The sequence below is a fragment of the Rhinichthys klamathensis genome, unplaced genomic scaffold (genome assembly GCF_029890125.1).
Source record: "Rhinichthys klamathensis goyatoka isolate OS25496 unplaced genomic scaffold, OSU_Roscu_1.1 h1tg000070l_1, whole genome shotgun sequence".
Lineage (NCBI taxonomy): Eukaryota > Metazoa > Chordata > Actinopteri > Cypriniformes > Leuciscidae > Rhinichthys > Rhinichthys klamathensis.
Genome location: NW_026606613.1, coordinates 701,649 through 773,737, shown reverse-complemented (window position 1 = coordinate 773,737; position 72,089 = coordinate 701,649). Strand labels below are relative to the sequence as shown.

Below are 72,089 nucleotides of genomic sequence, written 5' to 3'. Positions count from 1 at the left end.
GCGACATCCGGCGACACGCGCGACAGTGACCGTTGGCGACAGAATGTGGGCGTGTCAAGCGACAAGAGACAAGCGACAAAAGTTGTTAATTTTTAACTTTATGCAAATGAGAAGCGATTTTCGCGAGCGACAACCAATAGGAAAGAAGACTTTCAGTGGAGCTCACGTCACCGTCTCGAGTGCAGGCAAGACAGAAGAGTTCGAGGGAGATTTCACTGTTTTATATGATTTGACTGTAACCACATACATGGATATTATAAAATGACGAATGGAAAAGAAACTGTCGACATTCTCAGTGAGTTTAATTCATATACATTTATAGTTTGAGTGTTGTAATTTTATGATGCAAGTATAGCACTGCAGCAGATCATTTTACAGTTTCCCTTGCATTATGTTGACTATTAGGGACAAGAAAATTGATTATTTGTCAAATTCGAATGACGTTTTAGTAATTTATGACAGAATGAGTGAGTTTAATTTGTTGATTGATCGATCGTTAATCTAGTAAATGATTTAATCCACTGAACACTGCTGTGGTAATATAAAAACACTCTCCCAACAGCATACTGTTTCTTTTGAGCCTAATTCCTAGTCAAATTAAAATAATGTAGTTGTATATGTCACTTCTGATGGTATTTTGTGTAGATATATGGCCAGACGTGCAGTCAACCAATAACATTAGAGCGACAGCACTACGAACGCCCACAAGCGACTTCACAGTACAGAGACAAGCGACATGTAGCAACAAAATCGCTGGCGGTGTGAACGGGGCTTTATACCTGCCAGATGAACAAAGAAAAAAAATGTTCTAATGGTGTTGGTTATATTATGACATTCATCATTTGAACTAATTGTTTGTGATTTATGTTGTTAGTTACAGCATAACTGAGATTAAGCATAAATATCCAGAATTTGAGATATAATATAAAGGATTTCTTAAAAATTGTAAAAAAAAAAAAAAAAAAAAAAATTCTTTTAAGCACACACAGATATCAAGATTCAGTCAATGCATCTCAACAATGGTGACGAGCAGAATATTCAATTAGGAAAAGTAAATTACATAGACAATTCAGATCATAATTTATTCATACCGCAAAGCATGATGGGAGCCATTAATGAGTTGTGATTGGTGGCAACAAGGATTATTTTGAGTTGAGATTCACAGGCTGATTATTGATGTCTGTGTTTCTAAATAAATGCATTTGAAAGTAATTTGATCAGAACAATTTTTATTAAATGTTTTGCATTATAAGAAAAATACAATTATCATATACTATAGAACCACTAAACTATTGCTATCAAGTTGAGCCAGATCATCTGAATGAGTTTAATTTTTCAGATCACAGCATGATTATGTCAAAACATAACCAACACTATCAGATCACACTTGTCTTTGTTAATTTGACTGTAATAAATCAATAACAGCAGACAAACAAAATTTAAACTTAATGTATAAGGGTCAAGAGTCCAACTAAAGCAAACACTGATCGCCATAACGGTGGCTTATGTAGTAGGTTGAAAAAGTGTCTAGTAAAAATAAGAGACAGGAAAAAGTACCCCTCCCCTCCCCTCTCCCCCTTTTAAAATTTTGTATTGTTCAAAAAGGTATGAGCCTTCGTTAAAATTTGGTTCCAACTATTGTTACATTCTTTGTTGTGGGTGAAGAAAATGTTGCTGCCATTATTGTCACCTCTAGAGGGCGTTAAGCGCTGTTAAAGTAAAGTACTGCACCGCACCGGGAGCTTCAGAGTTAATTAAACTTTGCCGAAGCTTGCAGCCAGTACTCCTGTCTCACAGCGTTTGCTTTATCATTCTACAGAGAAACAAAGCCGGCAAAGGGTGGTTCATTCAGATTATCCATCCAGGCTTCCCAGTCTGGAGGCGGGTAACACTTACAATTTTAGATTTTCTCCTTCAGTGATTCAGCTTGTTATCATCAGGTGTCTTCAATAATGCTCAATGATCACTAAATTAATCACTTAATTATCTCATTAACTTTAACACTCTTGAGTGTTAATGTAACACTCATATCTGTGTCATATCGTCCATCTGAAAGCAGGTGAAGGTGATTTACTACTAATCAAGGAACCGGCTTTACTGATGAGATGCGCATAACAATATCGTGCAATTAATCGTGCAGCCCTAGTTATTTTCTTTATTTCATCTATGTTGATTATATGAAAAGGGAACCGCATGAGCAGAGATGGAAAGTCAAGGGGTCAGAAAGTAAAAGTCCTGCCATATTTTTATTCCACCCACAGCAAAAACTCCAGTGTTAAATGAACTTTACTGGGAGTTTATTTGGATCCAGACTCAAGAATGTTAAAGTTAATGAGATAATTAAGTGAATAATTGAGTGATGATTGAGATATTATTGAAAACACCAGATGTTAACTAGCAGAATCACTGAAGGAGAAAATCTATATTGTGTTTGCTTTAGTTTAGTTGGGCAGGTGACCTTTAAATGTTTAACTAAAGATTTTGTTTGGCTGTTTTAACAGCTGGATGAACAAAGAGATCAGATCAGATCTTGTAGCTCATGTTTAGACATAATCATCATTTGACCTAAATCACTGAACTCATTTAAAGCCTACTCTCGGACTTAAATGTATAATGATCATAACAGCATCACAGTGAATCTATAACATTAGATCCAGATTTTTCTAAATAAACCAAATGATATCTTAAACGTTGTTCTGATAAATAAATAATAATCTTTCTTTTAGGCACACACATACATCAAGATTCAGTGTATGAATCTCAACAATGGTGACAAACAGAATATTCAATTAGGAAAAGGAAATTACTAAGACAATTCAGATCATAATTTATTCATACCGCAATGCATGATGGGAGCCATGAACGAGTTTTGATTGGTGGCCCAAAATGCACCGCAACATGCTATATAATTGTCACCATTGTTGAGAATCACAGGCTGATTCTTGATGTCTGTGTGTGCCCATAAAGTAATTAGAATAGAATAGTTTTAAGAAATATTTTGGATAATATTTAAATTTCTGAAAATGTTATACTGTGTAATCAAAAGGTTAAACTCTACAAATGAGTTTTGTGACAAATGATGATTATGTCAAAACATAACCAACACCAGCGCATCAGTTTTCCTTGTTGTTCATTTGGCTGTTATAACTCATGTACAGCAGCCAAACAACATCTAAAGTTAATGATTTAAGGGTCAAGAGTCCAACTAAAGCAGACACTGATCACCATAATGGTGACTTAAAAAAATGTGCCGTTCTCCTTCAGTGATTCTGCTTGTTATCATCAGGTGTCTTCAATAATGCTCAATCATCACTCAATTATTCACTTAATTATCTCATTAACTTTAACACTGGAGTTTTTGCTGTGGGTGTAATAATAATGTGGCAGGACTTTTACTTTCTGACCCCTGGACTTTCCACCTCTGTGCATGAGATGAGTAAGATAGGATCATAAGATGACCAATATATCGGAAAACAATTGGAATGGGTCAGATTTTGACCACTTATTAAGTTTTGTTTTGTAGAAAGCCTTTCTGTAGCCTCCTCAGACCTGGTTGTCCACATACGTGGACATCACAAAGTCCAGGGGTCAGAAAGTAAAAGTCCTGCCATATTTTTATTCCACCCACAGCAAAAACTCCAGTGTTAAATGAACTTTACTGGGAGTTTATTTGGATCCAGACTCAAGAGTGTTAAAGTTAATGAGATAATTAAGTGAATAATTGAGTGATGATTGAGATATTATTGAAGACACTAGATGTTAACTAGCAGAATCACTGAAGGAGAAAATCTATATTTTAGTCACCGTTATGGTGATCAGTGTTTGCTTTAATTCAATTCAATTCAATTCAAATTTATTTGTATAGCGCTTTTCACAATACATATTGTTTCAAAGCAGCTTTACAGAAAGTGCATTTCAGAAATGTACATAGAAGAATATAGTTAGTTAATCATCATGTATTAATTTAGGGCATAACATATCGCCGGCGTTGAGTCGTCTCTTCACAGGCGTGGAGTCGTCTCATCGCAGGCGTTGGGGCATCAGAAGTCTCCGTGAGAGGCTGGATACAAACTGGAGCTGACGAACGCTATTTACCTCGGGACTAGCGTCCCGAGATAACAGCAGAAAAGCAGATGGGAAATAATTAGCGTAGCTGCTGTTCATAATATTAATGCATCTGATCTGATTCAACAGTAGTATAAAAGGTAAGCATTAGCCTATGTGAATGCTTGGCTGAAGAGATGCGTCTTTAATCTAGTTTTGAACTGGGAGAGCGAGTCTGAGCAACGAACAGTATCAGGAAGGCTATTCCAGAGTTTAGGAGCTAGATGTGAGAACGCCCTCCCTCCTTTAGTGGACTTAGATATCCTAGGAATGACCAGAAGCCTCGAATTTAGGGATCTTAAAGAACGCGATGGATTGTAGGGCGATAGAAGGTCCATTAAATACACAGGAGCTAAACCATTTAGGGCTTTATAGGTCAGTAGTAGTACTTTGTAATTGATACGGAACTTAATAGGTAACCAGTGCAGAGATGATAAAATCGGTGTTATATGATCATATTTTCTTGACCTAGTAAGAACTCTAGCGGCTGCATTTTGCACTAACTGTAGCTTGTTTATTGAAGATGCAGGACAACCAGCTAATAAAGCATTACAGTAATCTAGTCTCGAAGTCATGAATGCATGAACTAACTTTTCTGCATCAGAAACAGATAGCATGTTACGTAATTTAGCAATGTTTCTAAGGTGGAAAAAGGCAGTTCTTGTAACATATGAAATATGATTTTCGAAAGACAAGTTTCGGTCTAGTATAACACCCAGGTCTTTTACTGTAGTGGATAAAGTAACAGGACATCCTTCTAAATTAAAGTTGTATTGTAAGAGATTTTGTGGGTAGTTTTTTTGACCAATAAGTAATACCTCCGTTTTATCTGGATTTAATAGCAGGAAATTACACGTCATCCAGTATTTTATATCTTAAGGACATTCTGTCAATTTAGATAAGTTAGTGTTTTCATCTGGCCGTGATGAGATATATAATTGAGTGTCATCAGCATAGCAGTGGAAATTAATTCCATGTTTTCTTATAATATTACCAAGTGGCAGCATATATATTGAGAATAGCAGAGGGCCTAACACCGATCCTTGCGGCACTCCATAGTCTACTGACGTTATCTTCGTCACTATCTTTTTCCCCATTTAAACAGACAAAATGGTAACGGTCCGATAAGTACGATCTGAACCAGCTTAATGCCTGTCCCTGAACACCAGTGTAGTTTTGTAGTCGATCCAAGAGTATTTTGTGATCTATAGTGTCGAACGCAGCGCTAAGATCGAGTAGAACTAGTATTGATACACAGCCTTGGTCAGAAGCTAAAAGTAAATCATTTGTAATTTTAACTAGCGCAGTTTCTGTGCTATGATGCGGTCTGAATCCTGACTGAAATTCTTCATATATCTCATTTTCTTGCAAGAAAGAGCATAATTGAGCGGACACAATTTTTTCTAGTATTTTAGACATAAATGAAAGATTTGAAATGGGTCTGTAATTTGCTAAGTTATTTTGATCTAATTGCGGTTTCTTAATAAGAGGTTTTATAACTGCCAGCTTGAATATTTTTGGAACATGACCTAAGAATAAAGACGAGTTAATAATATTGAGAAGAGGCTCTTCCACTACAGGTAACACTTCTTTCAGTAGTTTAGTGGGTATTGGATCTAATAAACATGTCGTTGGTTTAGATGCAATGATAAGTTTATTTAGCTCTTCCTGTCCTACAGTTGTAAAGCGATGTAGTTGTTCTTGAGGGGCGATAATTGAGGCTGAATCACAAGACACCATAGAGGATTGTACATTTACAATTGTATTTCGGATGCTTTCTATTTTCTCATTGAAGTAATTCATAAAATCATTACAACTATACTGTAACGGAATATTTTGCTCTGGCGATGTCTGTTTATTTGTTAGTCTAGCCACGGTGTTAAATAAAAACCTTGGATTATTTTGGTTATTTTCTATTAGTTTGCGGAGATGCTCTGCCCTGGCTGCTTTTAGAGCCTTTTTATAACGTGACATACTGTCTTTCCACGCGATTCTAAAGACCTCTAAATTAGTTTGTTTCCATTTACGCTCTAAGTTACGAGTTTATCTCTTGATAGCATGCGTAGCACTGTTGTACCATGGTGCTTTAGTTCTCTCTCTAACCTTTTTTAATCTAATTGGTGCAACAATATCTAATGTACTAGAGAAAATGGTGCTCAAACTGCTAGTCATTTCCTCTAGTTCATCTGTTAATTTGGGTTCACTGAGCAGCTGAGATAGATCAGGTAAGCTATTTGAGAATCTATCTATAGTGGTCGGAAGGATTGTTCTGCCTGGTCGATAACGCGGCGCAACATGACAAATTTCAGCAGTACGTAGTATGCACGTTACCATGCAATGATCAGTGAGATCGTCACTTTGCGGCATAATATCTATATCGGTTGGATTGGTTCCGTATGATATAATTAAATCTAGTGTATGATTTAGGCGATGAGTGGGACCACTGACGTTTTGCTTGACCCCAAAGGAGTTTAATAAATCTGTAAACGCAGTCCCTAACGCATCATTTGTGTTATCTACGTGTATGTTAAAATCTCCAACAATTAATGCTTTATCGGCATTGACCAATAGATCTGAGAGAAAGTCTGCAAACTCTTTTAGGAAATCAGTGTAGGGCCCTGGAGGTCTATATACAGTAGCCAAGGCTAGAGATAATAGGGATTTCTTTCTTACATCTAAGAGCGTAACATTTAGCACAAGTACTTCAAACGAATTAAACCTGTGACCTGTTTTCTGAGTAACATTAAGAATATCTCTATAGATTGTTGCAACACCGCCGCCACGACCGATCGGACGGGGCTCATGCTTATAACAGTATCCTGGCGGAGTAGACTCATTTAGACCGAAATACTCGTTTGGTTTAAGCCAGGTTTCAGTAAGGCAAAGTACATCGAAGCTATTATCTGTGACCATTTCATTTACAATAACCGCCTTAGGTGTGAGCGATCTAATGTTTAGAAGACCTAGTTTTAGAAATTGTTTTTGTTCACTGATATTTAGATTTTCTGGTTTAATTACAATAAGATTTTTCCTAGATCCTACACTAGATTTATTGTTTGGCCTCACTAGACGAGGAATAGACACAGTTTCTATATAATGTTCTACACTACTTATATCAATTAAGTTGGGACAGCAAAGACTGTGAATTGGACTTTGACTTACTAGTCAGATGGTGTGCAACGTCTTGGAGATGTTGTCCGACAGAACAGCCGCTCCGATTCTGCTGGGGTGCAGGCCATCAGCACGGTAGAGCCTAGGTCGCTCCCAGAACAGATTCCAATTATTTACAAAGAGCAGTTTCTGTTCATTACACCATGACATTAACCATTCATTTAGAGCAAATAGTCTACTGAACCTTTCTTGTCCTAGTCGGTACGTGGGAAGCGGTCCAGACACGATGATCGTTGCCTCAGGCGCTGTGCTGCGTACCGTCTCGATCAGGCTCCTGTAGTCCTTCTTCAGAACCTCCGTCTGCCGCAGCCTGATGTCGTTCGTTCCCGCGTGGAGGACAACGGCTCAGACGCGCTCGTCACCGTTCAGGATCTCGGGAACCTGTGCGGCGACATCAAGAACACGAGCACCAGGAAAGCAGTGAGTGCGCACCTTACCCTTACCTGAGGTAGCGCGGACATGACGGACCATGGAAGTGCCGATGATCACGGCGTCGTCGCGTTCCGACTCGCGAAGAGGGGAGAAGCGGTTCCAAGTGGAGATCTCGAAGACCGGGAGGGGCGGAGAGGTTCTTGCTCTGGTCCTGGGTCGTGTCTTCCGCTGTGGGATCACCCAGGGTCCATGGTGCTGTGTCGGTGCCGGAGTGAATGAAGCCAGAGATGATCGCGTCCTCCTGGGCAGAGAAACGCACGGAGTAGACGAAGTCGGAGTCGAAAAGTTACTAACCACTGACTTGTGAGCATCGGCGCGTGACGTTTCAAGCGCTGATCGCCGATCCCGCAGCTCGGCTTGCCTCTCCAGCAGACCACGGATCTGTTTCTCCACCGATTCCAGTTCCAATCGTACCGAGATCAGCTCGAATGTGTCCTCACCTGCACTCAGAGGTAACGTTAGACACACATCCGATATGTTCGCCATTATAACAGATGAACAGTAAATTAGCAGTGATACTACCAATATCACTACTAATTTAGGACTGGAATGCTGGATATAACCTGTATCCTTTCAGTGAAACGGGTGTAAAATCAGATGCTCGGTAGGCGCGAGCCCACGCGTGAAATGCTAGCGGGCTAAAGGCTAGTAGCCGAGATTCGCAAAGTTGGATCTAAGTAGCGATATCAAAGCAATCCGATTGTTTTTTTTTTGTTTTTTTTTATAGGGAATAGTATCGAGGATAGGTTCACACGATATAAAAATAGAAAGTGCTTGTTAATAAATGAGTGGTAAAGAAGAAAATCAAGGATTAATGAATCAATTCGACGGAGCTCTAAACACAAACAAACACCGCACGCGCATTTAGTTGGGCAGGTGACCTTTTAATGTTTAACTAAATATTTTGTTTGGCTGTTTTAACAGCTGGATGAACAAAGAGATCAGATCAGATCAGATCAGATCAGATCAGATCATATGTTGTAGATCATGTTTAGACATAATCATCATTTGACCAGAATCACTGAACTCATTTAAAGCCTACTCTCTGACTTAAATGTATAATGATCATAACAGCATCACAGTGATTCTATAACATTATATCCAGATTTTTCAAAATAAACCAAATGATATCTTACACGTTGTTTTGATAAATAAATAATAATCTTTCTTTTAGGCACACACATACATCAAGATTCAGTGTATGAATCTCAACAATGGTGACAAACAGAATATTCAATAAGGAAAAGGAAATTACTAAGACAATTCAGATCATAATTTATTCATACTGCAATGCATGATGGGAGCCATGAATGAATTTTGATTGGTGGCACCCAGAATGCACTGCAACATGCTATATAATTGTCACCATTGTTGAGAATCACAGGCTGATTCTTGATGTCTGTGTGTTCCCATAAAGTAATTGGAATAGAATAGCTTTTAAGAAATCTTTCGGATATTATTTAAATTTCTGAAAATGTTATACTGTGCACTGTAAAAAAAAATCCTAATTTTACAGAAAATAACTGTGATTTTTTGACGATCATTTTCTTTCATTTTAAATTGTACTCAAAACACTGTAAAATTACAAATAATATCTGTCAAAAAAAAATTCAGCTGTTATTTGAGGTATTGTGACATTAATGACAAATTGCAGTAATTCACATTTTTTATACAGGAAATTGATTGTATTTTTCATGCAGTATTTTTTCTGTTTTCTTAAATTACATAAAAATGTATGTAAAATTACAAATATAATCTGTAATTAAACAGTAACAAAACAGTTAAATGATAAAACGGTCAAATGACTGGCAGGCCCCAAAAAACTGTAACATTAAAGTAAAAAATCCTAAATTAAATAAACTGAAAAACACTGTGATAATTCAGGGTATATCTGTAAAATAACAATCATATACCTTCAGTGGAAAAAAAAAATCGTAAAAAAAGGGTCAAATGACTGGCAGCTACAGCTGCCAAACAAAAACCATAAAATTAAAGTAAAATCTTCTAATTCAAATAAAACAATAAAACACTGTTATTTCACAGGTATTTCCTGCATTATTATGATCATATCCCTTTATTGTAAAAAAATCGTAAAAAAAGGGTCAAATGACTGGCAGCTACGGCTGCCAAACAAAAACCATAAAATTAAAGTAAAATCTTCTAATTCAAATAAAACAAAAAAACACTGTTATTTCACAGGTATTTCCTGCATTATTATGATCATATCCCTTTATTGTAAAAAAATCGTAAAAAAAGGGTCAAATGACTAGCAGCTACGGCTGCCAAACAAAACCATAAAATTAAAGTAAAATCTTCTAATTCAAATAAAACAAAAAAACACTGTTATTTCACAGGTATTTCCTGCATTATTATGATCATATACCTTCATTGTAAAAAAATCGTAAAAAAAGGGTCAAATGACTGGCAGCTATGGCTGCCAAACCAAAAACATATAATTAAAGTAAAATATCCTAATTTAAATAAAGTGTAAAAAACTTTAATAGAAATGTGATGTCACCATGATTGAGATCAGTGTTTGCTTTAGTTGGGCTCATGACTCTTGAGTTTCAACATTACTTTTTCTCTGGTTGCTTTAACTGTGTTTTGATGCACATTTATTATGGCAATAATTGCAAGAGAAAATATAAGATGATCTTGGTCATTTATTGATGATTTTGTAGTCATCATATGATGATCTGGTTCATTGATATGACAGTCAAATCTCTATTGGCTGTGAATACATTATATATAGATGGACTTTAGTGTTATACAAAGTTGTACTCTTTTTCACATGATTTGTTGAAATATTGTGGGATCAGTATTAATGCAATCTCAAATTAAAAATATATATATATTCTACATAATTTTTTTTGAGTTTGTTAGGAGTATGGAGACATCAAGAATCAACATATGAATCTCAACAATGGTGACTATCAACAAAGCCTTTTTGTGACTTTATAATAGGTCAGATTTTTTTTTTCATTGTCACCATTGTTGAGATTCATACGCTAATTCTTGATGTCTGAGTGAGTCTGTATGATCCTGTCAAAACATTTTTTGCATAATGACTTCATAAAATCTTATATCAAAGCATTGCAGGATCTTCTATAGCAATACTGGCATTCTAAATTAAAAATTAACATTTTACAACTTATTCAGTCATTAAAATGTCATACCAATCAGGTGGTATCAATACAGCAGACAACTGCTTGATGAATATTATCACTATTAAGTGACCAACATCATCTGATCTGAGTTTCTCTCGATTTCCTACAATAAGAAATATGCATCAAAGACATGCACGGTTAAGAGAAAAACTAATGTTAATATATGAAGGGTCAAGAGCCCAACTAAAGCAAACACTGACCTCTATCATGGTGACATCAAACTTTATTATTTTCAATAAAATATCAATTTCTAAACCTCTGTTATTTCTCAATAGGAATGTTAGTATGAAAGAAGTCTGGATTGTAATACGTGAAGATGCTGAGATCTTGAGAGATCTGTTAGTGTTTAATGTTCTGCTGGGATGTAAAGTGTTTCTGTATGGTGTGTTTTGTGTGTCACCATTGTGTTGAAGAGTAGAGCCTGAGCTTCAGTCCAGGATGAGCAGAGAAACACCGATGAAATGCTGTATGTTCCTTTATTTAACAGACAGTAACTGTGTAGTTACTGATGACATATAATCAGTAAATCATGCGTGTAGTTTCTAGCAAGATATTTACTTTTTACAGTGAATATGTTTTTTAGTAAAAATTCAGTAAATATATATATATGTGAAATAACAGTGTTTCTGTTAAAAAGCTTAATGAAGATTTCTGCAATAGTATTTATTATTTAAATTAGGATATTTTACATTCATTTTATGGTTTTTGTATGGCAGCCATTGCTGACAGTCATTTGACCTTTTTTTCACAGTGAAGGTGTTTGATCATAATAATTCAGGAAATAACTGTAAAATAACAGTGTTTTTCTGTAAAACATTTAAGGACAAAGTTTGGAAAAGTTTTTTGCACTCAATTTAAATTAGGATATTTTACTTTACTTTTACGGTTTTTGTTTGGCAGCCGTAGCTGCCAGTCATTGACCGTTTTTTTACGATTTTATTTTTTACAGTGTGTAATCAAAAGGTTAAACTCTACAAATGATGATTATGTCAAAACATAACCAACAGCAGCACATCAGCTTTCCTTGTTGTTCATCTGGCTGTTATAACTCATGTACATCAGCCAAACAACTTCTAAAATTAAAGAATAAAGGGTCAAGAGCCCAACTAAAGCAGACACTGATCACCATAATGGTGACTTACAAAATGTGACGTTCTCCTTCAGTGATTCTGCTTGTTATCATCAGGTGTCTTCAATAATGCTCAATCATCACTCAATTATTCACTTAATTATCTCATTAACTTTAACACTGGAGTTTTTGCTGTGGGTGGAATAAAAATGTGGCAGGACTTTTACTTTCTGAGCCCTGGACTTTCCACCTCTGACCAAAACTCGGGTCTTAGTAGGTTAAAGTTTATTTCGTTTTGTATAAATTGTATCTTCATTTTAATCAATGTTTCATCAACAAATTTGCCTGGATTAATAAATAAGAAGCAAATATAGTGGACAATATAATCAAGACACAGAGGCGCCTGCGCGTGTGCATTTCTCTCTATAGGCGCGTTCACTACTGCGAAGATGGCGAGTCTGCATCGTCAAATTTATCAATTTATCAACTTTATCAACAATTCAAATATTTCATGCATAATCATTACTTTCGCCGGTTCTTTGTGGCAAGCTTTATTTCAGGTGTTGCGTGATATCTCTGCGCCTCTTCGCCTGTGCTTCCCCCCAATATAGTCCCAAATCAATCTCTGCCTAGGAAATCACCTAGTCTTAATCTGCATTGCTATTTGTACTCGTTGTGAATAAGCAGGCCACAAGAAGTATTTATCCACTTTCCTGCAGAGTTTACCTACAACCCTAATCAAACTCACCTGAACAAGCTAATCAATGTATTCATGATTACTACACCTTTACAGGAACACAGCAAAATCCCCAGTGTTAAATCAACACTGCTCAGAGTACATATTGTCCCAATCTAAAGAATGTTCAAAGTGGTAAAGTTAATGAGATAATTAACTGATTAATTAAGGGATGATTGAGCATTAGTGATGAACACCTGCTGTTAACAAGCAGAATAACTAAAGAAAAGAGAAACACAACAACAACTGACTTCAGCCAGAGTCTTAGATGAAATCAACTGAAGAGAAAAGAAGACATTAAATCTGAAGATCTCAGCAGAGGAGGATTAGACAACTCCACAAACAGCATTACCAGCATCACTTATTACTAACCAGACTGACTTTATTTCTGTCACACGTCTACATACATTTTATTGAGAATTGACAGAGGTTTAACTCTCTTTCCTTTGAAGTCACCATAACAGTGATTAGTGTTTCCATTAGTTTGGCTCTTAATTCTTAATCTATTTTTTGTCTTTTTTTTTGGCCGTTATGACAGTGTGTTTAGTTAAAGACATTTGCAGCAGCAAAGAAAGCTGAAGTGCAGTGAGATCAGGTTATAATGGTTACCTGTTGATGGTTATATAATCATCATGAATAGCTTGATTCGCTGAGGTATTTGGAATCTAGCATTTGTTGTTAAATTAACACTGCTCAGTGTTTATATGAGTCCACACTCAGGCACCGTTAAATGATCACTGAAGCAGTGCTAAAGTTAATGAGATATTTAAGTAAAAAACGAACTTTATCGAAGACACCTGATGTTAACATCAGAATCACTGTAGGAGAAAATAGTAATTGGTATGTTACCATTTTGGAGATCAGTGTTTGCTTTAGTTGGGCTCTTGAGTAATAAGCTGAGTAATAACAGCCAGATGAACAAAGAGAAAAGGTGATATGATGGTGTTGATTGTGTTTTAATATAATCAATAGTTGGCCTGAATCACTGAACTCATTGAGAGCATAACTTCAGAGTTTACATTTTGTAGCTTATGGATTATAGCAGCACTGTTGTTGTAGAGCAGTGGTTCCCAAACCTGTCCTGGCGACCCACCAACACTGCACGTTTTCTTTGTCTCCCTAATCAAACACACCTGATTCAACTAGGGCTGGGCGATATATCGCATGACATTGCTGTGCGCATCTCGTCAGTAAAGCCGGTTCCTTGATTAGTAGTAAATCACCTTCACCTGCTTTCAGATGGAGCGGCATTTACTACAAAGAGCCGTAGTTAACTGACAAGATGAGCCATATCGCATTAATATCGCGGACGTATCGCCAGCGATAATTGATGCGATATGGCTCAGCTTGTCAGTTAACTACGGCTCTTTGTACACAGCAAAAACTCCAGTGTTAAATTAACACTCCTGGGAGTGTATATGAGTCCACACTCAAGAGTGTTGAAGTTAATGAGATAATTAAGTGATTAATTGAGTGATGATTGAGCATTATTGAAGACACCTAAAGCAGAATCACTGAAGGAGAAAATCTAAAATTGTAAGCCACCGTTATGGCGATCATTGTTTGCTTTAGTTGGGCTCTTGACCCTTACATTATTAACTTTAGATTTAGTTTGTGTGTTGTATCTGAGTTATAACTGCCAGATGAACAAAGAACAAAAGTGATCTAATGGTGAATCTGAATTATGACAATCATCATTTGAACTTTATGTTCGTGATTTATGTTGTTGGTTACAGTATAACTGTGATTCTGCGTAAATATCCAGAATTTTAGATATAATATAAAGGATTTCTTAAAAGTTGTTTAAAAAAAAAGTCTGTCTTTTAGGCACACACAGACGACAAGATTCAGTCAATGCATCTCAACAATGGTGACAAGTAGGGGTGTGCCGGTTTCAGAATTGGTGATGACGGTTATGACGTGAGTCAAATGTGACGGTTCGTAACATAACCGTCGTCGGGGGGAGGGCATGGCTGAAAAACTTTTCGTCTGTTATAGGACAACTTAGTTTGAATAAACAAGCAGACACTGATTAGCTACTGGCTCTACGCTTACATGAGCAGCAAGACAACTATAAGTGAATGTGCTTTCCATTAAATGTATCACACAGTAAACAAATCCTTAACTAACAAAACAAACAAAACGAATGTGCTTTTTTTTAATAAATCACACACAGTAAACAAAACCTTAACGAAAAAAATTTGGAATGAACTTTGTCATTTAAACGAGCAAACTGCGAGCCGGTGCGGTGAGACGTGCATGCTCGGGCAGATTCGGCTTGAAGTCGGTCATCCTCGGACGCGACGCCGCGCGCGCTGTTACAAAAAAAAAGCCGTGCACACAGCCAAGCCAAATGGGGTCTTGCCGGTCTTGCGCACCGAACGCGTCATTTTTGCCGCGCGCACCTTCGTGATCGTGCGGACGCGTCGAGTATAAACAAGTCTTTACTCCATGTCAGCGCGCGCTCTGATCAGAAAAGGTGCACAGACCTCTCCCGAATCATCTCCAGCAGTAGCAGCCTCCGTTTCCCTCGTAAGCTGATATTAGTATTTAAACATTCTCTATGATAAAAAATGTTTGTAAAAAATATTTTAATAGCACGGTTTTGGCGGTTATAGAGTTCTAATGACGGTGTTCAACTATAACCGTCGGTCTCACGGTTATATAATAACCGTCACACCCCTAGTGACAAGCAGAATAAATTACATAGACAATTCAGATTATAATTTATTCGTACAGCAATGCATGATGGGAACCATTAATGAGTTGTGATTGGTGCCACCCACTGTAACATGCATTATTATTGTCACCATTGTTGAGATTCACAGGCTGATTATTGATGTCTGCGTTTCTAAAGAAATTGAAAGTGTTTTGATCAGAACAATGTTAATAGGTCAAATGATTGTGAAATAATGATAATGTTAAAACATATCCAACACCATCAAAAACATTTTCTCTTTGTTTATCTGGCTGTTGTAACTCAGGTACAACAGCCAAACAAAAATCTGAAGTTAATGACTTAAGGGTCAAGAGCCCAACTAAAGCAAACACTGATCTCCATAATGGTAACATACCAATTACGATTTTCTCCCTCAGTGATTCTGCTTGTTAACATCAGGTCTTCGATAATGCTCAATTATCCCTCAATTAATCATCTCATTAACTTTAACACTGCTTCAGTGTTCATTTAACAGTCCCTGGGTGAAATACCTCAGTGAATCAAATTATTTAATGATGATTATTAAACCATCAACAGGTAACCATTATAACCTGATCTCACTTCGCATTAGCTTTATTTGCTGCTGCAAATGTGTTTTACTAAATACACTGTCACAACGGCCAAAAAAAGACAAAGATACGTTAAGAGTTAGGAGCCCAACTAATGGAAACACTAATCACTGTTATGGTGACTTCAAATGAAAGAGTTAAACCTCTGTTAATTCTCAATAAAAAACTTCTGTAGAAGTCTGACAGAAATAAAGTCAGTCTGGTTAGTAATAAGTGAAGCTGGTAATGCTGTGTGTGGAGTTGTTTAATCCTCTGCTGAGATCTTCAGAGATTTAATGTCTTCAGTTGATTTCATCTAAGACTCTGGCTGAAGTCAGTTGTAGTTGGGTTTCTCTTTTCTTTAGTCATTCTGCTTGCTAACAGCAGGTGTTCATCACTAATGCTCAATCATCCCTTAATTAATCAGTTAATTATTTCATTAACTTTACCACTTTGAACACTCTTTAGATTGGGACAATATGTACTCTGAGCAGTGTTGATTTAACACTGGGGATTTTGCTGTGTTCCTGTAAAGGTGTAGTAATCATGAAGACATTGATTAGCTTGTTCAGGTGAGTTTGATTAGGGTTGTAGGCAGGGGCGAAAATTTCATCAAAATGTTGGGGGGGACAATAAACATAATAATTCTCAAGAGCAATTTTTGAAGGGGACACCAATAATACAGGCAAAATTGTACTTGCAAGGATATGTGTACACCAAAGAAAGCCTTACTACTATTATTAGTGTAGCATGGAGACCGTTCCATTATCCTTCTTTTCAAAGTTTCTTTCTGGTTTAATGAAAAAGCTGACTAAATTGTAGGGCTGGGCGATATATCGCATGCGATTGTTATGCGCATCTCTTCAGTAAAGCTGGTTCCTTGATTAGTAGTAAATCGCCTTCACCTGCTTTCAGATGGAAGATATGATGCAGATATGAGTGATAAATTAACACTCAAGAGTGTTAAAGTTAATGAGATAATTAAGTGATTAATTTAGTGATGATTGAGCGTTATTGAAGACACCTAAAGCAGAATCACTGAAGGAGAAAATCACAAATTGTTTGCTTTAGTTGGGCTCTTGACCCTTATACTTACTTATCTTAAATTTTGTTTGTCTGCTGTTATTGATTTATAACAGTTAAATGAGCAAAGAAAAGTGTTCTCTGATTATGTTGGTTATGTTATGGCATAATCATGCTGTGATCTGAAAAATGATGCTTTTTGAAATAGTTTGGTTTATCTTGTTAGTAACAGTTTTTTGATTATACAGCATATGATTATCAGTATTTTTCTTATAATCCAAACTATTTAATAAACATCATTCTTATAAAAACACTTTCAAAAGAAATATTTAGAAACACGGACATCAATAATCAGCCTGTGAATCTCAAGAATGGTGACAATAATAATCCATGTTGCAGTGGCTGCCACCAATCACAACTCATTAATGGCTCCCATCATGCATTGCGGTATGAATAAATTATGATCTGAATTGTCTATGTAATTTACTTTTCCCTAATTGAATATTCTGCTCGTCACCATTGTTGAGATGCATTGACTGAATCTTGATGTCTGTGTGTGCCTAAACGAAAGATTTTTTTTTACAACTTTTAAGAAATCCTTTATATCTCAAATTCTGGATATTTACGCAGAATCACAGTTATGCTGTAACCAACAGCATGAATCACAAACATGAATTTCAAATGATGATTGTCATAATATAACCAACACCATTAGATGCTTTTTTTTTCTTTGCTCAACCGGCAGTTGAACAACTGATACAACAGACAAACTAAATCTAAAGTTGATAATATAAGGGTCAAGAGCCCAACTAAAGCAAACAATGATCGCCATAACGGTGGCTTACAATTTTAGATTTTCTCCTTCAGTGATTCTGCTTTAGGTGTCTTCAATAATGCTCAATCATCACTCAATTAATCACTTAAATATCTCATTAACTTTAACACTCTTGAGTGTGGACTCATATACACTCCCAGGTGTGTTCATTTAACACTGGAGTTTTTGCTGTGTAAAGAGCCGTAGTTAACTGACAAGCTGAGCCATATCGCATTAAATATCGCTGGCGATACGTCCGCGATATTAGTGCAATATGGCTCAGCTTGTCAGTGAACTACGGCTCTTTGTAGTAAATGCCGCTCCATCTGAAAGCAGGTGAAGGCGATTTACTACTAATCAAGGAACCGGCTTTACTGACGAGATGCGCATAACAATCGCATGCGATATATCGCCCAGCCCTACTAAATTGACCAAAAAATTATTCAAAACCATATATTTTTGTAAAAAAAAAAAAGTATGGGTTTAAAGATTTTTTTGGTCAATTTAGTCAGCTTTTTCATTCATCAAGCCACCAAAATACAATTGAATTTTTTTTTACATACCTTTAGAACAACTGAATCAAGCCCAGTGTATATTGTGTGTATAGATAGATAATGTAGAAAAAGTGACACAATTTTATGCAACTGAGATGACGGGAATCATGTTTTATTTACTACGGAAAAGTCGATTGGGGTCATAGACCCCAAAGATAAATGAGGGTTAAAGTAGCATTTAGATGTTTTTACACAGACATAAATAATATTATGACGTTTTAAAAATATATATTTTTTTTAATTATTAAAAATATTTGAAATGATTAAAAACATGAAAGATGCTTTAAATGTGAAATTAAAACTGCCAATAGGAGGCAGTAAGTCACTGTTAATGAGTGAGTCATTGAGATTCATTCAACTGATTGTTCAAAAAGCTGATTCATTCAGTAAGGAAACACCTCGGTGTGTTTCTCAATGTTGTGGCTTAATTTTCAACTATTTTCGTTGGTAATATGGTGTCTAAAATGTACATAACTTAATATTAACTTCTTGTTTATTAAACTTGTATCAAATCAAAATCACATTTGTTATCATGCTGATATCTGGAGAAAAACTGCACTCTTCGTGTGATATTATATTAGATTAACTATATTAAATGATATAAACCGACTAAATCACAGTGAAAGTGTTAAAATCTAAATGGGCACCCGGACTAACGTTAGTCAATCTAATCTACAAGACTAACGTTACATCACGTAACGTTAGTGTATGCGTACACTCTATGGGTGTGGGTGTGTGTGGGGGGATATAACTTATAAACAAGCTAGGTAAACGCAGACTGTATTAAACAAGGGTAACGTTAACGTTAAACGTTATAATCGCTAACATAGCAGACTACATCAGTGACAAAAGTACATTAGTACACAATCATATATTTGTTTTTTACATGATTTATTAATGACTCAGCATCATCTATATTAAAGAGAAAATAATCACTTCATCCGATGTTTAAAGTGAATAAAATGCCAGGGAATATTAGCATTTCACACCTATGGGACACAAGGCAGTGGCCTCCTTCAATTGGTCAGAGATCTTACATAGGATTGGGTGCTGAATGCTTTCCCCCTCCTCTAAACCCTCTAAACCCCTCCTCTAAAACCCTAAACCCCTCCTCTAAAACCCCACACTATTGGTCCAGTTTAAGGCCTCATTTGGGTTTATTGTTACTCATTATTAATATTTATTATCATTGGTGTTCATGGTTATAATGTCAAGACAATCAGATAAACAAAGTTGAGTTTGTTATTTTTATTATTTGTAAATCACACTGGGCACATGACATATACACTCACCGGCCACTTTATTAGGTACACCTGTCCAACTGCTTGTTAACACTTAATTTCTAAGCAGCCAATCACATGGCGGCAACTCAGTGCATTTAGGCATGTAGACATGGTCAAGACAATCTCCTGCAGTTCAAACCGAGCATCAGTATGGGGAAGAAAGGTGATTTGAGTGACTTTGAACGTGGCATGATTGTTGGTGCCAGAAGGGCTGGTCTGAGTATTTCAGAAACTGCTAATCTACTGGGATTCTCACGCACAACCATATCTAGGGTTTATAGAGAATGGTCCGAAAAAGAAAAAACATCCAGTGAGCGGCAGTTCTGTGGGCGGAAATGCCTTGTTGATGCCAGAGGTCAGAGGAGAATGGCCTGACTGGTTCGAGCTGATAGAAGGGCAACAGTGACTCAAATAACCACCCGTTACAACCAAGGTGGGCAGAAGAGCATCTCTGAACGCACAGTACGTCGAACTTTGAGGCAGATGGGCTACAACAGCAGAAGACCCCACCGGGTACCACTCATCTCCACTACAAATAGGAAAAAGAGGCTACAATTTGCAAGAGCTCACCAAAATTGGACAGTTGAAGACTGGAAAAATGTTGCCTGGTCTGATGAGTCTCGATTTCTGTTGAGACATTCAGATGGTAGAGTCAGAATTTGGCGTAAACAGAATGAGAACATGGATCCATCATGCCTTGTTACCACTGAGCAGGCTGGTGGTGGTGGTGTAATGGTGTGGGGGATGTTTTCTTGGCACACTTTAGGCCCCTTAGTGCCAATTGGGCATCGTTTAAATGCCACGGCCTACCTGAGCATTGTTTCTGACCATGTCCATCCCTTTATGGCCACCATGTACCCATCCTCTGATGGCTACTTCCAGCAGGATAATGCACCATGGCACAAAGCTCGAATCATTTCAAATTGGTTTTCTTGAACATGACAATGAGTTCACTGTACTAAAATGGCCTCCACAGTCACCAGATCTCAATCCAATAGAGCATCTTTGGGATGTGGTGGAACGGGAGATTCGCATCATGGATGTGCAGCCGACAAATCTGCGGCAACTGTGTGATGCCATCATGTCAATATGGACCAAACTCCCTGAGGAATGCTTCCAGCACCTTGTTGAATCTATGCCACGAAGAATTGAGGCAGTTCTGAAGGCAAAAGGGGGTCCAACCCGTTACTAGCATGGGGTACCTAATAAAGTGGCCGGTGAGTGTATATATATATATATATATATTATTGTGAAATAATGATTATGTTAAATCACAACCAACAGCATCAGACCTCCATAGTTCATTGTTCATCTGGCTGTTATAACTCATGTACAGCAACCAAACAAAATCTAAAGTTAATAAGTTAATGGTCAAGAGCCCAACTAAAACAAATACTTATCTCCATAATGGTGACTTAAACATTCCGGTTTTCTCCTTCAGAGATTCTGCTTGTTAACATCAGGTGTCTTCAATAATGCTCAATCATCACTCAATTATTCACTTAATTAACTCATTAGCTCAGAGTTTAATTGGGTCGCTTAAAATGACCAAATTCCATGATGTTGAAGTTACATGAACATATTATGTTTGTTTAACGAAACATAGTTATGTGGAACCGGTGGAACCTGTTTACATAAAAAAGTTAAGTAAAGCCAACATATCATTTTTTTGAGTGTAATATGTTAGCCTGTGTATAATATTTAGAAAACAATATAATATACAAATACTTTAGAATATATAAATAGTACAATATATAAATAATACAATATATAAATATAGAGATACCAATGTGGAATTGTATAAAATATATAAATGCAGTATATATAGAAAACTAAATAGAATCATATATAATACAATCTATAAATAATACTATATAAAATAAATACTATATAAAAAACAACAACAGAATATTCAAATTATACTATAGAATAATATTTAGATGTGTAATGCTAAAATAATTCACAGGCCAGCTTCTGTGGTCTCCACCGTGACTCGATCTGCACCAACTCGTGGATGATGAGTTCCTAAGTACTTCTGGTCTGCTTCCAGTCTTTTTTGTAGCACCCCACACAGCGCAGACAAAGCTTTACTACGGGTTGGAGGCCGAACAACCCACACCGTCTTTCCATCCAAGATGGCATCCTCCTCTTCAGACATTTGGTCAACTGTTGCAGTCTTCCAGATAGCTGCCTCTTCCTCTGTCCGGAGAACACCAGTCCTGCTGCTCAGCAGCTGCAAAATGGGAGGGAAAAAAGAAATTAAACCACTGAAAATATCAAATGGGTTGGGATGGGAGCCTTTTAGTCTTTTACTGAGATTTATATTTATTTATACTTACTCTTCTTTTTCTTTGTCTCGTGCGAGCAATGATCCTGCTGTCCTCCATCTTCTCTTTGTTCTCATCTTGGGCCATCCTGTAACCCCTTCGAACAGTTTCAAAATATGTCTTGCAGGATGCTAGAGAGAGGGAGATAGTGAGCAGGGAGAATGTGTTTATTTATAACTAACTAGTCTATACAGTTAAATAGTAGTCTTGGTATATTCTCTTGTGACTTACCTTTAACAACAGCAGGATCTACGTCCGGTACAGCCATGGAGACGCCATTAAAGAGATAGGTTGTGACCTCGAGGTTGTGGGGGGAGGATAGACTGTGGAGCAGTAATTAAAGAAGGTTGATTAAAAATATAATTTAGAAGAAAGGACTGTTATGAAACAATAGTTTTAAAGATATACCTTGTCTGTGGGTCATATTTGTGTGTGTTGTTTTCCCCATTGTGCAATCTGCGTACAGCTTCCTGTAAAAATCCAACATAGTATGAGAGCTCAATTCAAATACATTAATAAATAAAGCACACAAAGTTAAGCGGACACCGCAAAATGTTTGACTTAAAAAACTAAAATAAATAAAATAACTTACCGCAACAGATTTATTCCCAGCTCTCTTTAATTTCTTCGAAGCAGGCTCCTCTCTTGCCTCTTTGAGCTCATCGATGTCCGCCTCCATCTTAACCAATCTCTTGTCCATCGTCTCCAGCTTTTCAAATATCCGCTTCAAACTTGCATTCACCATATTCACCAGTCGGTTTTCGTTCGGACTCGGAGTTTGAAAAGCCACGTTGTCCCGGCGTAAAGGAGTAACATCTCTACTCTGCTCTCCGTAAAACTCCAGCGTTCTTTTGCAAGCCATCTTCGCGTTGTAAATAGGATACGGCGTACCTTTACTAACCTGTATATTTTAGATATCTTTTGTTTTATACATACTGGTAACACCCATCCACAAACAAAATGTGCAGCCTCTAAAGTTTTCAGGTAATGCTATTGGTTACTTTCACTGACACAAAACATAAACTGATTCCGTTGGTTGGAACTGGATGACGTCATTGTATTTCATCCAATTGCACGCTTGGAAAGTAGAAATACGGAAATCAAGCACTGTAGCGAAATAAACACAGCAACCTCAGTCACTCCTCAGTTTATCAGAAACATCAAACTACCGGATCGATAAAGGGTTTAACAGTGTCTGCTCTGACGGAAATTTAAAAGAAGAAGAAGAACGGACCGGATTGCGAATCCCGATTTATTACAGAAGCGAATCGTAAAAAAAAATCCGTTTGCTTTCAAGCCATGGAGGGAACAAGGAAACGGAAGAGACAGTTTTGTGGTCATTGTAACGATTTTGTTTCACATACGCTTTTTTATTCGCACAAGAAAACATATTTTTTAAATGGAGTTTGGATAAAAGACGCTACCGATAGGCCTACTCTGCGTGTTTCAGAAAGTTTGTTTATCACGCAACCAGAGGACAACGAACATGAACAACAACCGGAAAATGATGTGGACAACACTCTGCAAGGTATGAATAGGTTGTTTTCAGTAATTATAATTATGCCCAGTTCATTTCTATTTGAAATTTGAAAGCTATACTACCCAGCTGTAGTTTCAGTCATTATTTTACTCTGAACTAAGCCATGTGGAGGCGTAAATGCATATGGTAACCAAGCAACGTTAGCAGACTTGGGACCAGCTGACCACCTACCTCTTAACAAATCATGAATGCATACATGATAAATATATCCAAAGTAACATTACAAGTAATTATTTTTCACTAAAAATCTACTCAAGTAAAAGTACAAATATGTTGCATTCAAACTAAGTTACTTGTGGGATACCGCAAACGTTTGACCAAAGTTACTGGAGAACATTCTTTATTTGTTACATTTTGTGAGAAATATTGTGTAAAATGGCTCGTTTTTCTGTTATAGAGAACTTTGATTATGAAGATCTCAACCTTCCCCTGGGTGCCAGTTAGCCTGGGCGATATATCGCACGATATTGTTATGCGCGTCTCTTCAGTAAAGCCGGTTCTTTGATTAGTAGTAAATCGCCTTCACCTGCTTTCAGATGGAAGATATGATGCAGATATGAGTGTTAAAGTTAATGAGATAATTAAGTGATTAATTTAGTGATCATTGAGCATTATTGAAGACACCTGATGTTAACAAGCAGAATCACTGAAGGAGAAAATCTAAAATTGTAAGCCACCGTTATGGCGATCAGTGTTTGCTTTAGTTGGGCTCTTGATCCTTATACTTTAAGTGTAAATTTTGTTTGTCTGCTGTTATTGATTTATTACAGTCAAATGAACAAAAACAAGTGTGATCTGATAGTGTTGGTTATGTTTTGACAAAATCATGCTGTGATCTGAAACATGAAACTCATTCAGATGATCTTGTTTAATTTGATAGCAACAATTTAGTGGTCCTACAGCATATGATAATTGTATGTTTCTTAAAATCCAAACTATTTAATAAAAATTGTTCTGATCAAATCACTTTCAAATGCATTTATTTAGAAACGCAGACATCAATAATCAGCCTGTGAATCTCAACCGTGGTGACAATAATAATCCTTATTGCCACCAATCACAACTCATTAATGGCTCCCATCATGCATTGCGGTATGAATAAATTATGATCTGAATTGTCTATGTAATTTACTTTTCCTAATTGAATATTCTGTTCATCACCATTGTTGAGATGCATTGACTGAATCTTGATATCTGTGTGTGCCTAAAACTTTTTTTTTTTTTTTTTTTTACAACTTTTAAGAAATCCTTTATATTATATCACAAATTCAGAATATTTATGCAGAATCTCAGTTATGCTGTAATCAACAGCATAAATCACAAACAATCAGCTCAAATGATGAATGTCATTATATAATCAATTTCATTTGATCATTGCTTTTCTTTGTTCATCTGGCAGGTATAACTCAGATACAACAGCTGAACAAAATCTAAAGTTTATAATATAAGGGTCAAGAGACCAACTAAAGCAAACACTCATCTCCATGATGGTGACCTGAAATTCCGGTTTTCTTCTTCAGTGATTCTGCTTTAGGTGTCTTCAATAATGCTCAATCATCACTCAATTAATCACTTAAATATCTCATTAACTTTAACACTCTTGAGTGTGGACTCATATACACTCCCAGGTGTGTTCATTTAACACTGGAGTTTTTGCTGTGTAAAGAGCCGTAGTTAACTGACAAGCTGAGCCATATCGCATTAAATATCGCTGGCGATACGTCCGCGATATTAGTGCGATTTGGCTCAGCTTGTCAGTTAACTACGGCTCTTTGTAGTAAATGCCGCTCCATCTGAAAGCAGGTGAAGGCGATTTACTACTAATCAAGGAACCGGCTTTACTGACGAGATGCGCATAACAATATCGTGCGATATATCGCCCAGCCCTAGGTGCCAGTGACTCTTCAGATACTGCCAGTGCTCCACTGTTGCCATCAACTGTGTTTTGTATGCAGCAAGGGGACAAACAGACTGATATACAAGACCAAGAACTGTACGAGGACTGCACTTTGCAAGGTAAGATTGTGCACCTGTCAATAGTCTCAAAGCCTGTAACTTATAACCTACCATAATTCTTTGGAGACTGTTACTGTGCTAAACACTGTAAAAAAATAATTGCCATTTCAACTTTTTTTTTTTTGTAGACACAACTAAATTTGTAGAAATTGTCCAGACAACAAGAACATTTAAGTTTAATTGTCCTCAACTAAGCTAAAAGTTGAATTAACTAGTATAACTGTTGTTTCAACTAGAAAACGCATGTTGATACAATTGCACATACACCATATATTGTAGGGCTGGGCGATATATCGCACGATATTGTTATGCGCGTCTCTTCAGTAAAGCCGGTTCTTTGATTAGTAGTAAATCGCCTTCGCCTGCTTTCAGATGGAAGATATGATGCAGATATGAGTGTTAAAGTTAATGAGATAATTAAGTGATTAATTTAGTGATCATTGAGCATTATTGAAGACACCTGATGTTAACAAGCAGAATCGCTGAAGGAGAAAATCTAAAATTGTAAGCCACCGTTATGGCGATCAGTGTTTGCTTTAGTTGGGCTCTTGATCCTTATACTTTGAGTTTAAATTTTGTTTGTCTGCTGTTATTGATTTATAACAGTCAAATGAACAAAAACAAGTGTGATCTGATAGTGTTGGTTATGTTTTGACATAATCATGCTGTGATCTGAAAAATGAAACTCATTCAGATGATCTTGTTTAATTTGATAGTAACAGTTTAGTAGTCCTACAGCATATGATAATCGTATGTTTCTTAAAATCCAAACTATTTAATAAAAATTGTTCTAATCTAATCACTTTCAAATGCATTTATTTAGAAACGCAGACATCAATAATCAGCCTGTGAATCTCAACCGTGGTGACAATAATAATCCTTGTTGCCACCAACCACAACTCATTAATGGCTCCCATCATGCATTGCGGTATGAATAAATTATGATCTGAATTGTCTATGTAATTTACTTTTCCTAATTGAATATTTTGTTCATCACCATTGTTGAGATGCATTAACTGAATATTGATATCTGTGTCTGCCTAAAACAAAGATTTTTTTTTTTTTTTTACAACTTTTAGGAAATCTTTTATATTATATCACAAATTCTGGATATTTATGCAGAATCTCAGTTATGCTGTAACCAACAGCATTAATCACAAACAATTAGCTCAAATGATGAATGTCGTAATATAATCAATACCATTAGATCATTGTTATTCTTTGTTCATCTGGCAGGTATGACTCGGATACAACAGCTGAACAAAAACTAAAGTTAATAATATAAGGGTCAAGAGACCAACTAAAGCAAACACTCATCTCCATAATGGTGACCTGAAATTCCGGTTTTCTTCTTCAGTGATTCTGCTTTAGGTGTCTTCAATAATGCTCAATCATCACTCAATTAATCACTTAAATATCTCATTAACTTTAACACTCTTGAGTATGGACTCATATACACTCCCAGGTGTGTTCATTTAACACTGGAGTTTTTGCTGTGTAAAGAGCCGTAGTTAACTGACAAGCTGAGCCATATCGCATTAAATATCGCTGGCGATACGTCCGCGATATTAGTGCGATTTGGCTCAGCTTGTCAGTTAACTACGGCTCTTTGTAGTAAATGCCGCTCCATCTGAAAGCAGGTGAAGGCGATTTACTACTAATCAAGGAACCGGCTTTACTGACGAGATGCGCATAACAATATCGTGCGATATATCGCCCAGCCCTAAGTCAAGTTGACAAAAAAATGTAAGGCAGCGGGGTAACAAAGTTTTTTAAGTTGACTCAACAAATTGTTTTTTACAGTGAAGCACCCAGAGAAGTCTGTGCTACTTCTTTTGTATTTACAATAGTTTGAATGTATGATTACTCCTGTCCTCCTTAGTGATGATTTTGTTTGTGTGGTTTTCAGAGGTGTCAAAAGTATTCACATTCTTTACTCAAGTAAAAGTATAGATACTAGGGTTTAGAAAAGACTTCTGTAGAAGTTGAAGTATCAACTCAAGCTTTTTTCTAAGTAAAAGTGTAAAAGTACTGGTTTCAAAAACTACTTAAAGTATAAAAGTAAAATCAATGTAAGGAAAAAAAAATCCATTAAGGACAAAAGCTTAGACCATGCCACAGGGGCATATAGTGCACTACCCCACCTCCTAGAAAAAACATTTTTCTAAAGGCCATAATGACTATAAAGTTATATTAAAATGTTTATGTTTAACATTTGGGACTACCTGTTATATATGCCCATAGAAAATACATTTCAGTTTTATTTAAATTTTAGTACAATGCAAATACATTAAAGAACGTGTACTGAGCATGTGTTTCATGAAGCGGAAGATAGAATCACCTATCACAGATAATCAGTTTAGCGATGTGTGTTCAGGAGGCGGGACTCAGATCTATTATCCGTGTGTATTATTGGTCATTTTTTTGGACGATGACAAGCCGGAATGACAAAAAGCTGAAATGAAAAAGAAGTAACAAGGCTATTTTTAAAATGTAAGAGTAGAAAGAACAGATAATTGCGTGAAAATATAAGTAGAAGTAAAAAGTCAGCTGAAAAATAATTACTCCAATAAAGTGTAGATACCCAAAATTTCTACTTAAGTAAGGTAACAAAGTATTTGTACTTAGTTACTTGACACTTCTGGTGGTTTTAAAATGGGTGTTGTGTTTGGGTTACAGATGACAATGATGATGAAGACTTCGAGCTTTTCCTGAGTGCCAGTGACAGTGAGTCTTCAGATGAAGATGGCTACTATGACCAGGCAGACAGTTTCATGGAAGAGGATCAGCTTGAAGAGACTGACATTTTTGGGGAGGAAAATATGGATGCAGATGGGTTCAGGGTCACAGAAGACAGCCCTGAACATTTGATGTTGAAACTGCTTGCATTTATGCTTTTGACATGGCAAGCTGTTTTTAAAATATCAGACCGTGCAATTTTTGCACTCTTGCAGTGCATAAGACAATTAATTTGGCTCATGGGACATATTCTGTGTGTGAACACACTCTGTGGGCTGGCTGGAAAGATCCCTAAGACTTTATATTCACTCAGGAAATGGACTAACATCTGCAGAGACAGCTTTAGCCAGTTTGTGGTATGCCCAAAGTGTATGGTAACATACACAATTGAGGAATCATACACCACCTCTAGATCCGGTGCAAAAATCATCAACACTTGTTCTTCTAGACCTTTCCACAAACACCCACAAAAGAAATTAAGAAGCAAATGTGGAACTCCTTTGATGAGAAAGCTTATTGGCTCAAGTGGTAAAGAATACCTGTATCCAATCCGTGTCTACTGTTACAAAAAGGTCAGTCAGTCTTTGGAGACTTTGGTGAGAAGGTCTGGATTTTTGGAGAAATGTGAGCAATGGAGACACCGCAGCATGCCTCACTCTGTCATGGGGGATGTATATGATGGGAAAATCTGGCAGGACTTTCAATATGTAAATGGTCAACCATTTCTATCAGAACCTAATAATTTTGCACTGATGATGAATGTTGACTGGTACCAACCCTATAAGCACTCCCCATATTCAGTCGGTGTTATATATCTTGTCGTTTTGAATTTGCCGAGAGAGGAACGCTTCAAAGATGAAAACATGATTTTAGTTGGAGTGATACCAGGACCCAAAGAACCCAAACTCAACATGATAGCATATCTTGAGCCCTTGGTTGATGACCTCCGAGAATTGTGGGAAGGAGTTGTTCTAATGGACTCTTCACCCTTGGGATGCCAGGTTTACAGAGCAGCATTACTCTGCCTCTCATCTGATATTCCAGCTTCCCGCAAGTGTGGTGGTTTTGTTGGCCATGGAGCACTAAGAGGTAAATTCTGATTTATTATGCTATGTTTCACACTATTGCTCAGATTTTTCCTATTGTGTGCAATACATCCAACATTAAAACAATTATTATCTTTTCAGGATGTAACAAGTGTCTGAAGAAATTCACGAAAACATCTTTTGGGGGAAAAACGGACTTCTCCGGATTTGACAGATCAACCTGGACTCTGCGCACCTCTGAGGAACACAAAAGATTTGCAAAGATGACAGAGAAGGCTACTACAAAGGCAGCCCAGAAGAAACTGGAAGCGCAGTATGGTGCCGGGTGGTCTGAACTGTTCTTCCTGCCATACTATGATGCCATCCAGTTTGTTGTCATTGATCCCATGCACAATTTACTCCTCGGAACTGCTAGACATGTTTTCAAACTCTGGATTGAGTGTGGGGTATTAAGTATCCAGAAGCTTGAAGAACTCCAAAAAAGAATGGACTCTCTCAAGGTGCCACAGGATGTTGGAAGGATTCCTCTCAGAATTGCATCAGGGTTTAGCGGGTTTACAGCAGACCAGTGGAAAAACTGGACAACCATCTATTCATTGTTTTGTTTAAAAGGCTTGATTGAGGATCCAGATTATGATATGTGGTTTGATTTTGTGCAAGCCTGCATTATTATGTGTTCAAGGGTCATCTCACATGATAGGCTTGAAGTAGCTGACTGTTACTTGCAAACATTTTTGTTGAAGTTTGTTGAACTGTATGGATCTCTTCATTGCACACCTAACATGCACTTACATTTACATTTAAAAGAATGCCTGTTAGATTATGGTCCCGTCCTTTTGGTGTTTCTCATTTGAGCGGTTAAATGGAATGTTGGGACAGTATCATAACAACAACAGAAATATTGAGGTTCAGAGGTCCCTGTTGAGCGCATTACAAGCAGATGTGTTCTCAGTACCACAACTGTGCAGTTAAGTCACACTAGGGAGAGAGTGTCTGTGGTCATTCCAATTGTGTAGTGGTAGAGATTTAAAAAAGGTGTATCTCTGAAGTGACCATTTGTGTGTGAAACATTTTTGTTGTTTACATTGTTTTACATTGTTTATTTTGTAGGTTTTGTATTGTTTGAGTGCATTTTACACTAAATAAATTTGCATAATCCTAATGAGTATTTCTCCTTTGTTATGAAGAGCAGTGGACACCCAGACACAAACTTCTTTTCAGGTACTACAGTCTTTGTTGTAGATTGACACAATGTAAAGCACTTATCAGCCAAATTACCTTTCCTGAATAGTAAGGAGGGGGGCAGGGGAATAGGGGCAATCTTGAGCTGCCAGTCCCAAAACAAATTAGCATTTACAAAGCCAAGCCATCAACTAACAGCAGGGGGTCAGACAAGTTCCTGTTTTCGGGCATTTGCAGGCATTTACAGGTACGCATAACAAAGTTCCAAAGATCCATGCTAAAGAGCACATTTAGCGGGCGTATTCATTGCCTGAATTCTCCCGTTTACACCTCTTTTGACGCAGTGTTAAATAAGGGAGACATACACAATATGCAGAGCAGTACTGTGTGGGTCGCGAGGACTGGATTTGAGAACCACTGACATATACTAATTTTTTCGAACAACTAGACAATGACTGTTGACAAGGACAAACGTGTAGTACAAAGCACAAAGCAGTCGACTCGTTTTTGGCACAAATGGACCCCATAAAACTGTACCACATATCACTCCAGACAAAGTCTTAAAGCCTGGCTTCTAGAAAATCAAATATGTGATCATTTCTGTAGTTCATTGCTTGTTTAACTATTACTGCTGTTATTATTTAACCTGCTGCTAATATGTTCCATGTCATTTGCTTGTTGCCAGGTGTCGCGCAGCAAGATTATGGTATGTATGGATTATTGTATTTTATTAACAGTCTGGTATGTTCTTCTATAGCAGGGTTCCTCAACTCTGGCCCGCGAGATCCACTTTCCTGCAGAGTTTACCTACAACCCTAATCAAACTCACCTGAACAAGCTAATCAATGTCTTCATGATTACTACACCTTATAGGAATACAGCAAAATCCCCAGTGCTAAATCAACACTGCTCAGAGTACATATTGTCCCAATCTAAAGAGTGTTAAAAGTGGTAAAGTTAATTAGATAATTAACTGATTAATTAAGTGATAATTGAACATTATCGAAGACATCAGACATCAGAATCACTGAAGGAGAAAATAGTAATTGGTATGTTACCATTATGGAGATCAGTGTTTGCTTTAGTTGGGCTCTTGACCCTTAAGTCATTAACTTTAGATTTTGTTTGGCTGCTGTATCTGAGTTATAACAGCCAGATGAACAAAGAGAAAAGGTGATATGATGGTGATGATTGTGTTTTAACATAATCAGTAGTTGGTCTGAACTCATTGAGGGCCTAATTTCAGAGTTAAGTTTTGTAGCTTATGTATTATAACAGCACTGTTGTTGTAGTAGAGTATGCATTTTCTAGTCTTTTCTATCAAATCCAAATGATCAAATCAATTACAAAAAAAAAAAAAAAAACCTTCTTAAAAGTTTTTAAGGTAGGTATGTACAGACATCAAGAATTAGGGTATGAATCTCAACAATGGTGACAAAAAGATGACCTCTGAACATAAGCTCATTATTTATTCATACAGCAATGCATGATGGGAGCCATAAATGAGATTGATTGGTGGCATCCAGAACACACTGCAAAATGCTTTATAATTGTCACCATTGTTGAGATTCACAGGCCGATGTTTTTTTTAAAAGACATTCTTGATGTCTTTTAAAAAAAAGAAAAAAATTGTATGTGATTACGTTTTAAAAAATTATTTGGATTACATTGTTAAAGTAACAAATATTAAGATTTTTAAGGACAGCGCTGCTATAATGAATAAAGTAAATTTAACTCAGAAATTGGGCTCTACTTAGGTCAAATGATTGTGAAATAATGATAATGTTAAAACATATCCAACACCATCAAAAACATTTTCTCTTTGTTTATCTGGCTGTTGTAACTCAGGTACAACATCCAAACAAAAATCTGAAGTTAATGACTTAAAGGTGCCCTAGAATGTTTTTTTTTATTATTTTATAATGTTTCCTGGGTTACCCTTATAATGTTAGTATGTTTTTTAGATAAAAAATAATCATAATTTAGAAATAAATGGCATTTTTCCTAGCCTGCTTTTAGCCTCTGATTTGAACACTCTGTTTGAAGGGGCGTGTCTGCTGTGGGATTCAGTGTAACCGCGGCCACTGCTGTGATTGGCTGACATGCTTGCATATGAAATAGCTACGCATTACATGTGAAACTCTCTCCCGAATACTTTTACTACTGCTATTATACGTTTATAATATATACGTTACTATAACAGCTATCGAGATTAACGAATCAAAACAAAGATTTTTTTTTTATACAACTTTTGAGAAAACCTTTATATTATACCACAAAGTCTGGATATTTATGCAGAATCTCAGTTATACTGTACTCAACAGCATAATTACAAACAATTAGCTCAAATGATGAATGTCATAATATAATCAATACCATTACATCATTGTTTTTCTTTGTTCATCTGGCAGGTATAACTAGGATACAACAGTTGAACAACATCTAAAGTTAATAATATAAGGGTCAAGAGCGCAACTAAAGCAAACACTCATCTCCATGATGGTGACCTGAAATTCCGGTTTTCTTCTTCAGTGATTCTGCTTTAGGTGTCTTCAATAATGCTCAATCATCACTCAATTAATCACTTAAATATCTCATTAACTTTAACACTCTTGAGTGTGGACTCATATACACTCCCAGGTGTGTTCATTTAACACTGGAGTTTTTGCTGTGTAAAGAGCCGTAGTTAACTGACAAGCTGAGCCATATCGCATTAAATATCGCTGGCGATACGTCCGCGATATTAGTGCGATATGGCTCAGCTTGTCAGTTAACTACGGCTCTTTGTAGTAAATGCCGCTCCATCTGAAAGCAGGTGAAGGCGATTTACAACTAATCAAGGAACCGGCTTTACTGACGAGATGCGCATAACAATATCGTGCGATATATCGCCCAGCCCTAGCTCACTCTCGCTCGTATCCAAGGTAAATCATCAACGCTATCATCCCTTACACGCGTTTTATTTAACTAAGTACATCACAATAAGCTAAAACGCATGCGCAGGTCACTTTACTTCCTGAACAAGTGCGCACCCGAGTCCGTGTTGCTTTCACATTCACGCGAACCGCGGCACGGTTCGGGAGCAACCGAACTCAGACCACCTCTTCCAGGTAGTCTCGGGTTCGGTACCCCAGTGCGCACCCGGGTCCCATGACAGCGTTCACATTAGCGATTTTTCATGCGAACCGTGCCCCGTTCCGAACTAAACTGCCAGTGTGAAAGCCCCCTTAATGTCTTCAGTTGATTTCATCTAAGACTCTGGCTGAAGTCAGTTGTAGTTGGGTTTCTCTTTTCTTTGGTCATTCTGCTTGCTAACAGCAGGTGTTCATCACTAATGCTCAATCATCCCTTAATTAATCAGTTAATTATTTCATTAACTTTACCACTTTGAACACTCTTTAGATTGGGACAATATGTACTCTGAGCAGTGTTGATTTAACACTGGGGATTTTGCTGTGTTCCTGTAAAGGTGTAGTAATCATGAAGACATTGATTAGCTTGTTCAGGTGAGTTTGATTAGGGTTGTAGGTAAACTCTGCAGGAAAGTGGATCTTGCGGGCCAGAGTTGAGGACCCCTGTCATAGAGTCTATCCTAACAAGCTGAGGATCTGAATCAGGTGTGTTAAATAAGGGAGACATACACAATATGCAGAGCAGTGGGTCGCGAGGACTGGATTTGAGAACCACTGACATATACCAATTTTTTCGAACAACTAGACAATGACTGTTGACAAGGACAAACGTGTAGTACAAAGCACAAAGCAGTCGACTCGTTTTTGGCACAAATGGACCCCATAAAACTGTACCACATATCACTCCAGACAAAGTCTTAAAGCCTGGCTTCTAGAAAATCAAACATGTGATCATTTCTGTAGTTCATTGCTTGTTTAACTATTACTGCTGTTATTATTTAACCTGCTGCTAATATGTTCCATGTCATTTGCTTGTTGCCAGGTGTCATGCAGCAATATTATGGTATGTATGGATTATTGTATTTTATTAACAGTCTGGTATGTTCTTCTATAGCAGGGTTCCTCAACTCTGGCCCGCGAGATCCACTTTCCTGCAGAGTTTACCTACAACCCTAATCAAACTCACCTGAACAAGCTAATCAATGTCTTCATGATTACTACACCTTATAGGAATACAGCAAAATCCCCAGTGTTAAATCAACACTGCTCAGAGTACATATTGTCCCAATCTAAAGAGTGTTAAAAGTGGTAAAGTTAATTAGATAATTAACTGATTAATTAAGTGATAATTGAACATTATCGAAGACACCTGATGTTAACATCAGAATCGCTGAAGGAGAAAATCGTAATTGGTATGTTACCATTATGGAGATCAGTGTTTGCTTTAGTTGGGCTCTTGACCCTTAAGTCATTAACTTTAGATTTTGTTTGGCTGCTGTATCTGAGTTATAACAGCCAGATGAACAAAGAGAAAAGGTGATATGATGGTGATGATTGTGTTTTAACATAATCAGTAGTTGGTCTGAATCACTGAACTCATTGAGGGCATAATTTCAGAGTTAAGTTTTGTAGCTTATGTATTATAGCAATACTGTTGTTGTAGAGTATGCATTTTCTAGTCTTCTCTATCAAATCCAAATGATCAAATCAATTACAACAACAACAACAAAAAAACCTTCTTAAAAGTTTTGAAGGTAGGCATACACAGACATCAAGAATTAGAGTATGAATCTCAACAATGGTGACAAAAAGATGACATCTGAACATAAGCTCATTATTTATTCATACAGCAATGCATGATGGGAGCCATGAATGAGATTTGATTGGCGGCATCCAGAATACACTGCAAAATGCTTTATAATTGTCACCATTATTGAGATTCACAGGCTGATTATTGATGTCTAAAAAAAAAAGTTAAGAATGTGATTAAGTTTATAAGAAATTGTTTGGATCACATTGTGAAAGTTACAAATATTATTGTTGTCAAGGACAGTGCTGCTATAATCAAAGTAAATTTAACTCAGAAATTGGGCTCTACTTGGGTAAAATGATTGAGAAATAACAATAATGTTAAAACACAGCGAACACCATCAAAAAACCTTTTCTCTTTGTTCATCTGGCTCTTGTAACTCAGGTAGAGCAGCCAAACAAATATCTGAAGTTAGTGACTTAAGGGTCAAGAGCCCAACTAAAGCAAACACTGATCTCCATAATGGTAACATACCAATTACGATTTTCTCCCTCAGTGATTCCGCTTGTTAACATCAGGTGTATTCGATAATGCTCAATTATCCCTCAATTAATCATCTCATTAACTTCAGTGTTCATTTAACAGTCCCTCAGTGTGGACTCTAGTGATGGCCGGTTCGTGAACGAATCGTTCTTTTGAACCGGTTCTTTTTAGTGAACCGGTCGAACCAGTACACTAAATCGGACTGAATCGTTCGAAACAGTTCGCGTCTTGCGTCAGCGCTGATCCACAAGTTACTAAAGTTACTCACTTTCAGACATGCCTGACAGTCCCTCCGAATCGAAATAAACCATATATGTATATATATATATATATATATATATATATATATATATAACCGGTATATTTTACTCCAGTAAATCCAACAGTTCACTGAACTGAGACATGTTGTGCTGAGAGAAATTATGGGCACGAGCAGCTGATACCGCACATGCGCGTACTACTGAACGCACAGGTACACATCAGATTATCACTGTATTATTTTAAAGTTTGGAAACACAACGAATGGATTGTAAAACTGTCAAACTAAACATTTAATATTATACTAAAATAATATTTTCAGGAACAGCTCATTTAATTTCTAAGTAAGTTGATATAAATCTTTGATGTAAACTCTTGCCAAGGTTTTATTGGTGCACTGCTTAGTAAATGTTTATAATGTGTTAAAAACATAACGTATTAAACATACTGGAGACATGCATCGATTTTTTAGTTTTGTCGACTGTATATTCAAGTTTCAGCAGTTCTCAGCTCAGCACACACAGGCCTATGCTACGGTTCTCAAGAACTGGTTGTTGCAGTTCTTGAATCACCAGTACAGAACCAAGAACTGTTTCTTTCGGACACGTTTGATACGGAGAACCGATGAGCTGAAGATACTGCGCATGCGTGATAGCACCGTCTCTAAACAGAACTTTCTTTCGGCCAACTGATGCTGTGCTGATACATGAGCACGCAGCACGGGGGAACTGAGGACTTAAATGATGGGCCGAATTCGGCGAAATGTAAGTTTATTTAATAACAAATAAAACGATGAAGACCATTTATGCACTTTATATCTTTAAGACATGTAAAACATCTGCGTTTGCACATCGCCTGTAGGCTACAGGGTTCGTTTGCAAAACGTAAATGTAAGAAACTTATCCAAGATGATTATGACGATGAGTACTATTATTTATACTATGAGTTATGATTACAAATGCCTTTAATTTAAAGTATTTTTAACCGCCGGGATGATAGAATTGACGTCATTACGTGATGACGTAAAAGAACTGGTGAACCGGTTTTTTGAACCGGTTCGCGGAAAAGAACCGGACTTCCCATCACTAGTGGACTCATAAACATTGAACAGTGTTTTTAAAAAAATAGCAAATACCTCAGTGAACCAAATTATTTCATGAAGATTATTAAACCATCAACAGGTAACCATTATAACCTGATCTCACTTCGCTTTAGCTTTATTTGCTGCTGCAAATGTGTTTTACTAAACACACTGTCACAACAGTCAAAAAAAGACAAAGATATATTAAGAGTTAAGAGCCCAACTAATGGGAACACTAATCACTGTTATGGTGACTTCAAATGAAAGAGTTAAACTTCTGTTAATTCTCAATAAAAACTTCTGTAGAAGTCTGACAGAAATAAAGTCAGTCTGGTTAGTAATAAGTTAAGCTGGTAATGCTGTTTGTGGAGTTGTTTAATCCTCCTCTGCTGAGATCTTCAGAGATTTAATGTCTTCAGTTGATTTCATCTAAGACTCTGGCTGAAGTCAGTTGTAGTTGGGTTTCTCTTTTCTTTAGTCATTCTGCTTGCTAACAGCAGGTTTTCATCATTAATGCTCAATCATCCCTTAATTAATCAGTTAATTATCTCATTAACTTTACCACTTTTAACACTCTTTAGATTGGGACAATATGTACTCTGAGCAGTGTTGATTTAACACTGGGGATTTTGCTGTGTTCCTGTTAGGTGAAGTAATCATGAAGAGATTGATTAGCTTGGTCAGGTGAGTTTGATTAGGGTTGTAGGTAAACTCTGCAGGAAAGTGGATCTCGCGGGCCAGAGTTGAGGACCCCTGTTCTATAGGGCTGTTTTACAGCCCTATCTCAGGTGCATGTTACCCTTTTATTAACCTGTATCTGTCTCTAATATTTTATCAAGATTAATATAATATTGGCTGTGTTTTACGTATGTTTATTACATGGCTTGGTTGAATTCCAATGTAGAATGTGGTCTATTATTTCTTGATAACAGACCGCTGCTAAGTATAACACACCGTTGCCATAAAAAACAGAGCGTTGCCATAGACACAGTTTTGTTCACATCAAGGAACCGGCTTTACTGACGAGATGCGCATAACAATGTCATGCGATATATATTTTGTTATGGGCATTTTGTTATGCATATTTTGTTATGCGCTTCTCGTGGCATATGCCCTACTAGGGCTGTGCGATACATATATTGTTATGCGCATCTCGTCAGTAAAGCCGGTTCCTTGATTAGTAGTAAATCACCTTTACCTGCTTTCAGATGGAGCGGCATTTAGGGCTGGGCGATATATCGCACGATATTGTTATGCGCGTCTCTTCAGTAAAGCCGGTTCTTTGATTAGTAGTAAATCGCCTTCACCTGCTTTCAGATGGAAGATATGATGCAGATATGAGTGTTAAAGTTAATGAGATAATTAAGTGATTAATTTAGTGATCATTGAGCATTATTGAAGACACCTGATGTTAACAAGCAGAATCACTGAAGGAGAAAATCTAAAATTGTAAGCCACCGTTATGGAGATCAGTGTTTGCTTTAGTTGGGCTCTTGATCCTTATACTTTGAGTTTAAATTTAGTTTGTTTGCTGTAATTGATTTATAACAGTCAAATGAACAAAAACAAGTGTGATCTGATAGTGTTGGTTATGTTTTGACATAATCATGCTGTGATCTGAAAAATGAAACTCATTCATCTTGTTTAATTTGATAGCAACAGTTCAGTGGTCCTACAGCATATGATAATTGTATGTTTCTTAAAATCCAAACCATTTAATAAAAATTGTTCTGATCAAATCACTTTCAACTGCATTTATTTAGAAACGCAGACATCAATAATCAGCCTGTCAATCTCAACCGTGGTGACAATAATAATCCTTGTTGCCACCAATCACAACTCATTAATGGCTCCCATCATGCATTGCGGTATGAATAAATTTTGATCTGAATTGTCTCTGTAATTTACTTTTCCTAATTGAATATTCTGTTCATCACCATTGTTGAGATGCATTGACTGAATCTTGATATCTGTGTCTGCCTAAAACAAAGATTTTTTTTTTTTAAGAAATCTTTTATATTATATCACAAATTCTGGACATTTATGCAGAATCTCAGTTATGCTGTAACCAACAGCATTAATCACAAACAATTAGCTCAAATGATGAATGTCATAATATAATCAATACCATTAGATCATTGTTTCTCTTTGTTCATCTGGCAGGTATAACTTGGATACAACAGCTGAACAAAAACTAAAGTTAATAATATAAGGGTCAAGAGCCCAACTAAAGCAAACACTCATCTCCATGATGGTGTCCGGAAATTCCGGTTTTCTTCTTCAGTGATTCTGCTTTAGGTGTCTTCAATAATGCTCAATCATCACTCAATTAATCACTTAAATATCTCATTAACTTTAACACTCTTGAGTGTGGACTCATATACGCTCCCAGGTGTGTTCATTTAACACTGAGTTTTTTGCTGTGTAAAGAGCCGTAGTTAACTGACAAGCTGAGCCATATCGCATTAAATATCGCTGGCGATACGTCCGCGATATTAGTGCGATTTGGCTCAGCTTGTCAGTTAACTACGGCTCTTTGTAGTAAATGCCGCTCCATCTGAAAGCAGGTGAAGGTGATTTACTATTAATCAAGAAACCGGCTTTACTGATTAGATCCGCATAACAATATCGTGCGATTAATCGTGCAGCCCTAGAAGATATGATGCAGATATGAGTGTTAAATTAACACTCAAGAGTGTTAAAGTTAATGAGATAATTAAGTGATTAATTTAGTGATCATTGAGCATTATTGAAGACACCTGATGTTAACAAGCAGAATCACTGAAGGAGAAAATCTAAAATTGTAAGCCACCGTTATGGCGATCAGTGTTTGCTTTAGTTGGACTCTTGACCCTTATGCATTAAGTTTAAATTTTGTTTGTCTGCTGTTATTGATTTATAACAGTCAAATGAAGAAAAACAAGTGTGATCTGATAATGGTGGTTATGTTTTGACATAATCATGCTGTGATCTGAAAAATTAAACTCATTCAGATGATCTTGTTTAATTTGATAGCAACATTTTTGTGGTTCTACAGTATGTGAAAATTGTATTTTTCTTATAATCCAAAACATTTAATAATAATTGTTCTGATCAAATCACTTTCAAATGCATTTATTTAGAAACACAGACATCAATAGTCAGCCTGTGAATCTAAACTGTGGTGACAACAATAATAATTGTTGCCACCAATCACAACTCATTAATGGCTCCCATCATGCATTGCGGTATGAATAAATTATGATCTGAATTGTCTATGTAATTTACTTTTCCTAATTGAATATTCTGCTCGTCACCATTGTTGAGATGCATTGACTGAATCTTGATACCTGTGTGTGACTAAAAGATTTTCTTTTTTTTTTTACAACTTTTAAGAAATTCTTTATATTATATTTCAAATTCTAGATATTTGTGCAGAATCTCAGTTATGCTGTAACCAACAGCATAAATCACAAAACAATTAGTTCAAATGATGAATGTCATAATATAACCAATACCATTAGATCATTGTTTTTTCTTTGTTCATCTGGCAGGTATAACTCGGATTACAACAGCTGAATAAAATCTAAAGTTAATAATATTAGGGTCAAGAGCCCAACTAAAGCAAACACTCATCTCCATAATGGTGACCTGAAATTCCGGTTTTCTCCTTCAGGGATTCTGCTTTAGGTGTCTTCAATAATGCTCAATCATCACTCAATTAATCACTTAAATATCTCATTAACTTTAACACTCTTGAGTGTGGACTCATATACACTCCCAGGTGTGTTCATTTAACACTGAGTTTTTGCTGTGTACAAAGAGCCGTAGTTAACTGACAAGCTGAGCCATATCGCATTAAATATCGCTGGCGATATGTCCTCGATTTTAACGCAATTTGGCTCAGCTTGTCAGTTAACTACGGCTCTTTGTAGTAAATGCCGCTCCATCTGAAAGCAGGTGAAGGCGATTTACTACTAATCAAGGAACAGGCTTTACTGACGAGATGCGCATAACAATATCATTAACAATATCATTAATCGTGCAGCCCTAATTCAACTCATTAGCTCATTAACCCATGTGATAATGAGCTGATGAGTTGAATTAGGTGTGTTTGATTAGGGAGACAAAGAAAACGTGCAGTGTTGGGGTGCCACTGCCCTATAGTATACGTTTGTCTTTTGTTTGTGTTTGTTTGTATTTTTGTATCTCTGTGTATGTCTGGCAAGAGTATGATATGTAGAAGAACATGAAATTCTATTTTACTGTGTGCTTGAAAAATATATTGTGCTGTGTTACCGAATGTCTCATATGCACAGGGTGGATGTCTGATGATCATGACTGCAGTCCTTCAAAACAATATACAGCTAAAAGTGATCTTTTTAAATATCTCGGCTTGGACAAGAATGACTCTGAGAATACCAGAATGTGGCCCATGATATTCACTTACTTCCACCCTGTCAATATTTTTGTGGACCTGTATGTGACCTCCATCATTAATGTGGTATGTGTCCAGTATGATTTATCTATCATTCAAGTCATTATGGGATGTAAAGCAGTTGTAATATCATCTTTCAACATATCTTATATCTACAGGATGAAAAAGCCCAGAGTCTCACGACACAGATCAAAATACTAACAGTAAGCGTTTTAAAAAAAAACGATTTCATTCTTATTTCACAAAGTGTTACTCAATTTACAGAACTTTGTCACATGATCAGAGGTTTTATTTGATTTTCAAGCATACAGTATCTGTCTTATAATCACTCTAAACTTCATATAACTTTCCAGCACTGGCCAAATTGGAATATGCAGTGGAATAAAAGGACATTTTGTGGAATTGAAACATTTGTTGCCCCCAAAAATATGTTTTGGACTCCAGACATTTCTATAATGGAAAGGTATATAAAATTACATCTGCCAGAAACTTTTATTTATATTGTAAAATGATGGATAGAATAAGGGTGATGGTATGACAAAACGGAAATGACAAAACAGATTCAAAGGCATTGTTCATTCTACACATAAAACATCCAGTCAACACGTTGATCTCACAGTGATGTCAGGTCCGTGTACGTTTTGATAGTTTGTTCCAAGTACTCCTCGCTGCAGACTGTAGCGCGGTGACGTCACGTACGTACGTCACGTATGTGTTACCACGCATGCGCCATATCGCGGCGACAGCGCATGCGCGTTACGCGGTTACGTCACGTGTTTTGACGTCCCGCGTCAATTTGACATAATATTTAACAAAAATGTTAATGTATTAAAAAACTCTAAAGTAATAATGAAAGCAGCAAAAAGAAGTAAAACACACATCCATAGTTTTAACTATGCCTGATTTAAGGTAAACTTATAAGAAATTTTAGAATGTATTATTGTGTAATATCTGTGTAGTATTTTATTTAAAGTTTATTTTTACATTCTATTGAATTGAATGCCTTTATTGTCATTGTACTTTACAATACAACGAAATTGGGATCACTCTCCACTGGTGTATACAATAAATACATTTAAATAATCCTTACAGTACATAAAATAATATATATAAATAAAACAAAAATAAAAACAGTATAAAATCAGTATAAAGTTGAATTAAAACAGTGCATTTGGAAAGAAGCTATTTTTGAATCTGGTGGTGCTGGATTGTATAGACCTATAACGCCTACCAGAAGGCAACAGTTGAAACAAAAGGTGACCTGGATGAGTATTGTCCTTGATGATGTTTTTGGCTCTTGAGAGACCCTAACCCTAACCCTAACCCTAACCCTAACCCTAACCTAACCCTAACCCTAACCCTAACCCTAACCTAACCCTAACCCTAACCCTAACCCCGAACCGATCTAAGTGCAATGTCTGACAAAGATGGTAAAGGGCATCCTATAATGTTTTCTGCAGTCTTGATGATTCTCTGCAGAGCCTTTTTGTCGGCAGCAGAACACCCAGCAAACCACAGAGAGATGCAATATGAAAGAATGCTCTCAATGGTGGATTTATAAAAGGACACCAGCAGCCTTAGATTCATTCTGTCTTTTATTGCACTTCACTTTGTAAATTACAAAATTACTGTAAACACTGATGGCACCTTATATATTTCTTATTTTAATCATTCCCCTTTAATAGTTAATAATTGTTTATTTTTGTGCATTATATAGGCTATCATAAAACATTTATTCCTATAAAGTAGTTTGAAGTTAAACAGCACATTGTCAATCTCTGTATCCGATATTATGCATGCCAACTCAAAAAAAAAAACTCATAACAGTCATAACTTTTATTTCAAAACAAAGATAATTGTGTAAAAGAAATATGTACAAATACAGATAATCACATACATCTGTACACACACAGACAGACAGACACACACAAGCACAGAGACAGACACGCACACAGAGACAGAGACAGAGACAGAGACAGAGACACACACACACACACACAGACAGACAGAGACACAGACAGAGACACACAGAGACACACAGAGACAGACACACACACACACACACACAGAGAGAGAGAAAGAGACAGACAGACAGACACACACACACACACACACACCTACTCAGCTTGAAATTCCCCTCCATCATTGAAAAAACAATCAACTGAGCATAGCCCTCAACCTCCTTATCAGAATAAAATCAACGCAGCAGGACTCCCCTTCTGCCATCACCCACACACCCAGCCCCAGGTGGGCAGTCCTTGTATATTGCAGAGCAAGCACAGAGTTAATGAGTAGGGCACCCGGAACTCTTGCTTGTATTGCTGGAAAATACACTCCAGTTCACAACACCTAATTTAGATAAAATACAGAACAAACAATATGAATCATTTTGAAGAAAGGCATTAATATAGTACAGAGTCATACAAGGAATTATATATATATATATATATATATATATATATATATTTTTTTTTTTTTTTAACAAAGTTATTGGCTTTGTCTGTAAAGTACCTAAGAGACTTTTCTTTATTTATGAACAACATAAACTAGTTAAAAAAAAAAGTTATGCTGTCTAAATGATAAAAACAACTAAGGAGAATCACAATGAATCTTATTTGAGCAAAATACAATGTTCAACTCCATTACTTTAATTAATTTCACCACAAATGTATTTAACATAACTTACGTACTGTAAGTGTACTACTCACTACATTCACGTATGTAACTTTTACTGTACGATCTGATACTGAGGAACAACATTTCTTTTGCAATGGATGGAACAATCAACTACATTACTTACATAAGTCTTTCTGCTCTATTTGAAGACATCTTTCAAACCTTAATTTGTTTAAAGGCGAATTAAGACTTATACATATCATTTTAAGACTCGCTGAAGTCATTTTGATAATATGAGATCATAAAACATAACATTTTTTGTAAAATCTAAAACATTTATGCGCTCTATGGAATCTTTTACAATTAAAAGCCGTTAACACAAAAGAACAATTGTTAAAACAGCATAAATAATCCTTATTGACTTACTGCCATCGAATCCATCGCCGGAAGTGATTGTAATGAACTGCGCATGCGCAAATGTGTATAATTTGCGCAAATGCGTATAATTTGCGCGTGCACACATCGGTCTACTTTGCGCATGCGTGGTAACACATACGTGACGTACATACGTGACATGTATACGTGATGTCACCGCGCTACAGTCTGCAGCGAGGGGTATCTCTTTTGTTCTCCAATTTGAAACGAAATAAGCAGAAACGAGAAAACGGCGCCTTATTCGTTTTTTCAAAAAAAACGAAAAAAAAAACAGATTTCGGCTTGATTTTTCGTTTTTTTAGTTCACAGGCAAAAACGAATAAATTACTTCAAAATTCGTTTTCCACATGTGGGCGGTCCTGAGACGCCCCCTTCCGCCGATTGGTCAAGCAAATCTGAGCATGTGACGTCATCAGTCGTCGCTCAGGTCTGTTCAACAAAATAATAGTCCTAAAAACAAAACAAAATAATAGTCCTCTACTATGGCTACCAATTCTTAAACTGTACAGGGCAGGTCCTATTGGGCTTATTTCTTCTGTGCAACTTTACGCGTTTCACAGAAATCTTTACATCAGAAATATTAAATATTAGTCTGCCACCGGCCCATTTTATTTAGCTGTGCGGAGTTAAATCTGTTTGGTGAAGCTGCGCTTGACAGCGGCGAGCGGGAGAGGCTCTGACCAATGTTCAGTCAGCAGTCACAACTTTTCTTTTAGACAGTATACGCTCCGTTTTGACACGGGATTGTGATTGCAAATACTGTAATGCCAATCGGCTGAGGGTGAGTACCGATGATGGTGAAATACATTTTTACTGAAACTGTTCTCATAGCCGTGACCCGCGAGAATGATTGACAGGACGATAGCGGAAGCAATTAAAAGCACAATATAACTTCAGTTAACAAAAACACAATTAAAAAAGTGTTTAATATAAGTGACTTTGTCTTTGTTTTATTGTTTTTGTTGTTTTTAATCAAATAATTGTGAACCACAAACCGATCGAGCCTTCGTTTTAAATTTATTTGTCATAATATGGGTATTTTATGTCACCTTATTAGTTTGATTATAGTATAGGCCCTACGCGAGTTTTTTTTTTATTGTACAATTTTAGTGTTGTTTTTTAATTAACAATATATCATAACAACTTATAAAGATCTAAATCTACAGAAGAGATTAACAAATAACTGGTGTTGTCATAAGTTAACTAATCAATGGGAAAATTTCCTCACCGGCACATCCCTATTCTTCATGTTGGCTACATGTTACAGATTAATTGTTGAACACATAATGTTAAAGGCTTCTTAAATACCATTACACTCGGTTGAAGAGTCAAGAAGGATGTGTTCATTTACAGTGATTTCAGTCTGTCCTTAGTTGGTGACCCAGTGTAATTATAATACAGCATAGGCCTAAATAAAAACAAACACGCATGTATGCGGCAAAACACATTTGCGTATTACGGAGCCCGGGAATTCACCTGTGGGGGAAACAATCCGTGGCGACGGTTTTGCAATCCGTCCCCTCAGTTTATAAACTGTACTCACAAATTCTTAAACTGTTCCTACGGTTTAACAATTTGTTCCCACGGATTAATAAACCGTACCCACGAGTTCCTATCCGTGCTCTCAGATTTGTAAACCGTGCCTTCAGTTTTTGCAATCTGTACCCACAAATTCATAAACCGTGCCCACGCTTTCGCAATCCGTACTCACGGGTTTGTAATCCGTACTCATCGGTTTGTGGCCCCTCCCCCAGTCTGTGCCGCATAATTCAACCAGGCCTCCTGTTTAGGTGCGGGATGCATTGCATTGTGTGTAGCCTCCTCAGAACCTGATTTTACTTTCTAAAATCAAATTAGAACCTGGAAATTATATTTTTTCCCGCAGAGAAGAGCCATGTCGCTGGAACCATACAGAGATTATTTATAGGTGATTTATAGGCTAATCATAATAAATGTGTCTGAAAAATAACGAGGGATTTTTATTGTTTATTAATAAACTGTTTAAATTAGTGTCGGCTAAACATATCTCCATCTCCGCTGTAAAGCAGATTCACCTTTAGAGAGAAATGCACCTTTCGGATTATATAATCAGACGGTATTTGCTTTCGATTCGAATTTGTTTGTTTAAAAGTGGACATTTCAAGCTTTAGATAGGCTTTTGTTTCAGTTCATTTATAAGACGCGCTCCGGAGACCATGAAAGCGCGCCTGATTGTTTTATTTTATTTTACAAAAGCACAACGTTTTCTTTTTATTGTGAGAATTATGTATTATTTTTTTCTGTATGACCAGAAATGATAGATTATTTTAAGTTGTTTCCAGTGTTGATAGGAAAATACAAGTGTTTGCGCGGGCGCCTCCGTGCAGTGCGCACTTGGATATGCGTCACAAACTTGTGTTTATTTGTGATAATCTTAGCCCTGTATTATTGTTGTCTAACTTGTATTATGACTGACATTTGACGAATTGCTTTGTTCTTTTTTTTTCTTTTTTTTCTTTTTGATAAAAGCGTCTTCTAAATAGGCCTATATAGCCTAAATGTAATTAAAAAAAAATGATAATTATTATTATTTGCGTTTATTACCACGCGCATAATTTCCTGTGTTTGTTTTTATTTAGGCCTATGCTGTACACTGTGTCACCAACTAAGGATAGACTGAAATCACTGTAAATTAACACATCCTTCTTGACTCTTCAACCGAGTGTAATGGTATTTAAGAAGCCTTTAACATTATGTGCTCAACATTAAATCTGTAACATGTAGCCAACATGAAGAATAGGGATGTGCCGGTGAGGAAATTTTCCCATTGATTAGTTAACTTATGACAACACCAGTTATTTGTTAATCTCTTCTGTAGATTTAGATCTTTATAAGTTGTTATGATATATTGTTAATTAAAAAACAACAATAAAATAATACAAAAAAAAAACCTCGCTAACTATAATCAAACTAATAAGGTGACATAAAATACCCATATTATAACAAATAAATAAAATATATTTGGAAATCACCCTTTAAAATCGGTTTATTTCACAATTATTTGATTAAAAACAACAAAAACAATAAAACAAAGACAAAGTCACTTATATTAAACACTTTTTTAATTGTGTTTTTGTTAACTGAAGTTATATTGCGCTTTTAATTGCCTCCGCTATCGTCCTGTCAATCATTCTCGCGGGTCACGGCTATGATTACAGTTTCAGTAAAAATGTATTTCACCATCATCGGTACCCACCCTCAATTGGCATTACAGTATTTGCAATCACAATCCCGTGTCAAAACGGAGCGTATTCTGTCTAAAAGAAAAGTTGTGACTGCTGACTGAACATTGGTCAGAGCCTCTCCCGCTCGCCGCTGTCAAGCGCAGCTTCACCAAACAGATTTAACTCCGCACAGCTAAATAAAATGGGCCGGTGGCAGACTAATATTTAATATTTCTGATGTAAAGATTTCTGTGAAACGCGTAAAGTTGCACAGAAGAAATAAGCCCAATAGGACCTGCCCTGTACAGTTTAAGAATCGGTAGCCATAGTAGAGGACTATTATTTTGTTTTGTTTTTAGGACTATTATTTTGTTGAACAGACCTGAGCGACGATGATGTGACTAATGACGTCACATGCTCAGATTTGCTTGAACAATCGGCGGAAGGGGGCGTCTCAGGACCGCCCACATGTGGAAAAAGAATTTTGAAGTCATTTATTCGTTTTTGCCTGTGAACTAAAAAAACGAAAAATCAAGCCGAAATCTGTTTTTTTCGAAAAAACGAATAAGGCGCTGTTTTGTCGTTTCTGCTTATTTCGTTTCAAATTGGAGAACAAACTATCAAAACGTACACGGACCATGTCACCAGCTGTGTCCCAATGTGAAGGCTGCGTCCTTCGAAGGACGCTCCGAGTCTAGCCTTCGTAGGATTTGTAATTGCGCCACCAGGTGTTCCCCATTATGCTGTCACCTAGGCCTATACGTGGCGATACGAGAGCTGCCATTCTACACGGCATTAAGTTACTTGTTGAAATGGAGCAAGAATTCAGAATTTTTATTTTTATATTTTATGTTTTATTGGAGGAGATGGTGAGGATGTTTCACTCATGTATTTTCGGCTTAGCCAAGAAGACCATGGCCAGAGCTGTTTTACTGCGTCCCAATACAGAGCTGCGTCCTGACTCGCAGGATTACATGAAACGTGAAAAATCGGAAATATGAAAAGAAAACATAGGCATACATACATACATTTATATATACATTTATATATATATATATATATATATATATATTGTTATTATTATTATTATTATTATTATGTAGCTCCACATAAATGGACCAGGTGAATATATTTACACAGGTTTTCAACCCTATAATACGGAGCCCGGGAAGTCACGGGGAAAAAACAAAACAATCCGTGGCGACAATTTGCAATCCGTTACCATTAGTTTATAAACTGTACTCTCGAATTATTAAACTATTCCCTCGGTTTAACAAATCGTGCACACGGATTAAGTAAACCGTACCCACGAGTTTCTAATCCGCGCTCTCAGATTTTGCAATCTGTACCCACAAATTAATAAACCGTGCCCACGCTTTTGCAATCCGTTCCCACGGGTTTGTAAACTCTACTCACGGATTTGTGTCCTCTCCCTGGTCTGTGGCAACCAGACCACCTGTTTATGCGGGATGCATTTCATTATGTTTAACCCTCTGGGGTCGGCAATCACGCCGGCGTGATTTGCTTGATTTTTTTCACATACACAGGAAAATCCCCAGTGTTAAATTAACACTGCTTAGTGTTTATATGAGTCCACACTCTCAGAGTGTTAAATGAACACTGAAGCAGTGTTAAAGTTAAAGGTGCCCTAGAATGTTTTTTTTTATTATTTTATAATGTTTCCTGGGTTACCCTTATAATGTTAGTATGTTTTTTAGATAAAAAATAATCATAATTTAGAAATAAATGGCATTTTTCCTAGCCTGCTTTTAGCCTCTGATTTGAACACTCTGTTTGAAGGGGCGTGTCTGCTGTGGGATTCAGTGTAACCGCGGCCACTGCTGTGATTGGCTGACATGCTTGCATATGAAATAGCTACGCATTACATGTGAAACTCTCTCCCGAATACTTTTACTACTGCTATTATATGTTTTTACTATAACAGCTATCGAGATTAACGAATCGTGAGATGTTTTTAAAGTATTTAGATCTATTCCCATCACATAAAATGTTGCCGTGATGAGCATTGAGCAGATGACAGTCTGTTGATCGCGAGAATGAAGATCTTATCATTGCAAAGCAGTTTCTGCACTCTCTAAAGCTTTCCCCAATGCAAACACGATGATGTAAATACAGTAAGAGCTTCGTTGTGCAGTAACGTGCGTCATTGATTTCATAACGAGTTTGGCAAGTGTCCAGATAAACTCGCGCTGTGTGGAAAGATTGTTCTTTGATCGCTTTCTGTATATAATTTGTTCACAATTTAAATACGATTATTTTCATCCTACTAAAATAAACGATGTGAAGCTGATATTTTAGTCACTGGCTTGACTTACTGATGCATAAACAGTATTGAACGATTTTGAGAGAAAGATTACCTGTCTGAACTTGAACAATTACACATCAGAAAGTGTTGCTTGGTAGCTCGATCCGAGGACAGCTCTGTATTGGCCCAAGTTGAGGAAACAGTCGGTGAAATGTTTGGAAATTTCCAGAGAAAATAAAATTAACCCATTGTTTCTTCAGAGGCTCAGATGAAGGAACTAAAGAATACTTTTGTGTTCATGTGTACATCCACACTGAGCAACTGCCATGCTTCGGCTGCGCAGTTCCGCCTGGCATTGAGGGCTGGCATTATGCAAATATTTGGAGGCGTACATATTAATGATCCCGACTATTGCGTCACAGTCGGTATTGTGTGGAGAACCGACCGTTTTTCAGGGGTGTTTTTCATAAACGTGAATTAAATGAGAAAAAATTCTAAATTCAATTTTGAATTATAGGTCACCTTTAATGAGAAAATTGAGTGAATAATTGAGTGATGATTGAGCATTATTGAAGACTCCTGATGTTAACAAGCATAATCACTGAAGGAGAAAACTGTAATTGGTATGTTACCATTATGGAGATCAGTGTTTGCTTTAGTTGGGCTGTTGACCCCTTAGTCATTAACTTTAGCAATTTTTGAGTTAGATTTACTTTATTAATTATAGCAGCACTGTCCTTGAAACGCAATATATTTTTAACTTTTACAATGTAATCCAAATAATTTCTTAAAAGTTGTTCACATCCAAAAATCACTTATCTTTCTTCTAGTAAACACAGACATCAAGAATCAGCCTGTGAATCTCAACAATGGTGACAATTATAAAGCATGTTGCAGTGCATTCTGGGTGCCTCCAATCAAAACTCATTCATGGCTCCCATCATGCATTTCTGCATGAATAAATAATGAGCTTATGTTCAGAGTTGATCTGTTTGTCACCATTGTTGAGATGCATACGCTAATTCTTGATGTCTGTGTGTGCCAACATAAAAAACTTTTTCAAAACGTTTTTTTTTTTTTTTTTTTTTTTATTGATTTGATACTTTGGATTTCATTAAAAAGCTAAAAATATTATACTATACAATATGCTATAATTCATTAGGTAAAATTAACTCTGAAATTATGCTCTCATTGAGTGCAGTAATTCAGGCCAACCAATGATTATGTTAAAACACAACCAACACCCTCATATCACATTTTCTCTGTGTTCATTTGGCTGTTTTAAATGAATTACAGCAGCCAAACAATTTCTAATGTTAATGACTTAAGGATCAAGAGCCCAACTAAAGCAAACACCGATCTCCATAATGGTAACATACCAATTACGGTTTTCTCCTTCAGTGATTCTGCTTGTTAACATCAGGTGTCTTCAAAAATGCTCAATCAACACTAATCAACAATACATTTATAGTTTGTAAAAAACACAATGGTGTCTATGGAAGCAGCAATAACAATCCATTCATTTGGCGACGTGTTTTATTCGTATCATATACACAGTGTAAGTAACTATAAAGTTTAATCTATTCTTCTCCCAGTTCACCGGCCACTTACTTTCATGTATTTCGGGAGAAACTGAAGAATTCACGCGCTGTAACGTAACAAATCCAACAGACAGGAATCTCTGAACTGCGGCGCCCATCTCACGTTACAGATCAAGATAATTTATAAAGGGTTTTAAACGACAAAACAAACTCACTTACACGGATTTGAGAGTCAGAATAGAAGATAGTTGATGACATGGTAAGCAAGTTTGTTAATATTTAGAAATAAAAGCGCTACATCTGTCATACAGCGCTATTTTGGCTGTGGTGAACACGTGCCAAGCATGACGCGTCACCATGGAAACTTGGCTGGCGGGCGGGCGGGGATCGCGAATTAGAAATAAAGGCCTGCCTCTAATAACAGCCTGCTTCAAATAAAAGCCGGCTACCATCTGCAGCTCAGGTAAATAAAGGCCCCGGTCTTTATTTGAGGAATTACGGTAATTATCTCATTAACTTTAACACTCTTCAGTGTTCATTTAACACTCTGAGAGTGTGGACTCATATAAACACTGAGCAGTGTTAATTTAATACTGGGGATTTTGCTGTGTAGCAGCAAAATAGACTTAAAATACTCCGTCGATTTTTGTCATACAGGCAAGTGTTATACATCATTCGATCCTGTTAAGTGTCTAATATTTTTGTGTATACTCACAATAAAAACAAAGTGTTGTGCTTTTCGACAAATAAAGAAAAATAAACATGATGCAAGTTCTGCCTTCTCTCTGTCGGTGAAGTCAATTCTGAAACGCGTCCGAAAATTGACTATAACTCCGCAAATACTTGTCATACAGGCACGAGAGATTTTTCTTTATGAAGCTTGAATTATCTTCTTTTCAATTAAGTAATTTATATAAAAAACAAATATTCTCAGTTTATGTAATCTGTATGAAAAGAGAGTGCTGTCAGTATTTTTTTCCCCAGCTCATTACACTTTATTACGCGTTAATCTGACACGCCCGCGGAGGACGTGCGCTATTCAAACGCAAATGTTGAGGCAAGCCATGACAATGCCCACATCAGCCGTTCCACCGCGGCAGTAAAATGTGTGGTGTATTTGCTGCCTTTTACCGCTAAGAGGCGCTACAATCATAGACTCTGAAAAGTGTTCGTTTATTCCGGTTTATTCTCTCTAATGCTGCCACGCCGCGACTGATTCAGAGCGATTGAAAGCTGGTAGCAGATGAATTCAACAAGTGAAACGTAGTTAAAATAATTCATAATCACAATACTGAAATTAGGCTACTGAAATGAAATTGAATAAATAATGAAAACATTTCAACATAAAACATTGCAATAAAAACATTTAGGCTACATCAATGAAGGCTTTACAAGACCATAAGACGTTAACTTTAACAGCATACAGACGGTAGCTCAGTGATCAACGCAACAACACGAGCTTCGAGGAGCTTCAATCGACCCGAGATCGAATCTCAATGTAGCATACATGTTGTTAACCGATGTTGGCCTACAGCGTTTATATTTTACCACCTTGATGCTTAAATAGGTAACTGTTTATAACTGTTTACTTATTTAAAGTCAAGAGTTTTGTTTAATTATCATTACAACATAAATTTGCTACATTCCTGTAGAACCGTCTGCTAAATTATTGTGTAATGTAAAAGAACACTAATATTACTTAAGTTTGAAACCAAGTTCGAACATTTCAAGGTTTAAATAAAGTGTCGGGACAGTTTTAAAACAGGGTTGCATCGGGTTTAGAGTTTATTTCTTTTGCGATGCAAAATAAGAAACACTACGCTAATCTTATTCTTGCGACATTTTAAATTTGTATTGCCAAAGAAATTACAGCTAAATTAAACAATTAAAACAGTACAAAATGAAAATTGTCCAAAGAAACATAATTAAATTAAAAGCATGCGTTTTTCTTTGCCTCTCTCGCGCTGGATCTCTTTTTAACAAGTTTATTTAGTCTCCCTCGCTGCGCGCGCCGGGTCTCTCTCGAAATGAAACATTTCAGGGTAAAAACACATCATACAGCTGATAATACTGTCTATGTCGCTGCGTGTCAGCCATACAAATCACGAAAAAATTATTTAGCCTTTAATTGTTGCTTCAAAGACACAGCATGCCTTGTTGAATTCGCCTTACAATAACTTCAATTGAAATTTTGTGTGAAAAAAACTTTAAATAGGCTACAATAAATAAACTACAATATTTATAGTTTAATAAGATATGGGGCCTACATTTGGACACAGATTTATCCTTACAACAATTTTGCCTGCTCATCAGGCTGCCTATCCGACACTCTCCATATGAAAAAGGAACATTAACACCTTTGTCCAGCAACTGTCCCTCCATTTACTTCACACAATAGGCTTTTTTTCTCTGATTTTGGAAACTCGATCGACTTAAAATGCTTCCAAGATCGACGGGTTGGTGATTCCTGTAACTGTTTTACGGTCAATGACAAGAGTAGCCTAAGTTACTAATCTGCTGTCTCACGAACTTAACCAGCACATTTATCCCCACATAGCAAAGCCATAACACAGCGAGGGAGAAGAATTAAGTTACATGAAACAATCCAACTACATATTTACACCACTGACAAGGGAAAAGTCACTACTCACGGTGTTTATGACTAGCTTCTTCTAGCTTCCTGCGGCTTCTCTTTCAAGGTAGTGACGAAACGCACTCTGTAGCGTTGTTTGTTCGCGTTCGGCTACTGTATAAACATGACGTCACAATATGGCGACCTTCATAGAAGGGGATTCCCGCGCCTATGTAGATATAAATGCCTCATTCTAAGGTAATAAAAACATTACGGTTTATTAAGGAAGTTCTTTATACACCACTGAACACATAGTTATGTCATATTGCATTTCTGTTAATAGATACTCAAAAATGTTACACACTGCACCTTTAAGTTATGAAGCCTATATTTCTGTCATAAAAGTTTATTACTAAATATTTCATTATTTCAATAATTGATGAAATAAAACTGGTTTGGGCCAGCTTTTTCCAAGCAAAACTAAATATAATCTGAAAAACGCATGTTAATTTGTTGTCATGAACAAAATGTTCAACTCAATATTAAAGTCTACAGGGATCTTTGGATCCTTACAACCAGGCATGCAATTTGTGAATTAAATTTTTATTTTATTTTGTATTATTCAAATAAATATCGAAACACGGTGCTTCGTGGTAATGCTGCTAAATTAAATAACATTTATAGAATAATTATGAACTTAAATGAAACAATATCGCAATATTTCGACAAATACATTATTTGATCTGTTTTTACATTTTAATTCAGGGCGATTTAGCCTACATTTAATTAGGGCGAGATTTTCACCCTTGTCTTGTCATTTTCTCATTGGGAAGCGCTTACATTACATGTTTGAGTAGATCCTCTGTACCTCTCGTTTTCATATGGATTAGCCTACATAATCAGATAACATTTATTAGCCTAAATATTTAGACATTTAAAGGCTTTAGACATAGCCGATTTCTTATCGTGACTGAGCTGAAGTGGCTTTCGGTTCATTTTTGTGACGCGCAGTTCCCGGAGACAGAGACGACAGACTGTTTTTGTCGTTAGCAGCCTAATATGAATACAAGTTTACAGTTTTGAACGATGTAAGCTACTCTACTCTTATCTGTATGACCAAAGAATTACGGAGTCGCCTATTAAGTTATTTTAGCTGTAATAATGAAAAAAAAAATTAATCTAAATGAACGCGCCGCCGCGTTTGTCGAACACTAACTAACCATGCCAGAATAAAACCCGACTTTAGAAAAATGCATAGGGCCACTCGGCGTGGTGTGCCAAAACACTTAATTATAAACTTCAATATTTCATTCACAATAATCTCAACACGCTTTGTGAAATTTTGAAAAGCCGTGCATGCATTAAGGCCACTGGAACTAATGAACAACTGAAACGCTGGTTTTGATTTTATTGTTTGTCGTTTAAACGTGCCTGTCGCATATCTCTATTTTATATATTTGATATTGGTGAAGTAGCCTATAGCATTGATTAGCTGTGGAGGGAGGGGTGTGGGGATTAAAATAATTCAGCAGAAGCAGGGATGTTTAGACCAGAAAGGAAATCCCAATCCCCCCTGGCAAATCACACTTTACTTAAAACCATGTTTTTAAAAACTCTAGGTTGTAGGGAACAGACCTCTCTGCCATGCGCGCGCATGGTTTGGAGCACAATATCTGTCTCGCATGCACGCTCGCTCTAGATAGATTACGGGATATTTTAACTAATTTGAGGTATATCTAGTCGATCACGAGTGGCTCAACAGGTAGATCTATAGATAAACTATATCTTTCAGGAATTTGACAGACCGGGTTGACACTTCAGCATGAGAAATCGGGGGTGTGGCGTGAGAGTGTGAGATTTGGGTCAATTGCGTGAGTCTCACGCTCAATGCGTGAGAGTTGGCAGCCCTGAGGGCCTATATATATATATATATATATAGGCTATATATTTTTTTTTTTTTACAGAACTGCTTTTGAAATTACGATTGGTAGCCTATTATTATACAGATGCAAAGTCGTTTGTTGGATACTATTTTGTTCCTTAGTGTAAAATGGAAATGCATGATAATTGTATTTTATAAATATAAGCAAAAAAAAAACTGTATGGTGTAATAGAGTTTTAGAGCTAGACAAATCTCTCTGCATTAATAAATATAAAATTTACAGCAGACCATGTTTGTGCGGGATTTGAACCCGTGTCATCTTGATGGTGACCCGTAAGTTCTACCGCTCGACTAGGAATTTTCTCACTGAGAATTACCCAAACGTTTGTTTCTCACATGAGCGAGAAAACGTTTTGTCTTTAGCCTGTGAGTGTAGGCCTACTTTAGCCTTTTACAGTTTTAAAAGATTATATCTTACCTGTATGACCAACAATTACGGAGTAGGCTATAAATGTTTGTTGTAGGCTTATTTGGAAATTACCATAACTTGTAGTATTTCATCCTTAGGCTACTGTTAATAGACATTAGCCCCACTTACGTTTTGCTAAATGTCCCTTTGCGCCACCTGGCGGTCATTTCGCGTACGACTTTGAAATCCGAATGGTTTATTTTTACCGCGGTGGATGGCTAAAAATGGTACGTGGATGGCTAAAAGGTGTGACTAAAAATGTGCTTTTGGCTTTCATTTATTTTTTGATTGTTTGTATATATATATATATATGTGTGTGTGTGTGTGTGTGTGTATATAAATATTTATTTATTTATATATATATTGTCCTTGCATTCTTTCTTGTGTGACACCCCTGAATGAAAGGCTCATTAGTATGCAGTCTGCTCAGGTGAGAACTGCCTAATTATTCATGAGGGGGTTGGGCCGTTCCGCCCATCCGCATATTGCCTTTGCAAAAAAAAAATGTTTTTCACAATTTAAAACAATCTATTGTTTTATGTGAATGATTAGACAGAATGATTTTCAGATCAATTTGAAGCAAAAACTCTAGGCGACCACATCCACTAGTCAAAAGTCTTGTGGACAGATATTTAGTATGTTATTTGTGGCCTTATATTAGAAACTTTAGTTTTTAGTTTTTTCAATAACCACGCATAAACAATATTCTCTCAAAAATATAAACATGTACATACATGTTGCTCACATATTATGGTAGCCCTGTGTGTGCTATATAGAGTGTAATTTCACCTGTGCCATTAATATGTTTATAAGCAACTGAAAAAAGCAGAAATGTCAGAGTATGCCAAAACATCTCAAGGACCCCAAAAACACCTCAGACCCCAGAGGGTTAAACTTAACTTTTTAAAATTGATAATATCTTGCATTTTCACACACACACAAAAAAACCCCGACATTTAGGCTAGCCTACTTGTATCTTTGAAATCCATTTTTTGGGATGAAAAACATCAAATCGAATAAGCAAAACAACACCTTACATATAAGAAAAGAATTATAACACAAACAAAATAAAACGTCCATAAATTATTTTATGATTAACATATTATTGTGTCCAGTGAACTCTTTTATAGTTATAAATGCAAATAAGTATTATTATTATTACATAGGCTACATATTTAGAAGGTGCTTTTATCCAAAAAAGGAACAAAGCAATTCGTGAAATGTCAGTCATAATACAGGTTAGACAATAATAATACACGGCTAAGATTATCCCAAATAAACACAAGATTTTGACGCATATCCAAGTGTGTGTGTGTGGGAGTGTGGAGCGCGCACTGCATGGCACGGAGGCGCCAGCGCGAACACATGCATTTTACTAGTGGAAACAACTTAAAATACTCTAACCTAAAATCATTTCTGCTCATACAGAAAAGAATAATAAATCATTCGCAACTACTTTTATTTGTCCAAACTCACATAACAAGAAAACGTTGTGCTTTTGTAAAATAAAATAATCAGGCGCGCTTTCATCATCTCCGTGAACTGGAGCGCGTCTCATAAATGAACTGAAACAAAATATAGCCTATAAAGCTTGAAATGTTCACTTTTAAACGAACAATTAAAATGGCTCGTTATTTTTTCAGACACATTTATTATCATTAGCCTATAAATCATCTCTCTGTATGGTTCCTGAGACTCTTCTCATTCAGCACTGCGGGGGAAATGTAATTTCCAGGTTCTAATTTGGCCTTAGAAAACCAGTAAAATCGACATTTTTTTCCATATTAATTTGTGAATATTTTAAATGTGTAATAAAGGGGCAAAAAGTCATAAAAAAATTTTTGCGCAGTAGCCTATTTGTGTAGCAGTTCAAATTCAAATTTTGGTGTTCAACTTCACCTTTTAAAAATACAACAACCGTTCATTTTTCGTTTCTCAAGTAGGCTAGCGACCTTATATTATTAAATATTTCAAATGATTTTGTAGAAAAGTTTGATAGTCTTCGGTCTGTGTAAATTTGCGTCCATTCGTTTTTTCTTTTTATAAGCCATAATTTAAAAACGAAAAAATGAACGGTTGTTGTATTTTTAAAACGCTAAGTTGAACACCAACATTTGAATTTGAACTGTAGGCTAGGCTACACAGCAAATGTTGCACTAAAAATGCTTTCGTCGCCGGCGCGCAATGACTTATGGGGTAGGATAGGCCGCTGAGTGTCCATTTATGTATCCTTCCTTTCACGGGGAAACGAAGGGTGCATTTGGCGTCGCTTTTGAATCAGGGTAGCCTTCGTCGCGGCTGCAACCGGCCTTCGAGGATGCAGCCTTTGAATTGGGACAGCCTTCATCGCGCCGCGGTGACGCAATCGGCCTTCAAATGCGGCCTTCGAGGTAGGGCTGGGCGATATATTGCATGACATTGTTATGCGCATCTAATCAGTAAAGCCGGTTCCTTGATTAGTAGTAAATCACCTTCACCTGCTTTCAGATGGAGCGGCATTTACTACAAAGAGCCGTAGTTCACTGACAAGCTGAGCCAAATCGCGTTAAAATCGAGGACATATCGCCAATGATATTTAATGCGATATGGCTCAGCTTGTCACTTAACTACGGCTCTTTGTACACAGCAAAAACTCAGTGTTAAATGAACACACCTGGGAAGTGTATATGAGTCCACACTCAAGAGTGTTAAAGTTAATGAGATATTTAAGTGATTAATTGAGTGATGATTGAGCATTATTGAAGACATCTAAAGCAGAATCACTGAAGGAGAAAAACGGAATTTCAGGTCACCATCATGGAGATGAGTGTTTGCTTTAGTTGGGCTCTTGACCCTTATAATATTAATTTAGATTTGGTTCAGCTGTTGAATTCGAGTTATACCTGCCAGATGAACAAAGAAAAAAATGATCCAATTGTGTTGGTTATAATATGATATTCATCATTTGGACTAATTGTTTGTGATTAATGCTGTTGGTTACAGCATAACTGAAATTCTGCATAAATATCCAGAATTTGATATATAATATAAAGGATTTATTAAAAGTTGTAAAAAAAAAAAAACTTTTTTTAGGCACACACAGATATCAAGATTCAGTCAATGCATCTCAACAATGATGACGAGCAGAATATTCAATCAGGAAAAGTAAATTACATAGACAATTCAGATCATAATTTATTCATACCGCAATGCATGATGGGAGCCATTAATGAGTTGTGATTGTGGTAACAAGGATTATTATTGTCACCACGGTTGAGATTCACAGGCTGATTATTGATGTCTGTGTTTCTAAATACATGCATTAGAAAGTGATTTGATCAGAACAATTTTTATTAAATGTTTTGGATTATAAGAAAAATACAAATATCATATGCTGTAGAACCACTAAACTGTTGCTATCAAGTTAAACCAGATCATCTGAATGAGTTTCATTTTTCAGATCACAGCATGATTATGTCTAAACATAACCAACACTATCAGATCACACTTGTCTTTGTTCATTTGACTGCAATAAATCAATAATAACAGACAAACAAAGTTTAAACTTACAGTTTAAGGATCAAGAGCCCAACTAAAGCAAACACTGATCGCCATAACGGTGGCTAACAATTTTAGATTTTCTCCTTCAGTGATTCTGCTTGTTATCATCAGGTGTCTTCAATAATGCTCAATGATCACTAAATTAATCACTTAATCATCTCATTAACTTTAACACTCTTGAGTGTTAATTTAACACTCATATCTGCATCATATCGTCCATCTGAAAGCAGGTGAAGGCGATTTACTGCTAATCAAGGAACCGGCTTTACTGATGAGATGCGCATAACAATATCGTGCGATTAATCGTACAGCCTTAATTACAACCCCTTGTAAGGACTGGGCTAAAAGGGTGAATCTGAAAGGACTAAATACATCCTGCTAAAGACCCAAAAAGCCTGGAATGTAAATTTACACACACACACACACACACACACACACACACACACACACACACACACACACACACACACACACACACACACACACACACCCACACACACCCACGCATCCCCCACAAGTGAAGCCTGCTCAGGACAGAGCGTGGTGTCCAGTTACGAGACATTTTTATGGCTGACTTGAATGTGATTCCAAAGAGAAAGAAACTTCTTTTCTTCAAAAGACATTTAACCAGATATATTCGATGTGTTTTTATGTGTGTCCATTTGCCCATGTCACATTGTAATGACTATAATTTTTCCCTATAAAATACCCTAGATGTATTTTAATGTAAATGTTTACCTATAACAGTCGTGTTTGATATCGTAAAAATGCCCTGGACTTGACTCAGCCAGATATATGTATGAACACACCGTAAAAGGTATGATTATGTGCATAACACATCTCTGCAGTAGAAATGACCATTCCTAACACAGGTCATAATTTAATTAGACAAGCAGTCTGACAAGACAAAGAGAAATAAAACCCAAAGTCCCGCCTGTAACCTTCCAACCCTCTAATTGGCCAAGCCAACAGGAAGAGGCTGGATTTCTCCAAAAGTGATAAATGACGCTTCCCCCCTCCGCTCGCCCTCTTCCTCCCTTGTCCTCGTGTTATAATGTAACGTCTCGCCTCCGGGCGAGCTCTTCGCCTTTCTTTTATTTGTTTCTAGTTTAGTTTGTGTTTTTCATTTGTAGATAAGTCTCTGTGTTTAATTCCAATCGACGATTGAAAAGAAAACCCCGTGACATATCTCTTCAGCAAATCCATCTACAAGGGACCTTTAAACGAGCTCGCTTTGAAGGAGAAACACGCGCACGTGACCGCGTGACGCGCCGGACCGAGCGACGCACGCGCTTCTTCACCAACCATGCAAAGATGTAACGTTAACTCCGCGTGATTTCCCCGTAGAGATCTTTATTTCTTTTCTTTGTTAGTCAAAGTTTTGTTTTCCGTAGTCGACTCAGTTCACTTCCACGAAGTGAAACGAACTTAGCCGAACTAACTTCCTTTGGTAATGTTACCCAAATACTCTGAACCTCCGTTCAACACGCGCGCCAAGCAGCCCCACGTGACGCTTCTTAAAGGACTCCGCTCACGCACGCGGCCACACAAGGCCGCGCAGGAATGCCGGACACAGAGAGACCAAAACTTGTGCAAGTATCTCTTTTGAAGCTTCTCAGAAGCATTAAGATGATGTGTTTCGTGTTGTTACAGAAAGGTGAAAGTCTAAAAAAAAAATCGTACCCATGCTGTCTCTCTCTCTCTCCCTCTCTCTCTCTCTCTCTCTTACTCGCTCACGCGTGTAAGTTATCCATTGTCCAAGCTTTACGCATTTCTCGTTCATTGATGTCTATGATGTGTTTGTAAATACATATATATATCCGTGTAACCGTAGTAAATACATAAGTAGTCATGCCTCTATTAAATTAATTATATATTCATTTGATTGATGTACTGTCTCTTTGCTCAGTTTCAATTCCCTTAAGTGCCAAAGATCTTATGCTACAAGCTTACTAAAATTAAATATACCTTAAAAGTATGTGTTTATAGGGCGGGAAAACCAATTCTTCTGGCCAGAGAATTGCGTTTCCTGAAATCCTATAAAGTAAGATGATATTGTGGATCCCACAAATATTATCCTGACAATTGAGCTAATTCATTTTACCTGTTTGTGAAACGTGGTCCGTGTAATTAATTGCAATCAACTTGTGGTTAATTTCAGGGAGTCACATGCATGCATGCAGGTAAAATGACAGATCCTCCCTTATCGGGAGATTTATTAACATGTAAGACTGATCTAATCCAAACATGCATGAATAATTATTAATTACTAATTATTAATTATGATATGCAAATTCCCCACGGATTAGATCCGCCCCTGAATCCTTACACCCTTCACACACAGGCAATTAAAAAAGGATTCATTTTAGAAGAAAATCCATAGAGCACCTTTAAGTGGCTTGGAAAATACCCCTTAAAACTGCTTGATCTCCTTTTTGATCTACAATCATCATATCTTTATTAATCAGTGTTAATTTATATTTTATCCATTTAGCATCAGGACAGAGTTTGGAACAAAGGAGTCTCCAAATTTGCTGTTGTTCAATTACGGCGCTATAGTCTCAGCTGACTTTTTATCCCTGACCACGGCCTGTAAGATGGATCTCTACAGGTTTCCCTTCGATGCCCAAAGCTGCTATATAACATTTCAGTCTACAGTATATTCAGGTACATCTGAAACACAAAAATCAGTTTTGACAAACAAACACAAGATAACATGGTTTATTCTTCTAAACTATTTGACTTTAATATGAAATACAATTTTAATTTCTGTTTCCACAGCCCGGGAGATTACAATTCGTCCAATGTCTGATCAAAAGAACATCATCCATTTCTCACAGCAGCTCTTTCAGGCCCAGGGAGAGTGGGAGCTCCTCAGTTTAAATTACTCTAAAGCTACACTCTTTAGGGTGATTGGATTCGATCAGCTGATATTTCAGGTACAGAGCACAGGGTATGAAGTGCAAGCCAATATAAAATATTTAAATAAAATTATAAAAACAAAAACCAAAGAACACCTACACAGCAAAATCCCCAGTGTTAAATTAACTCTGCTCAGAGAACATTTGGTCCCACTCTACAGTGTTAAAGTAACTCTGAATCCGTGTTAAAGTTAATGAGATACTTAAGTGATTAATTAAGTGATGATTGAGCATTAGTGATGAACACCTGCTGTTAACAAGCAAAATCACTGAAGGAAAGAGAAACACAAGAACTACAACTGACTTTGCAACCACAGCCTGAGATTAAATCAACTGAAGATAAAAGAAGACATTAAATCTGTGAAGATCTCAGCAGAGGAGGATTAAACAACTCCACAAACAGCATTACCAGCTTTACTTATTACTAACCAGATTTACTTTATTTCGGTCATACGGCTATAGAAGTTCTTATTGAGTATTAACAAAGGTTTAGGTGTTGATCTTTTATTGAAAATATTTGGTCAACATTATGGTGATTACCCAGCCAGCACAGCCATGTGGGGCCCACATGGGTTTGACGTGGGCTATCTAACTGGGACCCAGACAGTTTTGCTCCCGGTTTCCATGTAGGCCCCACATGGGTTTGCCCAGATGAAATGAACACTGCTCAGTGTGCACACTACAGGCTGTTAAATGTAACACTGATCAGTGTTGGAGTTAATGAGATAATTAAGTGATTGAATATGATTGAGCATTATTGAACACACCTAAAGCAGAATCACTGAAGGAGAAAATTGTAAGCCACCGTTATGGCAATCATTGTTTGCTTTGGTTGGGCTCATAATGGCTCCCATCATGCATTGCGGTATGAAAAAAATACTGATAATCATTTGCTGTAGAATCACAAAGCTGTTGCTAACAAGTTAAACCAGATAATCTCAATAAGTTTCATTTTTCAGATCACAGCATGAATATGTTCAAACCATGACTGTCATAATATAACCAACACCATTACATCACTTTTTTTTTGTTCATCTGGCAGTTATAAGTCAGAAACAACAGCCAAACAAAATCTAAAGTTAATAATATAAGGGTCAAGAGCCCAACTAAAGCAAACAATGATCGCCATAACGGTGGCTTACAATTTTCTCCTTCAGTGATTCTGCTTTAGGTGTGTTCAATAATGCTCAATCATATTCAATCACTTAATTATCTCATTAACTCCAACACTGATCAGTGTTACATTTAACAGCCTGTAGTGTGCACACTGAGCAGTGTTCATTTTATCTGGGCAAACCCATGTGGGGCCTACATGGAAACCGGGAGCAAAACTGTCTGGGTCCCAGTTAGATAGCCCAGGTCAAACCCATGTGGGCCCCACATGGCTGTGCTGGCTGGGTAGTGTTTGCTTTAGTTGGTCAGTTTGACTCTTGGCTTTTGATGTGAGTTTGTGGTCAGAGCCAGAAACAAAGATGATCAGGTGATATTGTTTTAAGCATCTTAAAGTAGAATTAGTCACAAAATCCCTTAACAAAAAGCAGTTATTTGATATTAATACATTATATTCAAAATCACTACATTCTTGCCACAGATCAGACATTCAGGAATTACATTTTTAAATACTTTATAGAAGTTTCTTTCGATACCCACAGGCAATAAAGAATCAGCATATGAATCTCAACAATGATGACATGCTTCATGCTGCAATGCATGCTGGGAGCTATAAGTTTTATACTATGGTGACTCCAAGCATGCATTGCGGCATGAAGCATGTCACCATTGTTGAGATTCATAAGGTAATTCTTGATGTCTGTGTGTGTCAGAAGATTTGTTGCTATTTAATGTTTTAAAAAATCTTAATTCAGAATGTCTGATCTGTTGCAAGAAAATTATGTTGGTGAATAAATTATATTAATGACAAAAATATATATATATATATTCCAATTTTATGAAAAATATTAGTAAATGATTCTATCTGATGATGCAGGAAAATGTATCACCTGATCATATTTGTTTCTGGCTTTCTTTGCAACAAATTATGTGTTTTGGTAAACACTGCTATAAAGACCACAAACTCATATAAAAAGAGTCAAACTGACCGACTAAAGGAAATGCTTAATGAACAAAATATTCAATAAAACATCAACATCTAAACCTCTGTTAATTCTCAAGAAGAAAATCTATAGCCGAATGAAAGAAATAAAGTAAATCTGGTAAGTAATAAATGAAGCTGGTAATGCTTTAAAATTTAAACCTTCTCTGCTGAGATCTTGAGAGATTGAATGTCTTCTTTAATCTTCAGTTGATTTCATCACTTTAATGTAATTAATTCTACATTTACAATAAACTGCCAGGTGTCAGCCTTCAAATGAAATCATACTTGTGCTTTTAGTACAAAGGGTTCATGAACTGTATGTGTTTTAGTTTGGGTATGCCATTTCTGGGGAATTTTCAAAAGTGGGGCTTGCAGCTTAACAGGTTAAATAAAAAAATAATAATACTGCACCATTGACTTCAGACCAGGTTTCAGTTGGTCAATGGCTCAGTGATGCATACATGTGTGCTATTGCTACACAGCAAAATCCCCAGAGTTAAATTAACTCTGCTCAGAGAACATTTGGTCCCTCTCTACAGAGAGTTAAAATAACTCTGATTCAGAGTTAAAGTTAATGAGATACTTAAGTGATTAATTAAGTGATGATTGGGCATTAATGATGAACACCTGCTGTCAACAAGCAGAATCACTGAAGGAAAGAGAAACAACAAGAACAGAAAAAAACAAACAAACAAGAACTACAACTGACTTCTAGCCACAGCCTTAGATGAAATCAAATGTAGACAAAAGACATTAAATCTCTCTAGCTCTCAGAAGAGGAGGATTAAACAACTCCACAAACAGCATTACCAGCTTCACTTATTACTAACCAGACTGACTTTATTTCTGTTAAGTCTACAGAAGGTCTTATTGAGAATTAACAGAAGTTTAGATGTTGATGATTTATTGAAAATGTTTGATCACCATTATGGCTTTTGTTCTGAGTTTGTGGTTTTTGTAACAGATTTTACCAAAACATGTAGTTTGTTACAAAGAAAGCCAAAAACAATGATGATCAGGTGAAATAGTTTTCAACAACAAAAAATAGAATAATGCACTTATCTCACCACTGTCCAAAAGTGGTTATATGATGTACATTATATTCACTAACAATACTCTCTTGCCACAGATCGGACATTCTGATTTTTGACTTTTAAAATACATATTGGGGATTTTTTTTTTCAAGACACAGACATCAAGAATCAGCATATGAATCTCAACAATGGTAACATGCTTCATGCTGCAATGCATGCTGGGAGCCACAATAATATAAAACGTATGGCTCCCAGCATGCATTGCGGCATGAAGCGTGTTACCATTGTTGAGATTCATATGCTGATTCTTGATGTCTGTGTCTTGGAAAAAAAAAATCCCCATGATGTATTTTAAAAGTCAAAAATCAGAATGTCCAATCTGTGGCAAGAGAGTATTGTTAGTGAATATAATGTATTAACATCATATAACCACTTTTGGACAGTGATGAGTGCATTTTTCTATTTTTTGTTGTTGAAAACTATATCACCTGATCGTCATTGTTTTTGGCTTTCTTTGTAACAAACTACATGTTTTGGTAAAATCTGTTACAAAAACCACAAACTCAAAATAAAAGCCAAGAGTCAAATCTGACCAACTAAAGGAAACACTCATCGCCATAATGGTGATCAAACATTTTCAATAAATCATCAACATCTAAACTTCTGTTAATTCTCAATAAGACTTTCTGTAGACTTAACAGAAATAAAGTCAGTCTGGTTAGTAATAAGTGAAGCTGGTAATGCTGTTTGTGGAGTTGTTTAATCCTCCTCTGCTGAGAACTAGAGAGATTTAATGTCTTTTGTCTACATTGGATTTCATCTAAGGCTGTGGCTAGAAGTCAGTTGTAGTTCTTGTGTTTATCTTTTTTTCTGTTCTTGTTGTTTCTCTTTCCTTCAGTGATTCTGCTTGTTGACAGCAGGTGTTCATCATTAATGCCAAATCATCACTTAATTAATCACTTAAGTATCTCATTAACTTTAACTCTGATTCAGAGCAGAGTTGTATAAAGTAGAAGTAGAAAGTAGAAATTCTGCCATGTCTTACTTCCAGCCATGAACTGATTGACAGTTGATTTCAGTTGATTTCTGTCTCCTGACTGAAAAACTGCTAATAAGCAAATCCAGGTGATTGGAACAAAATACTGAGGCGGACTTTTACTTTCTGAACCTGGACTTTACTCCTCTGAAGAGAACAGAAAAAGAGACAACACAGTCTTAGATGAAATCAACTGAAGAGAAGACATTAAATCTGAAGATCTCAGCAGAGGAGGATTAAACAACTCCACAAACAGCATTACCAGCTTCACTTATTACTAACCAGACTGAGTTTATTTCTGTCAGACTTCTACAGAAGTTTTTATTGAGAATAAACAGAGGTTTAACTCAGTTTCATTTGAAGTCACCATAACAGTGATTAGTGTTTCCATTAGCCAGGCTCTTTACTCATATTAGATATTTGATCTCTTTTGACTGCTGTGACAGTGTGTTTGTCAAACACATTTACAGTAACAAAATTGAACGGGATCAGGTGATGAAGGTTACCTGGTGATGGTTTTGTAATCATCATGAAAAAGACTGATTCACTGTGGTATTTGAATTTAATAATTATTTTGACAAATTATTATCAAAAAACAAAACCTGTAACTGCATCATGAGATCCAGCAATATTATAACAATAAGTTAGTAGTCTTTAACACACATGAGAACAAAAAAAAAAAAAAAAAAAAAAAATTATGATGATACACACAGACATCAACAATCAGCGTATGAATCTTAACAACGGCTGAACATAAGCTCATTATTTATTTATACAGCAATGCATGATGGGAGCCATGAATGAGATTTGATTGGTGGCATCCAGAATACACTGCAAAATGCTTTATAATTGTCACCATTATTGAGATTCACAGGCTGATTCTTCATGTCTTAAAATAAAAAATAAAAAAAACTTTGTATGTGATTAATTTTTAAGAAAAGATTTGAATTACATTGTAAAAGTTACAAATATTATGATTATCAAGGACTGTGCTGCTATAATCAACCAAATAAATTTAACTTGCTAAGTAGGCTCTATTCAGGTTATATGATTGCGATATAATTATAATGCTCAAAACATCAAACACCAATATACAACCTTTTCTCTTTGTTCATCTGGCTGTTGACACTCAGGTACAGCAGCCAATCAAAGCTCTGAAGTTAATCATGTAAGGGTCAAGAGACCAACTAAAGCAAACACTGATCTCTATAACGGTAACATAACAATTACGATTTTCTCCTTCAGTGATTCCTCTGTTGAAATGAAACCTCTGTTAATTCTCAATAAAATCTTCTGTAGAAGTCTGACAGAAATAAAGTCAGTCTGGTTAGTAATAAGTGAAGCTGGTAATGCTGTTTGTGGAGTTGTTTAATCCTCCTCTGCTGAGATCTTCAGAGATTGAATGTCTTCTTTTCTGTCTTTTCAAGACTGTGTCTGAAGTCAGTTGTAGTTCTTGTGTTTCTGCTCGTTTCTTTTTCTGTTCTCTTCAGAGGAGTAAAGTCCAGGTTCAGAAAGTAAAAGTCCGCCTCAGTATTTTGTTCCAATCACCTGGATTTGCTTATTAGCAGTTTTTCAGTCAGGAGACAGAAATCAGCTGAAATCAACTGTCAATCAGTTCATGGCTGGAATAAACACATGGCAGGATTTCTACTTTTTCTGTACTTCTACTTCTACTTTATACAACTCTGATTCAGAGTTATTTTAACTCTCTGTAGAGCGGGACCAAATGTTCTCTGAGCAGAGTTAATTTAACTCTGGGGATTTTGCTGTGTAGCTAAATATGTACTGCAAAGATTTTAGTTAAAGTCATGTTTTTAATTAATTCACTATTACACATAAGATGTTTGCAGTTTTATATTAAGAAATATTCCTTTTCAGTGGACTCAAATGAAGTAAGTTTACAGTACTAACTACTAACACCGTGTGAATATATATATATATATATATATATATATATATATCCCTGAAATCTGTGTTTTGGTAAATTAAGCTGGATGGTCTTTATAGGCTATAACGCACGAACGACCCCACAATATTTCCAAAAATGGATTGGTTGATTATCCACAGCATAAAACATAAAACCTTTTGTAGACGTCTGACAGTAGGCTTGTTCGACTTCATGCAGCTCTGCGCAGACCGATCGGCGGCAGACTTGAAGCAGTGCATGCCGGTTAGAAATTTTGTCCGACTTGATACAGTGCCGACGCCACGTGACTGTGACGTATGCCATCAAAGTACCGCGAGAGCGATTCGAGAGTAGCCGGAGAACTCAGCCAGCGCAGCTTCTGAAGAGCGGCTGCTCTGGGCTGCACGAGCTCTGATGACGACACAGCTGTTCCACGATTGGCCGGATTCACCGCATGACAACGATCACGTGCGTTTCGTGTTTTTTCGGTTTATTCTCACACCTTTAGTTCCACTAAAGCTCACAAATCAGTTTTTTTTTTACAGTAAACACTCTTTTCATGTAGTCGCGATTTATTGTGTTATGTTTATCAAAATAAAACAGATTAAAAAACGTTGATTCCACTTCATTGATAGTAGCTATGTTGAACTTTATTCTTGTTCAAACAAACGCTGTATGAAGCAGTACATAAAGTATTGAATGAAAATGTCTCTGAAACATCTGTGTATTTGGCAAATATTGCATTTATTTCACTTCAGCTGTGCTAAAGTATACAAACACCACGTGAGCGGTCACTACAGGAACCAGAAAGTGTCCGACTTCACGTCTCCGTTTGCAGCTCCTCCCCGCCTGCACGCGGCTACTCTCGCCGATCGCTTACATCCAGCCGCAGCCGATGTCGAACACACCTAGTAATAAAGTCAGTCTGGTTAGTAATAAGTGAAGCTGGTAATGCTGTTTGTGGAGTTGTTTAATCCTCCTCTGCTGAGATCTTCACAGATTTAATGTCTTCTTTTCTCTTCAGCTGATTTCATCTAAGGCTGTGACTGAAATTACTCCATATTTAATATACACAGATTTTTTGGCTACGATAAGGTCCAGTTCTGGTTTATTTCTTTGCTCTTGGCTGACATGTGGCATTGCTATGCAGAGGTGTAAAGTACAAGTTCAGAAAGTAAAAGTCCTCCTCAGTATTTTGTTCCAATCCCTAGTGTTGACTAAAATTATGAATAAATATCGTCGTCAACGAACCTTTATCACGTGACGAAAACGAGACGAGACGCAACGTAAATGCTGGTCATGTGACGATGACTATAACTAAATGTATAATGCAATATTGTTGACGAATAAAAACGAGACTAAATGTGGTTTACAAAAAAAAAAACTATGCTAAAATGTCTCTTCATTTTCGTTGACCAAAACGAGACGAAATGTTATTTAACGTTATTTCGTCTCGCTTACTTGCATTATTATTATGCAGCATTTCTGTTTTGTGTGTCACTTCAGGGGCTGCATCAGATTCACATCCTCGAGCCCCACTCGCGGCATTATTTAGAAGATGCAGCTGCGTGAGTTACAGCTGTTTCACACATACTTCGTGTGTAGTGCGTATGCGGTGCGTGTTACGGTGTGTATGCAGGAGCAGCACGCGCTATTGTGCTTTCACGTGTGTTGCGTTTGCAGTGCGAATGATCTACGGCTGTACCACAATCACAACATTTATTCTCTATTTTTTATTTCAAATCAATATTTTTAGCCTACATCCATTATGTCGCGTTGTTGAGGTACTGTGTAGATCTCTGCTCTGCTGTTATGCACGCACCGCTTCTGGAGCGCATTGCCGGACCGCATCCGCGTGCGGTGTGAGCGCTCTAACCATAGGCTCTAACATAGGTACGGGAAAAATAGATACACACCACATACGCACTGCAAACGGAGTATGTGTGAAACAGGCGTTAGCATAAACGACAACAAACAAAGTTAAGTCTGACACAGAGAAAGAGTCTTTGGGAGAAAAAGAAGAAATGACATTTGGAAAAACTTTCATTTCATCATGTGTGTAGGCTACTTCTAACATGTTTGGTTGGTAAAATAAATATGTTGTAAATTCAAATCAGAGCGTCTTCCGTGTCTGGAATGGATGTATTCTTGAGTCTATAAGGTAACAATAATATAATAAGATAACTATAAGAAGACAAGATTGTTTGAAATGGGTTTGGCTAAAAGAAAATTTTGGTTTCGTCTATACTATAGGTAGGCTATTATACTATATTGACTGGGTTAAATAGAATTGCATTACTAAAAAGAGACTAAAATACAATTTTCATTGACTAAAACTAGACTATGTCTTTCGTCGACTAAAACTAGACTAAAATGCCATCAGTTTTCGTCGACTAAAACTAGACTAGACTAAAAAGAGTATGAACGTGACTAAAACTAATAAAAACTAAAATGACAGCTTGACACAAAGACTAGACTAAAACTAAAATTAAAACAGGCCGCCAAAAACAACACTACCAATCACCTGGATTTGCTAATTCAGACAGGAGATAGAACTAATTAGTGAAATCAGCTGGCTGAGTTCATGGGGATTTTGATGTGTAGTTAACAAATTATTAACATTAACAACGATTAATAAATACTGTAACAAATGTATTGTTCATTGTCAGTTCATGTTAGTTAAAACATTAACTAATGTTGGCAGATGAGAACTTATGTGTAAAGTGTTACCATAAAATGATAAAAATGTACTTTGAAATTAAATTAAATTTGATTGAAATTAGAAAAAATGATTCGTAAAAAATGAACTTTGCCATTAAAATTCAAATGAAATAAATTTTATATTCAGGGATGTGCAATATATATGACCAAATATCATGATATGAGTTTTATGTAACAATAGATCACAATATATGTAGCTCTTTAATTAAATTATTAGTAACAATTATGATTAGAAAATTCTATATTTCAATAATTACTACTGGTAAGAGTCCCTACTAGTTTTTCTTTTAATGAATCTGATTATTTAATATTTCTTAATTTGTTTATGTATTCTCTTAATGTTCCCAGTGTTCAACTCAAACACACTCACACTCACACTCTCTCTCTCTCTGACAGATCAACATAAAAAGGAGACCTCTAC

At 36.6% G+C, this 72,089-nt stretch overlaps 2 protein-coding genes across 2 annotated transcripts; both read left to right on the top strand.

The window, feature by feature from the left end:
- The first annotated feature begins 23,433 nt into the window (after positions 1-23,433).
- LOC130084975 (uncharacterized) lies at positions 23,434-30,142 on the top strand. Its single transcript, XM_056250517.1, has 4 exons — positions 23,434-23,475; positions 25,443-25,503; positions 28,183-29,331; positions 29,430-30,142. Exons 1-4 carry the CDS (start codon positions 23,434-23,436, stop codon positions 30,140-30,142), a joined length of 1,965 nt encoding a protein of 654 aa, XP_056106492.1.
- Positions 30,143-41,319: 11,177 nt separating this feature from the next.
- LOC130084974 (5-hydroxytryptamine receptor 3A-like) lies at positions 41,320-62,708 on the top strand. The gene is made up of 4 exons (XM_056250516.1): positions 41,320-41,497; positions 41,590-41,634; positions 41,785-41,894; positions 62,450-62,708. The coding sequence occupies exons 1-4, from the start codon at positions 41,420-41,422 to the stop codon at positions 62,706-62,708; spliced, it is 492 nt and encodes a 163-aa protein (XP_056106491.1). The 5' UTR covers positions 41,320-41,419.
- Positions 62,709-72,089: the final 9,381 nt, after the last annotated feature.

Coding starts and splice junctions, on each gene's coding strand:
- LOC130084975 (XM_056250517.1), top strand. CDS start 23,434: ATGAACAACAACCGGAAAATGATGTGGACAACACTCTGCAAG. Junction 25,504..28,182: donor CGAGGACTGCACTTTGCAAG/GTAAGATTGTGC, acceptor TTTGGGTTACAG/ATGACAATGATGATGAAGAC. Junction 29,332..29,429: donor TGGCCATGGAGCACTAAGAG/GTAAATTCTGAT, acceptor TTATCTTTTCAG/GATGTAACAAGTGTCTGAAG.
- LOC130084974 (XM_056250516.1), top strand. CDS start 41,420: ATGTGGCCCATGATATTCACTTACTTCCACCCTGTCAATATTTTTGTG. Junction 41,498..41,589: donor TGACCTCCATCATTAATGTG/GTATGTGTCCAG, acceptor TTATATCTACAG/GATGAAAAAGCCCAGAGTCT. Junction 41,895..62,449: donor GACATTTCTATAATGGAAAG/GTATATAAAATT, acceptor TTATCCATTTAG/CATCAGGACAGAGTTTGGAA.